At 41.4% G+C, this 72089-nt stretch overlaps 3 protein-coding genes and 2 long non-coding RNA genes across 5 annotated transcripts; 1 reads left to right on the top strand and 4 right to left on the bottom strand.

The window, feature by feature from the left end:
* Positions 1-721: 721 nt before the first annotated feature.
* Positions 722-7233, bottom strand: LOC115369027 (uncharacterized). The gene is made up of 16 exons (XM_030065526.1): positions 7173-7233; positions 6964-7090; positions 6335-6412; positions 5878-6258; positions 5685-5786; positions 5345-5577; positions 5070-5248; positions 4871-4961; positions 3884-4231; positions 3683-3800; positions 3187-3278; positions 2889-3006; positions 2346-2450; positions 1857-2057; positions 1471-1647; positions 722-1231 (listed from the first exon to the last, which is right to left on the bottom strand). The coding sequence occupies exons 4-16, from the start codon at positions 6248-6250 to the stop codon at positions 1011-1013; spliced, it is 2358 nt and encodes a 785-aa protein (XP_029921386.1). The 5' UTR covers positions 6251-6258; positions 6335-6412; positions 6964-7090; positions 7173-7233; the 3' UTR covers positions 722-1010.
* A 10515-nt stretch (positions 7234-17748) lies between these two features.
* Positions 17749-56629, top strand: LOC115369195 (NACHT, LRR and PYD domains-containing protein 12-like; the record flags this gene model as incomplete). The annotated part of the gene is made up of 7 exons (XM_030065763.1): positions 17749-19445; positions 21122-21292; positions 52440-52610; positions 52813-52983; positions 54451-54535; positions 55004-55028; positions 56033-56629. Coding segments are annotated over 7 exons (2877 nt in total), but the record flags the coding sequence as incomplete, so codon positions are not given.
* On the bottom strand, positions 28709-30627 carry LOC115369208 (uncharacterized). The gene is made up of 4 exons (XM_030065774.1): positions 30207-30627; positions 29730-29875; positions 28816-29630; positions 28709-28785 (listed from the first exon to the last, which is right to left on the bottom strand). Exons 2-3 carry the CDS (start codon positions 29830-29832, stop codon positions 28906-28908), a joined length of 828 nt encoding a protein of 275 aa, XP_029921634.1. The 5' UTR covers positions 29833-29875; positions 30207-30627; the 3' UTR covers positions 28709-28785; positions 28816-28905.
* LOC115369210 (uncharacterized) lies at positions 33182-34229 on the bottom strand. Its single transcript, XR_003929142.1, has 3 exons — positions 34171-34229; positions 33569-33761; positions 33182-33367 (listed from the first exon to the last, which is right to left on the bottom strand). It is a non-coding gene; the product is annotated as an uncharacterized LOC115369210 (long non-coding RNA).
* LOC115369209 (uncharacterized) lies at positions 39764-42677 on the bottom strand. The gene is made up of 3 exons (XR_003929141.1): positions 42447-42677; positions 41153-41233; positions 39764-40092 (listed from the first exon to the last, which is right to left on the bottom strand). It is a non-coding gene; the product is annotated as an uncharacterized LOC115369209 (long non-coding RNA).
* Positions 56630-72089: the final 15460 nt, after the last annotated feature.

Raw genomic sequence — 72089 nt, 5'->3', positions numbered from 1 at the left:
TGTGAGAGAGCGAGAGAGAGCAAGAGAGAGAGAGAGAGAGAGAACAGTAGGGTTATTTAGGGTCAAATAAGGTGACATACCACTAGAATTAGGAAAAACTATCAGCTGTCTAGTGTTACTTATTAAACCAAGAGCAAAGTTGTGCAATGGGATAATGATGAAAAAAGTGCTTATTTTTGCTATTTATGTCTACTTTTGAATAACATGTAAGCTATACAACTGGGCTACAATGTAACTGGAAAAAAAGTCAAATGGGCAAAGATTTTATTTTCAAGAAGTACACTTAAGCAAGAATTAGTCAACATGTTTTGAAACACTTTTATTTCATTTTTTTCTCACCATAGTTACGTTAAGCTTCTTGTGTTGGCACTGTGATAGCAGCCAGTATTACATTAAGTGCCATCTTCCTTAAAGGTTCACTCTCACTTCAACCAAATTGTAGCAGTGAATAACATTCTGAAGTATACAGTATAAAGGCCAGATTATGGTTCTGCGTATGCAAAGCTTACGGGGGTTGTGCGACTGCTGCACATCTCTGAAAAACTGTAACTACGCGGACCCCCATAGCCCTCACACAGGTCTCACATAGACAACAAGAGCTATGATTGGTCCGCCGAACTACATTATTTCCGGCATTTCCCCCCTCGGGCGTCGCATCCTGTTGTTGTGCCGGCAGCGTAAATTTTTTTTTTTAAAAAAAAAGTGCTGTTGTGATTGCATCTCGACTTGTTGGCTGATTTCAAATTGTTTGGAAAGTTTGGATCATGCTAGATCTGGATCTACTGAAAAACGCGCCCCATAGTGTTTTAGCGGAGAATTGCTTAGCGTTTAATGCAGAGGTATATTGGGCACACACCATCTGCGTGGCAAATGCGTGTGCATTGTGCCGAGTGTCCATAGAACCAAAATCCGGCCTTTAAGGAAAAAAAAACAAAAAACAAATACATCAATGTAGGAACACATAAAATACTATGTACAATCACAACATGACACGCGGTGGACACGCAGAGTTACACTGCTTCCACATCACTCTCATCAGAACTGTCATACTCCATTTCTTTCTGGTCCTCCAATATCTCCTCAGGCCTGTCCTCCAGCAGAGAAGCAGCAGCATTTGATCCCAAAGCCTGGCTGTAACTTGAGCACACAACTTGGAACTTTTTCTCCACATCTGCAAGGCTTTTCTGAAGAAGACAGAGTAGCCCACGTTGCCCCTCTTCACTTAGACTGCCTGGAATGAAAAATGAGGGGCATAACAATACTTCCACTCAGTGTTGTTCAGATGTTTCTAAGACACTTGACAGAAGAACTGCATATCATTTAGACAGAGCCACAAGAAGCCATAATTAAAAACTTGAAGTTGTAAAAGAGTTAGGCATATTATTCTGTTTGCACTCAGTGAGTGATGATTCGGATTTGAACCATCAACTCCTTCTCTGATATGAAAACAATAAAAAATTGCCTTCTTACCACTGTTTCTGCCATGGGATATTTCTGATATGTCTGTCCTGATGCCCCCAGCCAGCCCTCTGAGATAAGTGCAATGCTGTCGCATCTCCCTCATCAAGACGATCTTTTCCTCCTGAAGCCGCAGTGTTGACATGTGTGCATCAAAGACTTTTTTTTTGGTGAGGATATTTCTGGATTCTGAAATCACATTAATAACACAGCTTCAACACAAGTCTGACCTGTAGATTCTTAACAGCCAAATAATTTGGCTAAATAATCCCAAAAAAAACTATTATCACATAAACTGGTGCAGGTTGCAAAAAAACTCAACTAAAAGGGATCAGCAAAACACCTGCACATTGAAGATACACAGATACACACGAGAATTAGAGAGATTTGCTCCATACCACCACTGTGCAATTCCCACGGCCATATGAGACTGTCTGCCCCACTCTCTTCTCCCACCACAGACAGTCTGCTCTCCACCTTGTCCGCGTCAATGCGTTCCTCCTCTGGCACCTCCTCATTGTAGGTCTTGATTGTGTCAAACAGTTTTCTCTTTTCTTCCCCAAGTTTCCTTCGTCGAAGGTGACGAATTTTGTTGCTGTCTATGGAGTTACAAAATACAGATAAAATGATGCACAAACGTATGTATGCAGATATCAGAAATTTAAATAGATCATTTTAAAAAATTAAATCTTGTAACTGATTTATCAGTTTTAAAAAAGGCAGAACAGAAGACATTAAAAAAGACTGAACTATCTTTAAAATGTAAAGGAACACATTTTAAATCTAAGTACTACGTACTAAGAAAGACACAGACAGTGAATTCAAAGCAATCCAGATAAGACAAGTAATATAAATTATGAAAAAATCTAGAGGAGTTATCAACATACCAGTCTGATTATAAAGGCTGGCTTTTTTTTGATAAACACCCAGAAACAACTGTTCAATGGACTGCTGGAGGTCCTGCTGGTCACTATTTCTGGTACCTGAAGAATCTTTAACAACATCAGAAGTCAAAATTAAGATGTCTTTTACACAGTACATTTAAAGAATGTCAAGTTCAATTTTCAGTCTAAGTTCGTATAGGCTGAAATCACTGTTTACAGTAAGGTGGCACAACGGCACGGTACATCAAGTGTTTTACAGTGCAAACCCCAAATTTAAAGCAAACATAACAGGGCAACACCCACTGACTAACTGGCAAGAAAAACTCTGTTCATCTGTTCACTGTTCATGGCCATGTTCATGAGTGCAACATGTGCTAACCCAGTGGTTGAATTATGAAAAAGTAATGTTACATTATATGCAAAACACTAGCAGAGACAAGAGAAGCAGCAGGAGGCATCAATCAAGGCGGGAGATACAATAATAGCAGCAAAGGACTCGCACTAAAACATTAGCACACTTATAAAAACATCTATAAAATACTTTACCATCAGTAGCCCACTGTCGGACATCATGTACCCATGACTCCAGCATGTTCTCAGGACACCCAACTTCAGCCATCAAATCTGTTAGTCTCTGAGACTCAGCGTCAGCTCTTTGTAATGTCTAAATTGACAAAAAAAAAAAGCAAGATATTTGTCTTTGACATCTTACTGTCATCTTTAAAAAACTGAGAAAAATATGAAAAGGGTCTGAATATATCTGAGACAAAGCTGATCAAACAGCACAGTATTGTAGTAGGTCTGTAAACCTGATCCTGCTTGATGTTTTCTATCTGATCATTACCTTAATGTATCTTCGAGATAATGCAAGATGAAGAGCATCCTGCTTCTGTCTATTCCACCCAATGGCATGGACGGTCAGCATGTCATTCCTGGCTTTTAAACAAAAGAAGAAATATGATAGAGGAAAGCCTTATTAGTTCTGTTGAATCTGTTCTTTTCAACAGAATGAAAAGTGAAGATTGATTCAAGACAAATACAGTGAAGTTTTTTTTTTTTTTTTAATTATTATTAAGGCCCTGTCATATGAGGATAATATTAACAGCTTTCTCTTATATAGTCTCTTACAAGGTTTTAAATAAAATGGGTTTAATAAAAGGACATAACACACATCCAATGATCTAAGTGACTTAATTACCTAACATTCATCTACTGATTATTTTGTCAAGCTCTGGCCTGTGATTAAAATGTCTACAATGAAAAAAAAATTCATTATTAAAAAATAAATACATAAATTAGTGAGTTAAATACAGGTTTCAGAATAAATATCCAAAACTTACCAGACTTGGTCATGTATTTGGTAGTGAGGGCACAGCGTGACAGGTAACTGTTGACCATTTCTACCTCCTCCCCAGCTGTTGTGCCTGCACCCTCCTGGTTCCTGCCACTCCAAATTATCTAACAACACCATTGTGAAATATTTTTTAAGAAAGAAAAATTAAAATACAATTTCAAATGTTATGATTAGGAATATGTAGTACCTCACACTTGGTTGAATGGGCCTTGGCATGCATAACAGATAGGAATGGCTTCATCTGCAGCAGTGGCCTGAGGTCGAGCATGGACACTGCCACCTTCTCTAAATAAGGCCAGTACTTGCAGGCAATGTCTGTACAGTAGAACTGGCCCCTCGTGGCTGCCTGGAGCTCCTTCTGCAGGTAGAGGGGATATGCAAATATTTCCCCCCTGTACATGTTAAGGGCCTTCAGTAGCACCCCATGCCTGCATACAGCCACCTCAAGGCCCTCCTCGTCCAATTTGTTTGCCCTTCTGGCAGTCTCCCGTGCTGCAGACCACTGACTCGCTCCACACACTCCTTTGCCTGCCGTCTGCATGACAAAACAATTGTGGTTAAAACCGTAAACTGTGGTTTTCCTCTCTAAATACTTATTTTATCCATCAAGAGTTAGGTTATATCACACCAAAATGCACCACTTCAAACTACTCCTGAAGGTTTTGTTGGGGCTTAAGGAACTTCAGAAAATCTTCCACTTTTTCCCTACTACAGCTACAAAAATGAGTTCACAGGCAGGGTGGCAAACTGCACACATACATAAACATAAGATAAGATAAGATAAGATATTCCTTTATTAGTCCCACGGTGGGGAAATTTCCCGCATCACAGCAGCAAAGTGGATAGCAAGATATGAAGCACAATTTACACAATAAAGCAATATAAACACTGTAAACAAGGAAAGAGCAATATAAACACTGTAAACAGTGTAAAAAAATCTATAACAGAAATGTTATTACTACATGGACAACCAACTTACTAATTTAGTCACTTGGGGTGCCACCACACAAACACATATCAAATATAAAACCAAACACAGAAGTGCTTGGAAGAGATGCACGATCATGCTAAATTTACTTCTGGTATACTAGGATACTAGCCTGGATTAAATTATTTGACACATATTTTATCTTAAAATGGGTGCAAACATTATAAAACTTTATATTTTACTAACACTTTTCAGTGTACGCTTGATGTCCTCAACAAAGTGGTTGACCTCAGCGTCCTTGGCAATGAAGGTGCCATCAAAATATGGTTCCTCTGACCTTAAAGAAAATATGGGGGAAAAAGATTATGTTCAGCGTCAATCATTATTTGCTCAGTTTGTTTTTCAAAGGGGAAAAAACACAAAACAAAACAAAAAACTAACTGACCCTTTTGACTGCCGAAATCGGTAATGTTTACGGTTGCCATCTGCACAGAGGGCGAGCATGTCTGGAGTGCATGCTGGACAGCTGAAGTGCTCCACCCCTGCCATCTTTTCGCACTGGTGGAGGCAGAAAGTGTACTCCAGGTAGCTTCTTTGGAACACGTCTCCGTGTATTTTCCCATCCTGTACATTTGCAGGTCAGTTAACAAATGTAAAATGAAAGAGCTGCAATAATATTTCCCCATGTCTACAGGCAATATTTATCTAAACTTATCTTACCCTTCCGAAGTGGCAGGTCCTCCTTTCCAGCATCCGCAAAAACCCTTGTCTTGACAGACTGGGTGCAACGGTTTTCATCTCTTCAAAGGTCACCATCAGATCCATTGAAAAGACTGTTTCTGCATTCACAGATGCTGGCCAATACCCACTTTTAATAAGATCACCCCTGTCAGGGGTCCATTGTGCCATGCATGATGTACATGCCAACCTTGGCAAGTTCAAATCATACCGACCTAAAAACAAAAAGTAGTACATTATACGCATGTTTTTGTTGTTGTTGTTGACACAACTGTATGGGAAAAATGTTTTTTTTTTAAAAAATAGAAAGTCATAAGCATACCATTCATGCAAATCAAAATAACAGCTTTTCCAGCTGATTCTGTGAGGTTTGCAGGGTCACAGGCGCATACCTGGATGGGTCTCACTGTGGGCAACAAACAGACTGAAAAGAGAAGTAAAATAATTTGTGAAAAGGCATAAAACATTTGTCCAATTAAAATTTAAGGCAAAAAAGAAAACATAACTTTAATCACCTTGATTTACTAGTGTATATCTGCCGTCTTGTTCAGCACAGCACAGTGTCGGTTTGATGGGCCTGTAGAACCCATCAATGCAGGAGTCCCTGTTGTGGAGTACAAGTTTTATGTGGGTGAGTACGTCACAGTCCATACACAGCCACTCCTCTGGCATGCAGTCTCTGCAGCGAATGGTGGCGGGAGAAGAACAGTGGCTGCAGGTCCTCTCAGGAACAATATTGCAGGAGAGCAAACAGTTGACGTGATCAGGCCTTGCTTTCCGCCACTCATCTTGCGCTGCAGACTGACGCAAGGACCATGACGTGGATGTTGATGGATGGTCATCAACATCCACATTGACCGAAGACAGGATGTCTTGTAGTTTCTGCATCTCAATGTCTAAGTGACAGATAAAATAAAATTAACTTCCATTTCACACTTGCTTATTTGTTTAATTATAGTTATGCCATCTTACCAAGAAAGTGTTGAGAGAAGTTAACTTGGGTCACTGTAGGAACCTCCTCAGATGACTCAACACTGGGAACTGCAGAAACTAAAACAATAAATATAAATTTTCCACAGATTTCCTGGGGAGGTTACTGGGTAAACAGTTATGGGTGGAGCTTCCAGTGTTCAACGGATGTAGCCGAGTCACTGAGCAGATTTTAAGTGTGTTAACAGTTAGCAACAATATTACCTATCGATAAAGTCGCTGATCTATGTAATGTCAATACAGAGTGCAGGGACAACATACCATTCATGGTTGCGCATACAACCTGAGACAATTTAATGAGTGGCCTAATGATTTACTTTAAAGAAGAGAGAGTTTTCAATTACTGACTTATGGCTATAATATGGAAATATTAAATATAAATGAGTGTTCATTACATTCAATCTAATGGCAAATAAGTTCAAACAATGACTTTTAAGCTTATCACCAACAGAATTTTCCATTGTTGTGGACATTGCAAAGCTGGTTGTCTGTCATGACATTCATGTACTACAGCCACTTTGTCCCCTACATTCTCCTTGTCCTCCTCATCCCTCCCATCCTCATCATGATCCCGTTTTCTGAATTTTGTGGCAGTTTAGAGGCTGGACTACCTGTAGCTGAAGGACGTCTTTGTGTCTGGCCGGTTCGACGTCTTTTTCTTACCGGATGTCCATCAGCATCTCTTTCGACCCACCTGACTTCAAATGTAGCGGGAGGCTTGCCCTTGGCTTTCTTTGCCTTCCATGACAAAAAAAATGAGCAATGTATATAGAAACTGGAATCTCCAATACTGCTTTATTGTTTCAATAATGATACTCACTTCTATTTGAGCCAGAAGCTGGTCTGCAAGGAATATTTCATCCTCTGCACGCCCTTTGTCTTGAGCAGCCATTGCAACGATACTTCATTAAAAAGTGGAGACAAATGAAAAAAAGAAATGTCAGGTCAAAACAAAAGCTGAGAATGTGGGTAGGGTAGAACACCATTACAGCTGACTGGTAAACTCAATTTTTTTTATTGTGGTTCTATATAGCAGTATACTGATTAAAGCAGAAAGACAGAAGAGTATAACATGCACACTTCAATATTTTAACCTCACAAGTCATATCGTCATTGCTGTAATTAATTTTTTTTCTCATGTTGCTAATTTAAAAAAAACTTACCTCAAGACAGTGAGTCCTCAAGGAGAGGGAGAGAGAGAGAGAGAGAGAGAGAGAGAGAGAGAGAGAGAGAGACCGACAGACAGACAAACAGACAGAGAGACAGACAATGTGTGTGTGTGTGTGTGTGTGTGTGTGTGTGTGTGTGTGGGGTTGTTTGTGTGAAGGGAGTGGTTGTGTGTGGGGTGGTGGTATGAGGGTGTAGGAGTGGCTCTTAAAAGAGCCGTTGGGTTGTTATAAAAAAAGAAGGAATAGGTGGAGGAACAGGGAGAAAGGTGGTGGGACTGTTGACGGGGGCTGTTGGACAAAAGAAAAAAATGTTAAGCTATTTCTCTTGCAGCAAGTCTTCCTAGATTTGTCATATTATCAATGCAGAAAATACACCTGCACACCTAGCCAGCAGATATTGAGGTAACTTGGTAATAAGCCCTCAGTTCATTACAACAAGGGCTGGCAACTAATGTTCTAAAGGAGTAAATGAGTACTGCGTGTCTCTGGATATCCATTCTGTTTTTCTTCTCCTACCCTGTTTATATGGCTATTTGGATAAGATAAGATCATTAAAACAACTGCAAATGGATTACGAATGGATTACAAACTTGCAACAAACGCAATGAATGTTGTTTTTGCGGATCGTGCGTATCCTAGCAACCAAAGCGTCTCAGCTGAAAGGCGCTGCGCCTTCAAAAGCGCTCTCACGCGCTCACAGCTGCGCTTTCAGAGAAGCGCCTAGCTGTTTGAGCTGGGACCAAACGCTATGGTGGACACAGCCCCCAAACATGCACTGTTTATCTCTGGATATTCAGAGACAAGCGGGATTCATTTCTCCATCGCGGATGCTGATGTTTTTGCATCCTTGTACAGGCAGGATGTGACGTTTGGTCTTTGCGTTGTTTGTCCCGCCCGTCCCGCCCCTCCCCCACTGCAATTGGACGCCTGTGTAAAAGGTGACATTGACGAGCGCTACCCAAAGTTTAATATTTAAACCCGGAGACCAGCAACTAGGCTTGAGATAATACCATTTATATCCCGTCATTGCGCAATTTGGAGAAATATTAGGCCCTACTCTGCCAATAATGAAAATTCCTCAAATACTGGCCTCAGTAACAAAGCTCCACAGTCCACCAAGCCACATTAAGGTTTTCTAAATGACCCTTGCCCTACCTGAGCTGCGCTAAAATCATAAAAACACAACCCGACCTTTGGAAAAAATGCTTCCTATATCAATGGCCTGAGGTTCTGAAGTATCCCGTCGGGTCAAAAGACTGATCCGACCGCAATATGATCAACTCAGAAACATTAAATTTAAGCTAGCTTTCAGCTAATGTTAGCTGTAAAGCTAAATGCTAACGGAGCAAAGTTCAATTTCTCCTTTGATTTCATCAAACGCCAATCGCCTGCGGCTCTGCACAGACAAATGAAATGTAATTGACATTATTACACCCCAAGGGAACCTAAAAGTTGTTTAACAAAAGCCATTAATAGTGTTAAAAATAAATTTAATCAGCCATGCATCTTCATCTTACCTTGCGCTGAGGCGGGATGGAGTCAACTAAATGCTTCCAGCTGTCCGCGGTAAAGAGAAATTTGTCTCCCCCTGTTGGTAGTACACTCTCATGCGGCGTGTCAGTTTCACGCTTGAGAAAAGGCAAGCGTGACACTGATACGCTATCACAAGTGGCATACCGTGTGAATTACACGTTTGGCCGTGATACTGGGTTGGTGAATTACAGTATTTCAGTTTTTACATCAATACAATAAAATTTCACTTCAAAGTCTTTCTGAGTTTGGATGCAGTTCTTTACTGTAAGTTCACATTTGAATGTGTAGCTCACAGGAGAACCTTGTTCAAACTGACAGCTGTATTTTGTATTGTGCTGTCAGCTGTGTTACAGTACAGTAGAGCTGACTGAAGGAATCTACTCATTTGGGCAGAAGTTGAGTTGTTTGAGGGAAATATTGGCTTTTGCTACTTGCTTTACAATATGTGACGATGTAAATCGTCAAAAAAAATATGACTACCGTACACAGGAAAAAGTAAAGTGGAACCTGCTCAGACTGAAAAGGCTGTGTTGCATTCTGGTGTTGAGTATGAAGTGAGTGAGTGGATTAGTTGTATTGGGCGCTGACAAAATGTGCTTTTGCTGCATGTTTGAAATGTTTTGTCATGGTAAGAGCCTTTTGCAAACAAAATGTGTTATTTTGGGAAGAGAGCCTCTCATTAGGCCGATGGATTTACTGTTTTGAAACCAGGCTTTGTGAGTTGACAAACATAAGTAAACATACATACATAGTATGTAAAGCAAAAATAAAACAGTACAACAAAATCAAACTATGTACAGCTACAAAATATCATCCACATCGCATATGATGTCTTCCTGTGCCTCTTTCTCTCACTGCCTCCACGCAAAGTTCTCAAAATGGCTGACCTGGGGCCTGTTTGTAGTGCTTAGGCCCTGAATGATTGGTGTTCAGTTTTCTAAGTAAGTGCTTTCACGTGTGTGTCTCAGGTTTTCTTATAATCTGATGTGTTTAATATTTTGAACATAAGTGTTTTCCCAATTGTAACCACATGCTTTCATTTTTGAGCGAGGTGTCTTCTGTATGAAATAGTGTCTAGTGTTCAGGAGGAAGTGTGTTGCAGAATTGCAAACACAGTTTAAAGCAGCACTTGTGTCTAAGGTATGGCCACGCTGTGTTTAAGGTTTAGTTCCAATGACTTCAAGTTTTGTCACATTGGTTTAAGAGTATGTTCTTAGTGTGTAAGCAATCGAAAAAAACTGTAAAACAGTGACCAGGATGATAAAATGAAATCATTCAGTAAAATTAAATTCTTTAAAAATGAGAACACTACGGAAGATAAAATCTAGGCTTAAAAAAAGCAAAACAATAACTCTTTTAGTACATAACCAACAGCAACAAAAAGGGTTATGTCAATATACAAAAAACAAACAAAACAAAAAAACAAAATACTAATCCCAGCATTTTGCATTTTAGATTTCATTCATTGCATTAAAATTTAAATGATTTGTGAAAGGCCGTTGTGTCGGGTCGTTTCCTGGTTTGAGGTTAATGTGAGGAGGTTTCCTGCAGGCGCTTCCTGCCGGATCTACTTTCCACTTCAAAATAACAACAACAACAACAACAAAAAACAAAACAAAACAAAACAAAAAAAAAAAAAAAAAAAAGGGCTAATCATTTCCCTTACAGTTGGGTAACAGGACTTGTTTTTATACATTGGTATAATCCACTTTGTGTTTGTTGATGTGTTAAAACTGTCATTTTGGGACATATCTCACCAGCATCTGTGTGTGTTGTACAGACATTTAAATTTAATGTAGCTTCCATACTGCACACACCAAACCATCATTATATGACCATTAAATATGGAGAGTTTAACAGGATTTATCACAGCAGGCTTGTAACTTTGTGCTGGTCTTTCTCTCATGTGATCCCTAAAATCCCTGAATTATTAAAAACCTCATATGCCCGCTCAGGGCTTTCTGGACATTTTCATATTTGTCTGTTGTCTTAATTTCTGTGTGAAACCTCGACGCCTGGTCACGTCATCTCTTTAAAAGCAGCTGGTTCATTCAGCAACAAACTGTGTAACTCTGTTCACAAATATATCCTCTCTCATTTTCTGCATTTATGTTGCTGCTACATGTATATTTTATTGTATTATTATATTTTTCAGTATTCAGATTACCTTATTATTATTATTATTATTATTTTTTAAATGTACTGTTTTGGTCTCTTATTTTAATAAAAGCCCCTCTTAGTGACGGTCATTGCAAATTAGCATCCACCACAAACACTGTGACTGTGCTGCTTCCTATTAAATACATAAGTGCAGAAATAAACCACCTAAAAACTTGTGGCTGCAGGAAACTTTAGCCATTCTAATGAATTAAAAAAAAAAAAAAAAAAAAGGTTCAACCAGTTAAATGTTTGACTTGGTGCAAAGGCTGCAGAGATGTCAGATTAGTTACTAGAAACTTTTTTTTTTTTTTTTTTTTTAAGTCTCCCACTCCTTTGCCTTGCCTCTGCTATCATCTGTTTAAATGTACACACACACACACACACACACACACATACACACAAACCTATAACTAAAGTCATGTGTGCATTAGTAGAGAAGGGCAGAGAAGTCTTTTCTTTTTTCTCTTTATCTCTTGTTTTTCTTTTCTTCCTTTCCCACACAGTCATGTTCTGTATTGATCACACTCTGTTTACTGTAATGCAGGTCTGTAGAGTTTTATTTCTGCATGTGACGCAATGTAACGTCTGTCTGTATTAAATCACAAGTTATGAATTCGTCTTGATTCACAAATTCACACAGAAAGAGGCAGAAAAGGGGCGGGGAGGGGAAGAAAAGAGCGCTGACAAAGATTTAGGACTTCACGCTGAGCTGCTGTTGTTGTCAGAGGCTTGAAGGAGCCGAAGCAACTCGACTCACTTTGTCACCTGTTTCTCTCAGCTCTGACCAGCAGCGCCCTCTGCTGGACATCCTGCATCAGTGCAGCTGCAGTCCCTTTGCCTTTGCAGCTGCAGACAGATCAGGAGTCAGTGTGCCAAAAACAAAATGAAATAAAAAGTTAGAGGACGACCTGAAGTGCTGCTTTACTTTCAGTTTTGCTCGGTTGAAAAATAATAATTTTTCCCTGTCAGAAATCCAGGATTCAAGGCCAACATCCAGCAGAAACGATCCTGTTCAGGCGTTTAGACATGCAGGTATCTATGATGGTGTATTTGGGCCATTTTAGAGGGAGAAAAATATTATAGAGTTGAAAGTTATGAGTTTTTTTTCTCAGAATATTAATAATATAGCTGCATTAGAGAACAACCTCACCGCGGGAGGAGCTTGCATTATGGGAAAACTGCAACTGGTGCTGCAGCTGTCCTTAACTGAAAATACTACAACACCCAGCATGCACTGCAAACCTTCTCCCATCACCCACTTAGTTTCCACAGTCTTGATGGAATGAGATTTTTTTTTTTTTTTTTTTTTTTTTTTTTTTTAACAGTAATTTCATTTTGGGCCATCATCAAGTCACTTTCTTACTCAGGACCACTAATCATTTTTAATAACATTTATTTATTTAGACTAATAACCTGTAAAGTTAATGTATCACTTTAAATGCCTTGAATCTAATATTTTCATATCAAATCTTCACAAAAACATCATCAAGTCCGAAACAGTTGGTGATTAATTTTTTCTTAGCCGTTTGGGTTCACGTTCATGTTTTTCAGCTGACCCTCAATAATTCGATTTAAAATGCTCAAAGAACCTTTTAACAAAAACATTTTAAAAAAAGGCTCTTTACTGAACCATTTGGATCCACAAAGAACTTTCTTAGAAATGGAACCTTTTTTTGATGGTTCTTTGAGGAACCTTTGGGGGTTCTTTAACACAAACGGGTCTCTAAAGAACCGCTTCCCAAAAGGTTCTTTGTGGAAGCAAAAATAGTGGAAGAATCATTTTTGGTTCCAGGTAGCGCCTTTATTTTTTCGTGTGTAGGGCGTCATGGTAATGATGCAGATCCTGGACCCTGGTTGGTCCACACCGACACCTCCTGCTGAATCTGAGGAGTGAAACCTGGGAACCTCGAGCCGGAGCATCTCCAGGTGGGAGGCTGCAGGCCGAGGAGAGGTTCAGCTGGACGAGGCCTGGAACAGCCTGGAAGAAACAACAAAAAGCTGGATTTGACTTTATTTCCTTGTTTTTCTTCTCTTCTTTCCGTCTTTAAGGACATAAACACAGATTTGATTCAGTCACAACAAACTCAGTCAAACCAGTCACATGAAACCACAGAGATCTGTCTGACTGAGCAGGTACAATAATAAAGTGTTGATTCCACCACAGGAGAAACTTCATTTTCTCTGCAATTATGTGGAAAAAAATATGTGCATAAATCGGTATCCACATCTACAATCGGCCTGAAAAGATGGAAAATGCCAGCATATCAGATATCATCAAAAAATCCAAATCATGTATCCCTATTTTGTCAGAATATAATTTTACTACTCCCCCCAAAGTTTTAATTATTGGAGAGAAATACAATGAAATATGTAAATAAAAATTTAATTAATAAACAATCCAAAAGTGCACACACACAACTTAAAATCATCAGCTCATAACATCACGCTGCATTATTGATCATTGATTGTGTTTTGCACACAGAGGGAATCAGAGCTCAGTTGTATTTGTAGTGTCACTGTAAATCCACTAGATGGCGGTAGAAGCTCATTCTTCCATGAGCCTGATGAGGACGTGACGCAGCACAAGTGAAAGTTACCCTGCGTTCCAATACCCATACTACCATACTATTTAGTAGGGAAAAAAAAGAATTAGTATGTCCCAATACATACTAAACTACATACTTTGTAAGGGCAGCTGCAGTACATACTAAAAGTAAAAAGTATAAGTATGCGATTTGGAACGCAGGGTGAAACTTTGGTTGGACGTTTGGACGAGCCGCGACCAGGAGGCTCATCATCATCATCATTAATGTTGGACTGTCCCACTGTCATGATCTAGAAGAGCTGCACACGTTCGGACGTCAGGAGAGGATTTCTGTTTATCTTTGAAGAAGAAAGAATGAAACAAAGAAAGAAACTTCCGCTTCTGCTGTGAGTCGCTACTTTTGTCTGACGCCATTTTCAAGCTGCATTTTTCACTGTTGAGTTCATCTGTTAGAAATAAATTAAAAAAGTAAAGCAGTGAGCCTTTGTGGTGATGAAAAAAATTTATATCATCAGGCAGTAAAAACAAATGTGAGCCAGTTCTATACGTCAGACAGCCCGTTTTTAAAGCCGTTTAATTCCGTTTATTCCACAGGAAATACAGACTGATCTGTAAACATGTCCATGAGCTTTGCTGCATTCACACTCTTTCATTTGTGCATTCCTAAAGTGAATTTGTGCTTCACAAATTATTTGTGAATCTGCATTTATTTGTGCACATCATCAGCGGCTCCCGGCTCCTTTACAAAGACCAAACGCTGCATGCATGAAACTGGTCGCCATGACAAATTCAAATTAAAATGTCAAATTTCACTGTAAGGTTCGGGCCTCAGTGTGTATGTGTGTGTGTGTGTGTGTGTGTGTGTGTGTGTGTGTGTGTGTGTGTTTCAGTGTGTGTGTGTGTGTTTCAGTGTGTGTATTATTAACCCTCTATCACCTGCGTAAATTCACTTTATTACTTTCTGAGACATGGGGAAAAAAATAATGAGCCAAAAAAAAAAAAAAAATACAGCAAATTATTAGCAAGACGTTAATAACAAAAAAATGACATGAGATCCATATAAAGAATGACCAAATAATAATAATAATAATAATAATAATAAATACATACATTTGCAAAATAACAGTATTTGAAATGAATAAGACAAAAACAACATAAACCTTTTTATAAATATACACTAAATATAAAATAGCAACAAAATAACTGACGTTTCCACAAAAATATGTTTAAGTGCATTATTTATGTGCAGATGCACTGACTCCATTTAATACAGTTAATGCCTGTTGTCCATTAGGAAACTAGAACATCAACCCATATATCGGCCCTTTGGTGTGTGTGTGTGTGTGTGTGGTGTGTGTGTGTGTGTGTGTGTGTGTGTGTGGTGTGTGTGTGTGTGTGTGCACCTCTTAGACTGACTTAAATCAGAAGATGAGTGACTGTGTGGAGGAAGAGGAGTGATGTGCATGTGATGCACCATGGCTCACGTCATACACACACACACACACAGTGCAGCAGTGAGCAGTGGTGGCCAAAGTCCACAAGCCCATGACTTGAGTTAAAGTGTAGATCCTCCTGGTCAAATATTACTGCACTGCCAGTGGATGTTGCTCAGTCAAATGTTTTACTTGAGTTAAAGTAATCTCTTTTTATAATACTTAAATATTAAGTACATTTTCATTTCAACGTCAAGGTTCAAGGTAAAAAACACAAGGTTCAACACATTGCTGTATTATTTTAACATTGCATTTATAGAACCTGAGAACTCTGAAAAAAATATTGTTTCTAACTTTGGCTAAATTTTAGCTGTTTTTTTTTAACCTCTGACCTCCAGCTGTGTTAATGAAAAGGGGTTCTCTCCCCTTTGCAGACACGCCCACCTTCTGCTAATCCCATGCAGTTTGGGCCCCAAACCCTGCAGTCCACATGTGTTCTTGTGGCCTGTTGTAAAATGGTGTGTGTGTGTAGACTGGGGCCTAAACAGTCTTGGAGCTGCATCAGTTGGCTTTGACTGGAAAGCTGAGACTCTTGTGGATTCAATGAGCCACATTTGATTCCTGTGTGATGATGTTGGCCCCCATAGCAGCCGTTTCACTGCAGGCAGAGCATTTTGTCAAACTGGACGTCGCTGTAGAAAATGACCTCTAGTGACCTCTAGGAGAATCACAGCCTCATCAAACTTTACAGACACAAACTAGAGAGCGAGGCCGTTCAGAGGAGCTCTGCTTCTCCAGCTGGACTGACAGTAAGGGCCAGTTTCTGACACATTTACCCAATGAGGATAAGAGGATACTTAAGAATCGCAATATGTATTGATCGGCTCCCAGGTGTCATGATAGTTTTGGATCAGGAGATAAGCATATTGTCCCAGCTTGAGTGTTGTAATGCCTGACTTCTGGTCCTGGAACCAGACAGGAGCACTGGAACCCAGCATGAAAACCCACTTGGATGTGGAGGGGATTCAGACATTTGTTATGGGGTCTTCACTGGAGTCGTAACCATGGTGACTAATCTCAGGCTTAAGTCAAGGGGGTGTTGTCCTCTTTTGCTTGTTGAAAGCTTGTTGCAGTGACTTTCCTCCTCACTCTGTATTGTGGAGATTTTTTGCTTTTGTTGTTGGTCAACTTTTCTTTTACGGATTGACAATAAAAAATCAAAAAAGTATGTTATGTATTTGTCATAATCTGCTGCAAAAACTCAACGTGGCTGTCATGCTGCTTACATGGACATTTAGTCTTGTAAATACTATCTTAATTGCATTAATATTAGAATATTGCAATCCATGTACAGTTCTTTGAAAAAGTATTTGCCCTCTTCCTGATTAATTTTTTTTGCATATTTGTCACACTTAAATGTTGCAGATCATCAAACAAATTTTGATATTAGACAAAGATAACCAGAGTAAATAAAAAATACAGTTTTTAAATGATGATTTCATTTATTAAGGGAAATAGGCTATCAAAACCTACCTGGCCCTATGTGAAAAAGTAATTCATCAAATAACATCATTCCAACAGTCAAACATGGTGGTAGTGTGATGGTGTGGGGCTGCTTTGCTGCTTCAGGACCTGGATGACTTACCGTAATTGATGGAACCATGAATTCTGCTCTTTACCAGAAAATCCTGAAGGACGATGTCCAGCCATCAGTTCATGACCTCAGTCTCAAGCGCACTTGGGTTATGCAGCAGGACAATGATCCAAAACACACCAGCAAGTCCACCTATGAATGGCTTAAAAAAAAAAAATGAAGGTTTTGGAGTGGCCTAGTCAAAGTCCAGACTTAAATCCAGTTGAGATACTAGGGGGGCAATTACTTTTTCATATAGGACCAGGTAGGTTTGGATACCTTTTTTCCCTTAATAAATGAAATCATCTTTTAAAAACTGCATTTTGTATTGACTCTGGTTATCTTTGTCTAGTATTAAAATTTGTTTTATGATCTGAAACATTAAAGCATGAGAAATGTGAAAAAAAATAAGAAATCAGTAAGGGGACAAATACTTTTTCACAGCACTGTAAATGTAGTCACAGAAAGTGACATAAGAGACCTCTTATGACTACTTATGACATTTTATGAAAAAAAAATAATTAAGATTTCGGTTAAAACGTAATGTTGTCTAAACATAAACAAACTGCTTTCATCTCCACAGGGACAGGAAGAGGAGTCAAGGTGATGTGAAGGAGCAGCTGTCCTGCTGTGCTTTGTGTCAGGAGGTCCTGAGGGATCCAGTCTCCACCAGCTGTGGACACTGGTTCTGCAGACGGTGCATCACCTCAGACTGGGACCAGTCTGATCCATCAGGAGATCCTGCCTGTCCCCAGTGTGGAAAAAGATCCAGAACAAGACCTGGACTGCAGACACCCAGTCAAACCAGCCCAGTGGACAGCGGTCTGCAGGAGGTTTTAGACGAGCATAAGATCAGTCTGAGGAGGAGATGTGAATTTGTGATAGAAGGAACTGCTGCAGCAGGAACTGGAACCGCCCTCAACAGGATCTACACTGAGCTCTACATCACAGAGGGACAGAGTGAAGAGGTTAATACCCAACATGAGGTGTGGCAGCTGGAGACGACATCCAAGATGGAGACCTTCAGTGACACTCCAATCAAGTGCCAGGACATCTTTAAACCCTTACCTGGCCAAGACACACACATCAGAGTAGTTGTGACACAGGGCGTTGCTGGCATTGGAAAAACCTTCTCAGTGCAGAAGTTCACTCTGGACTGGGCAGAGGGCTTGGAAAACCAACATGTCACTCCTGTGGTTCTGCTTTCGTTCCGGGAGCTGAACTTGATCAAAGATGAGCGCTACAGTCTTCTCCAGCTGCTCCGTGTTTTCCATCCAACATTACAGACGGTCACAGCAGAGAAGCTCGCCGTCTGTAAAGTCGTGTTCATCTTTGACGGCCTGGATGAAAGCAGGTTTTTATTGGATTTCCAGAACAATGAGGTCGTGTCTGATGTCACACACACATCATCAGTAGACGTGCTGTTGACAAACCTCATCAAGGGGAATCTGCTTCCCTTGGCTCTCCTTTGGATAACTTCCAGACCTGCGGCAGCCAATCAGATCCCTCCTACATGTGTCGACAGGGTAACAGAAGTCCGAGGGTTCACTGACCTTCAGAAGGAGGAGTACTTCAGGAGGAGATCCAGTGATGAGGAGCTGTCAAGCAGAATCATCTCACACATCAAGGCGTCCAGGAGCCTCCACATCATGTGCCACATCCCAGTCTTCTGCTGGATCACTGCTACAGTTCTGGAGCACATGTTGACTACAGACCAGAGAGGAGAGCTGCCCAAGAGCCTGACTGAGATGTACTCACACTTCCTGCTGGTTCAGACACAGAGGAAGAAGCACAAGTACGATGAGAGTCATGACAGGAGCCAGCAGGAGCTGATGGAGACTGACAAGGAAGTTCTTCTGAAGCTGGGCAGGCTGGCGTTTGAACATCTGGAGAAAGGCAACCTGATGTTCTACCAAGAAGACCTGGAGGAGTGTGGTCTTGATGTCACAGAGGCCTCAGTGTACTCAGGAGTGTGCACAGAGATCTTCAAAACCGAGTGTGTGCTCTTCCAGAGAAAAGTCTACTGCTTTGTTCATCTGAGCATTCAGGAGTTTCTCGCTGCAGTCTACTTCTTCCACTGCTACATCAACAGGAACACAGAGGTACTGGCCAGGGTCATGAGAACACGCAAGAATAAAGGAGTTGACAATGAGCCATCGCTGGATATCTTCCTGAAGAAAGTCATGTCTCAAGCCCTGCAGAGCAAAAATGGTCACCTGGACCTCTTTGTCCGTTTTCTTCATGGCCTCTCACTGGAGTCCAACCAGAGGCTCTTAGGAGGCCTGCTGGGTCAGACAGTGAGCAGACCAGAAGACATCAAGACAGCCATCAGAAGTCTGAAGATGAGACGAGCAACGGTTAACTCTCCTGACAGAAGCATCAACATCTTCCACTGTTTGATGGAGATGAACGACCTCTCAGTACATCAGGATATCCAAGAGTTCCTCAAGTCAGAGAAGAGATCAAAGAAGAAACTCTCTGCGATCCACTGCTCAGCTCTGGCCTACATGCTGCAGATGTCAGAGGAGGTTCTGGATGAGTTGTACCTGAAGGCGTACAACACATCAGATGAGGGACGACGGAGACTGATCCCAGCTGTGAGGAACTGCAGGAGGGCTCGGTTAGTCCTGATGTGAAATCAGCATTGTACAATATACATATATTTGACACCGTCAGAAATACAATAAAGATATGTAGTTCTCTAAATATTCAAGATAAAGGATTGATTCTGTTAGAAAAAATATACTTCAGGCAGTCCAGAGTAAAAAGGAGGCAACATGATGGTGACGCCCACAGCAGCTCACCCCTACATTCCTTCAGATTCAGAGTTTTTGCTGTGTAATTGAACTTGAGCATCAGGTTTCTACTGATTGGTTTCTTCTGATATTACACATGAAGCACCTTTCAAAAAAATTGTATCCTGTAATACAATTTAATATTACTATAATATAACACCATATAAACCGAAGAAAATCACAGACCTGACATTAAATCTGTAATTACAGACTTTCTGGCTGTCGACTCTCAGAAACTCACTGGGAAACAGTGGCCTCGGCTCTGAAGTCCAACTCCCATCTGACAGAGCTGGACCTGAGTGGGAACCAGCTGCAGGATTCAGGAGTGGAGCTGCTGTCTGCTGGACTGGAGAGTCCAAACTGCAGCCTGAAGACTCTCAGGTCAGACTGCACTTTTTAATGATGTGTGAACATGTAATATTCTGTTAGCTGAACAGGAGTTTTACAGGCTTACATCTCAAATTGCTGTCAAACTTTATTTTCACACAATCCTTGTGTGTTGAAATGAACAACTGTGAACGTCAGTGATGATATTGTACATTATTTCAACATGCAGGGGTCCAAATGGCCTCCGTCTGTGGGAGTCTGATATTTATTGTGGTAATTCATGAACACAGTGGACTGTCACCATGTTTTTGACTGAATACCGTGATATCCATATTGTGAGGATATTGTTAGGATGACTGGTTGGTGCTTTCGTCAAAGTGTAAATTAGTGCTAAACAGTCATTAGTAATATGGATATGATGAGCGAGCAGGCTGAGGCCAATAACAGAGCAGCGAGGAGCGTCTAATAAGTTGAGAAAACTGCATCCCTTTACTGTAATGCAGCCTTTAAAAGCAGGAGAGGACAACACTGATGCCACAAGATATTACCATATCCCAAATCCCACATGATATCTGATCTCATATCACTGTATCCATATTATATCAATATATTGATGGGCCTACCTCTACTGCCATCACCTGGTCAGTCTTTTGAAATGCTCATAACTTTGGCCCTGATTGGTCAAGAGACTGGGTGCTGGTGTCATGTGATGCAGAAGCTCTTGTTCTCCAGTTTTACTCTGAGAAGATGGTAGACTGCAGGCATCTGAGGACTTTTCACTGAGCCATTCATTTGTTATTTATGGACGTACCTATGGCTGTTTTCACGTCTACCGTATTTAGCACTGAATTTGAATTATTTTGGACCTTTTATCATTTCTTGCTTTTATTGTCTGTTTATTTGATATATGATATTTGATATTTTGATGTCTTTTCATTTCAGGTGTTATCTTTATCTTTTCATTTACTCTGATGGTTTTGTAAAGCACTTTGGAACTTTGCTTTAAAGGTGTAATATAAATATATATTATTATTATCATTATTATTATTAATATAATTGTTATAATAACTATTTCATTGGTTTGTCCTTCATTTTTGAATATTTGGGAAAATCTCTGACTGATAAATATCCAAAACACTGGAAATTATAGCGACATATTTTATTCTTTATTCAGATTGAGGAGCTGCAGGTTGACAGAGAGCAGCTGTGCTTCTCTGGCCTCGGCTCTGAAGTCCAACCCCCATCTGACAGAGCTGGACCTGAGTGAGAGCCAGCTGCAGGATTCAGGAGTGGAGCTGCTGTCTGCTGGACTGGAGAGTCCAAACTGCAGACTGAAGACTCTCAGGTCAGTAGAGAGGTGGAGTCAGTCCTCTGAGGTCAGTAGAGGGGTGGAGTCAGTCCTCTGTGGTCAGTAGAGGGGTGGAGTCAGTCCTCTGAGGTCAGCAGAGGGGTGGAGTCAGTCCTCTGAGGTCAGTAGAGGGGTGGAGTCAGTCCTAGAGGGGTGGAGTCAGTCCTCTGAGGTCAGTAGAGGGGTGGAGTCAGTCCTAGAGGGGTGGAGTCAGTCCAGGCGGAGCAGCTTGGTTGCTTGGTTCTTGTGCTGGACACAGTCAGTGCAGGCAGCATTTCCTGGGAAATGTCCAAAGTGCTCAGTGGCCTCAGGACTGGACAGAAAGACAGAGAGAGATCAGCCAATCAGAGCAGCCACAGGTGTGTTGGGATCATGTGACCTGCAGGTGATGATGATGATGATGAAGAGGATGATGGTTTTGTGTTCATCCCTACAGGCTGGAACATGTAGAAGAGTGGACTCCAGCTGACAGCCTGAGAGGATGTGAGTACTGAGACACACAGAGAGAGAGAGAGAGAGAGAGAGAGAGAGAGAGATGCAGAGAGATGCAGAGAGATGCAGAGCTCCAGCTTGTCCAGGCTGAGTCGTGGGTTTGAATCCCACCTCAGGCCCTTTGCTGCAGGGCGGCCCCTCTCTCTCCCCGGCCTTTCCTGTCTCTCTCTGCTGAGTCCAATCAAAGCTACAATGACAAAAAAACAACTTTAAAATTACAGAGAAAAATGAGTTTTCCTCTGTCGATTTATCTCGTACATAAGCCTGGTATTTTTTTTCCTTTATTATTGAAAGAAAGGTGAACAAGTTGAGTGCACAGAGTGACAACATTAGAAAACATATTAGAAAAGGAGAAGACAGGACTGAACAGATGTGGAGAGAAAGAAAGAACCAGACAGGAACTCAAAGAAAACAACACAGAAAAAAAAAAAAATTAAGAAAGCAAATCAATTGTAGTTTACTTTTGGTGTGTGTGTGTGTGTGTGTGTGTGTGTGTAAGGGGGGGTGTATGATGAGGGTAGGGGGCAGGACAGAGAGGGGTAGAGAAAAAGAGAGGGAGATATAAGAGATAAAAAACCTGAAGGAGAAAAAGTAGAAAAAAAGGTCTCATTTGTTTGTTTGTTAATTTTTGATTTGTATTTGTTTTTCTCTGGTATTTTGGGTGGATATGAAATCTGCTTTACAAACTGAACCAAAAATGAGCATTAAAACAATAAACTAAACAAGCAAATCCTCTTTAAAAATCAATTAAAACCAAACTCAAATTGGAAACACAAAGTGTAAAACGACATTAACAATAAAAACTAATGAAAAATGCAAAACTATAATAACCTTATGAGAGCCAAGAGAGTGTGAGTGAATGATGCTTTCTGAGGTGTGTTGTGTGTCTTCTCCCCATCAGATGCCTGTGATCTCACACTGGATCCAAACACAGCGAACAGAAAGCTCCGTCTGTCTGAGGACAACAGGAAGGTGACGAGGGAGAGCGAATGGCAGTCGTATCCTGGTCACCCAGACAGATTTGACCAGTGGCCTCAGGTTCTGTGTAGAGAAGGTCTGACTGGGCGATGTTACTGGGAGGTCCAGTGGAGTGGATGGGTTTCTGTAGCAGTGACTTACAGAGGAATCACAAGAAGTGGTGCTGACTCTCTGCTTGGATACAATAAACAGTCCTGGAGTCTGAGGTGCTCTGATAATGATAACAGCTACTCTGTCAGTCACAACAGGAAGGACACCGACATCTCTGTCCGTCCTCATGGATCTGACAGAGTAGCAGTGTATCTGGACTGCTCTGCTGGGACTCTGTCCTTCTACAGAGTCTCTCCTGACAGACTGACACTCCTGCACACCTTCAGCTCCACCTTCACTAAGCCGCTCCTCCCTGTGTTTGCTTTGTGGTCATCTGGTTCTTCTATTGTGGTTTAGCTGCCAGTTTCTCAGAAACAAACTCTGACCTGAAAGTGTTTAGAACATGTTTGGCTGATTTGTGGTTTATAGTTGATTTTTTTTTTTTTTTATTGTATCAGGCATCTTGGTGGATAATTGTTAACTTATTGATTGGACAGGTGCATAAATATAATAAGTCATTATAATGTTTGTATATTCAAATCTTAATGTTGTGTAAAAGTGTCATTTAAACCTCCTCCTCCCCTGATTGATTTTTTTTTTTTTTTGTATTTCTAGTCACTAAACACAGACGTGAGAATGACAGCACATTGCTCACTGGAGAGCTGTGACTTGAGCCCCTCTCCTTTTGTGCCCCTCCCTTCACCTGTTGATCTCCAAGTCACATTAAGATGTTTTTACGATCCATACCTGATGTTTTCCTTTCAACAGATTTGTATTTCATTTTGGACAGTGCACATTAATAAACACACTACTGTAAATGTGTCAGAGGCTTTTCTCACCTGTAGCCCCTGGCCAGGTGTTACACAGGTTTCCTAAAACTGAAGAGGTTGGGTGGGTGTGTGTGGACATTATTTAGGCACCAGGACTTCATAAAGCAAGGAGACAATAAGGTGCATTAATGCATGGATGCAGCAAAGCTAATGGCTGTGGAAGGTGCAGAAGTAAGCAGGGCCAGCAGACTAAACTAAACGAAGTCAGGAGAGACTGAGCGTCCCTCAAAGTTGATGTACAGTACACTGTATGTATATGAATTGTGTGACATCCTCTTTGATTGGATTAAAAATATTCCTCCTCTTCTCTTGTTTCATGTTTGTGTACTACGGAGCCGCGGAGGGGCCATAGAGAGAAAAATAAAACACACCAGGCCGCATTTTACTACATTGTGCGCTAGAAATGATTGAGTGCGAACCAGATACAGTTTGACTCGCTTTTTGAATAAATTAGTTTTGAATAACGGTAGTCCTCCTTACAGTGCGGTGGCAGGGTGAGGGCTTCCTGCTGCTGCTGGGGGCTGTGGGACAGAGCCAGCCAGAAGTGTTGCAGTATAGGGACCTCTGATCGTGCTTAAAAATAATGTGGGAGGAGGGCGCCATTGCCTGTCCTGTTAGCAAGTGTTTAGGGTCCAAATTGGGACAGCGGCCAGTTCATAGCCAGGCTTTTTGACCTCTTTCCCTGACAGAACATGGTCCAAAACAGCAGGAGGGGTCACTCCAATTTAACGTCAGCTCCGATCAATGTGGCTAAGCAGCAAAAATAACTACAGTAAGCAATCACATTAAGGCTGAACAGAGTTATAATCACCTTTTCAGGCTGTTATCAATTTACCTCTGAAATAAAGACGACAGCTTTCACAGATGTGTTGATTTATTAAATGTTCATTTCAATGTACAGATGCAAACAAACTGAAAAATTAATTAAATCAATGGCCTTTGCAACTCATAAAGACTAAACAAATTAATAACGATTAATAGGCTAATTAATAACTGATAACATTAGCACATTAATAATAAGAACAATGTTATAGCCGCACATCTCCTTGTGAAATCTTATGGGTACTGTCCGTGGTGCTGACTCTGCCTAATCAGGCGCTATCCGTGGTGCTGAATCTGCCTTAGCGGGTACTGTCCGTGGTGCTGACTCTGCCTAATCAGGCGCTATCCGTGGTATTGAATCCGCCTCGGTGGGTACTGTCCGTGGTGCTGAATCCATAGACATACACTATTCACAAAAAGTTAGGGATATTCGGCTTTCGGGTGAAATTTCAGGATGAACCTAAAATGCATTATAACCTTTCCAGGTGAACTTAATGTGACCTTCTGTAAACTTCTGAATGCATATGTCCAACTGTTCAATGTTTCAGTACTTTTTGCACAAGTTGCTGTTCTCTAACAAGGAGCTTAACGGCAAAATTCACATCAGGTGTTTGATCCATGAATCGACCAATAAATTTCCTGGTTCAGTTAGAATTGGTATTTAAACAGTCCTCATCATGCTGTTCACATTTTGACATCATGAGACCAAGACGACACCTAACAATTGATCAGCAGCACCTCGCCATTGCAAGGCTTCAAACAGGATGTTCTCAGACGGAAGTGGCCACTGAGCTTAGAGTGTCACAGAGTGTCATCAGCAGGTTGCAACAGAGATACAGGGAGACTGGAAGAGTCACAGAAAGGCATAGAAGTGGACGTCCTTTGGCCACATCCCACACTGATGACCGCTTCATTGTGAACAGTGCCCTGCGGAACCGGATGATGAATGCCACTCAACTCCAGGCACGTTTAAGGGAGGTGAGAGGCACCCAAGTGTCACGTCAGACCATTCGAAACCGTTTACATCAGCATGGTCTGCGTGCTAGACGACCTGCAAGGGTACCTGACCACACCACCAGGCACAGGTGTCAACGTCTTGCATGGGCCAGGGAGGATTTACGCTGGACGAGGGATCAGTGGGCCTCAGTGCTGTTCTCTGATGAAAGCCGATTCATGTTGAGCAGAAATGATGGCCGCCAACGATGTTGGAGACGTCAAGGAGAGCCCTACGCATCAGCCACTGTTGTCACCAGACGAGCCTTTGGTGGTGGTGGTGTTACTGTGTGGGCAGGTGTGTCTAGTCAGTACAGAACTGCCCTACACTTTGTGAATGGTACAGTGAGTGGCTGTAGCGTGAACCTTTTACATACTACCTAAATAACATCATTAACCCAGTCATTGTGCCCCTGCATGAACAACACAGGCCTAATTTCATCTTCATGGACGACAATGCTCCAGCTCATCGAGGTCGCATCATTAGGGAACGGCTGCTGGAAACTGGGGTACCTCAGATGGAGTGGCCTGCACTTTCTCAGACCTGAATCCCATAGAAAACCCATGGGATCAGCTGAGTCGCCGTGTAGAGGCTCGGAGCTCTGTACCCCAGAACCTCAATGTCCTGAGGGCCGCCCTTCAAGAAGAGTGGGATGCCATGCCTCAGCAGACAATAAGTCGACTTGTGAACAGCATGAGACGTTGTTGTCAAGCTGTAATTGATGCTCAAGGGCACATGACAAGTTATTGAGACATTGACATTTTTTGTTGTGGTATATCCACCACTGTTGTTGGCTTTTGTTTCAAGAAATTGTTTGAGATGAGGAAATCACCAGTGTATGCTTCTACTTAAATGCCCTACTTTCATGATATAATATCACTGTAGCGTCAACTTTTTACATTTTCCATAGATTTCACCCGAAAGCCAAATATCCCTAACTTTTTGTGAGTAGTGTATATACGTAGACGCCGCGTTGAGTGCTGCTGCCGATTGGATCGACGTGCCTACGCGGCGGCCATCTTGGTACAGTGCCGCTCGCTCCTACAGTGCATTACGTCTATAGAGGAATTACATGTTTGCACTATAAAAGTGATCATAAATCGATAAATATATCAACATATATTCACGCGGGTTGTTTGTTACAAAAATCAGACATTGAAGACAGACAGGCAGACATGAATAGAACAAAAGGAACCCAGAGAACGTTCAGGTGTATTCAGGTCTTTATTCAGGATTTGCTTGTGGGGTGATTATTGCATTTGATTATTATTATAATCGCTATTATCATCATTTTATTATTATATCACTATTATTATAATTATTATTGTTATTATCATGATCATTTTATTATTATTATCAATATTATTATAATTAATATTGCTATTGTATTGACATTTTATTATTATATCACTATTATTGTAATTTATATTATAATCATCATTTTATTATTATATCACTATTATAATTAATATTGCTATTATCATTGACATTTTATTATTATATCACTATTATTATAATTTATATTATTATAATGAACACTTTATTATTATCAAATTATTATAATTAATTAATCATTTTATTATTATATCACTATTATAATTAATATTGCTATTATCATTTTATTATTACTTAATTATAATTAATATTGCTATTATCATTATCATTTTATTATTATCGTTATTATTAATAGGCTCCAGAGGGTTAAGCAGAACAGAACATTTAAGAGCAAGAACATAAAGCCCCCTAGAAAAATATTAATATATACAATATGTACAATATGAAAGGAGGATAAGAGACAAAATGAACATCATCCTGGAAAACCCCTCCCACCCCGTCTATGAGGAGCTGTGGCTGAGGGGGAGCACCTTCAGCCAGAGGCTCACTCTCCCCAGGTGCAGAACGGAGCGGTTCAGGCGCTCCTTTGGGAGCTCCAGGTGTTCCCAGCACCTTAGTGCTTTTACCTATTTATTTATTTATTTATTACTATGATTGCACCCTGAGGCCTGTACCATAAAGCTGGATTTCGGCTTAGCGAGCTAACTTCAGGCTTAACCCCGGCTTTTCTGTACCATAAAGGTGGCTTACTTTTTATCGGGCTACGTTGCCGTGGTAACGTATGCTGAACACCTAACCTGCTCCGGAGCAGGTTAAGTTCAGGATAAGAGCTCAGCAGGTAGAAAAGCCCCACCTACTGACCAATCAGCTCTCTTGGAAAATGGCCTGCCCATTTTCCCTTTCTTCTTCTTTTATAAAATTTAAATTAATACATTTTACAATTCTACTTGTATTTTTTTTTTTTTTTTGTTACTCATGACTGCACTGTCCAACCAAAAATTTATCTTGTAGACTGATGTAGCCTAATGATTTTTTTTTTAAATGTTTATGAAAATAAATTAGGGGAATTCAGAGGGTTAAATAAAAGTTTGATAAAATACACGCCAGCCTCTGGGCTCCTTTAGGTTTCTATTAGTTTGCTCACATTTAGTATTTAGGGTGTCTGCCCTGAAAAGTCCACATGAGAGTTGATGCTAAATGTTTTACAGTCTTTAAGTGACAGTGAAATAATATTTTAACCAGCAGAATAATCACGAGCCGTCAGATGCTTTATAAAATGAAATATCAAAACCAGTTGAATCAAAGTGACGATTCTGACGAAACTCAAACTGAGGGCAGCGGTCCAGCGAGGGTCGCCCCTCACTGTGAGAGAGGGCCAGTTCCTCTGCGGGAGTGTACGGCTGAGTGGGAGACACATTAATTTATTGAACACACAAATGTTACTGTAGTCAGTTCTACTCGTGCCGTCATGGTGGGGAAGTCAGATTATAATCCCACTAATTTACGCATTGACACAGACGGCGATTTTTTGCCAGCATTCCTTGCGGCTTTTGGCAGCTGCAACTGTGTTGCTTTTTGCCTGGATTATTGATTTATATTCCTCGTATTTATTAATGATTATTGTCTACTCCTCGGATGTGACGTATGCGGCTCGGGTAGATTTTTTCCATGTCTGCGATTGGTCGCATGGAGCAAACTCCGCCCTTTTTATGTGAGCGCGCACAGATCTAGATTGGAAAGCCTGGGTTGAATTAGCGAGTTGATAGCCGGCTTTATGGTACCGAAAATCCTGAGTGCTGATGTCTCGTTAAGTGAAGCCAGATAAGTAAGAGAAAGCCCGACTATGTTAATCCAGCTTTATGGTACAGGCCTCTGGTCTGCGACCATATTGTTATTTATTTATCATGCCACAGTGTTCCTGTTATTGTGTGTCCTGTCTGTATTTGGTGTGTCTTGTATGTATCTGTTACTTTTGCCACTGTGACAACTTGAATTTCCCCTCTGGGGGATTAATAAAGTCTATTCTATTCTATTCGATTCTATTCTATGTACAGTAATTACAAAGGGAGCTAAAACCCCTGAAAGAGAATGGTTTTGCATAGTTTCTTTCTTGTGCTCCCACTCTGGTACTCGAGTGAAGCCATTTTAGCAATGTGATGCAGCCTAACTTTGAGAAACACAGACACTACTAGTCTCAGTAGGCTTGAATGGTGGTCGTCAATACCAAATTGTGTTTCTTCAATGTGTTCCCGGAGCAAAAACACATCCTCTGTGCCAATCTCTTCCCGGACAACATGTGTCACCACTGACACCTTGACAGCTTGCCCTGACTGGAGCTGGCGAATCACCCGCTCTGCTGCCTTCACCACCTTCACCGTGCCATCCGATGGAATCATCAGCCCACCATTGTTTTTCAGCACAAGAAGGTGGTAGCTCTCATCAAAGGATGTGGGTATAGCGTCTTTTACCAGGCTGGCACGGCGCACATCACAAGAGAGCCTTCTCAGAACCTGCCGAACAACAAATCCTGCAATGTACACCAAAGCATTGTCCACAAGACCACCAAAGCGCGTGGGAAGGTAGCTGTGGTCACACATGATGGCTGCAATGTTGGCAAATGGGGGATCTAGCTCTTCAGCAGTTTCAGCCGAGGACATCTCCACAGCAGACAGGGACACTGTGCCATCCTGTGCTGCCACGTTGCCTCGCCCACTTGGTGAGACACCGCACCGGACCATCAGACGCCGGAAGATGCCCTGGAGCTGGCTGGCAGATGGATTGTTGTTCCAGCCCCCTTAAAGAAAAAAAAAACAACACACACACAAACACATGCACAGTTATTATCTTTTCTGGTTGTTTTTTTAAACAACCAGATGTAAAATGTGAACCCTACTTGATGCTCTGATTGAATTAAACAGAAGCTCCAAGTGATCTTGGCTAAACCGGTAGGTGCAGACATACCGCTGGACTTGGAGCAGCTCAGGTATCATCAGCATCAAGGTGTCAATGTTAATGACGAACCCGATGACAGATAGGTGCCTTCAAAAGAAAATGTTTTATAGCCCTTATCATGTTAAAACAAGACACTTCAAGGAAGCACCTAGGAATTTTGTTCACTGAAAGTGGTAAATTGATTTTGCAACCATATCCCACAGAAGTGAAAGGGTGATGGGGATGGCCATAGTCATAGATCTTTTGCCTCTGTGGCATCCCTTGTAGATAAACTGTACTGCCAATTTACTGGAAACAAAATTACTGTGTGCTTCTTACAGGGTTGCAAAGCTTATTTTCTTCTAGGATGCTGAACCAACTAGGAACAATATTATAACAGAACAGGGGAAGCTTAACAAAAAGAACATGCAATACTTACACCTACATGACTTGAACACAGTGTCATAGTTACCATTTTAACACCTGTAGGACCTGAAAAACACAAAACAATACAAAAAGAAAAAATGCATACAGCAAACAGATTGGAACAAGACAGCACCATATTATCATATAAACTTTACTGGTTTGGGGGAGGGCAGCTGTGGAGGAGGACACAGAGATGCTAGTCATGGTAGGTGTCATCTTACCTGCTGCATACCGTATTGACACCTATATGACCTGAAAATACACTGAACACAAGATATTTCATATATAGTTAAGTTTGCGGACGATACAGCAGTAGTGGGACGCATCACTAACAGCGATGAGTCCAATTACAGAGAGGAGGTGGAACACCTGGTGCAGTGGTGCAGTGAAAACAACCTCTGCATCAACGTGAAAAAGACTAAGGAGATGGTGGTGGATTTCAGAAGGGATAAGCGCCCTCTCCCTCCCCTGCACATCGGAGGAGCAGCTGTGGTCTCCAGCTTCAGGTACCTGGGTGCGCACATATCCAGTGACCTCACCTGGAGTGCCAACACTTCCCGTCTGGTCAGGAAGGCCCACCAGCGTCTCTACTTCCTCAGGAAGCTGCGGAAGGCTGGACTGGGGAGCTCCGTCCTGAGGAGCTTCTACTACTGTGCGGTGGAGAGCGTCCTCTACACCTGCATCACCGTGTGGCACGGCAGCTGCACTGCTGCTGAGAGGAAGGCTCTGCAGAGGGTGGTGAAGGCTGCACAGAGGACTGTGGGGAGCAGCCTTCCCACCACCTCGGACCTCTACACCTCACGATGCAGGGGGAGGGCCCTCCGCATCATGAAGGACTCCACCCATCCCGCTCACAGTCTGTTTCAGCCCCTCCCCTCAGGCAGGCGGCTGAGGAGCATCCAGAGCAAGACCACCAGGCTCAGAAACAGCTTCTTCCCTGCAGCTGTCAGACTGATGAACTCGAGCCATGCTCTGTAGTCTCCCATCTCATTCTCTCTCTCTCTCTCTCTCTCTCTCTCTCTCTCCCTTCTCCTGCACAAATCACAAATCACTTTCCACCACAAGTGCAATATCACTAACAAGCGTGTTTAGCACTAAGCTAATTTCAGCACTGACTGTGTACCAAGTCTGCAGCTCCTGAATCCCAGTACCGGGCGTCAGGTTCTGTGGCTTGGTCCATTTTATATTCATAGACACTGTTTATATTTTATATATCTATATCTATATCTATATCTATATATATCTATATCTATATAAATCTATATCGATATCTATATCTATCTATCTATATCTATCTATATCTATCTATCTATCTATATATCTATCTATATATCTATCTATATCTATCTATCTATCTATCTATATCTATATATATCTATATATATATATATATATATCTATATCTATCTATATCTATATCTATCTATCTATCTATCTATCTATCTATATCTATATATATATATATATAGATAGATAGATAGATAGATATAGATATATATATATACATATATACCGTTTATATTTATATAGGCTGTTTATATTTTTCTTTATATTTTTTATATTTATTGATTATATATATATTTTATATTTATTATACATATACTACTTATATACATAGGCTGTTTATTTATATTTATTATATATATACTATTGATATTTACATACGCTGTTTATATTTACTTATATATACTGTTTATAGTTATACATACTGTTTATATTCACACATATTGTTTATATATACTGTTTATACTTATATTCTATATTCTATATATACTTATATTCTATATTTACACTTCTTTTTTACCTTGCTTTATTTATTTATTTAGGCTTATACCGGGACCTGAGTGCTAAATTCGTACCACTAGCATGTAAATGTGAGCTGGTATGACAATAAAGTTCCTTGAATCCTTGAATTTCCAACAGTAAAAAAACAACAACAAAAAAAAACACTGCAGACATGAAAAACAAAAAACATTGGGGCATCATTTGAACCTGAATCAGAACAAGAGTACAAAGCATCTTATGAACCCGATGCAGAACATCGGAACAGAACATTATATGAACACGTGTCATGCAAACAGAATATTCACTATTTTATAAGACCTCTTTGATCGGTGAAGGGATGTGCCAGTTTTCGTGGACAAACTGATCAAATATTCCCTGGCTCTCAACAAGAACACCACTCTCTCTTCCCAATTCAAAGCCCCAAGGGGAGCTTTGAACCCTTTTGCACGGGGATTTTGTTTGCAGCATGCAGTCCGTCCTTCGTCTGAACATCATTGAGATGAATGATGTACTTCCAGTCAATGGGGCCAGCAGTCAAAGTGCTCTATAAATAAAGTTTGATTGATTGATTGATTGACTGATTGATTGATTGGTGTTCATTATTGGGCTGTATGCCTTTAGAATCAGAATTAGAATCTTCATTATTCACAGCTCACGCAAGTACAGACAGAAAAATGTAAAGCATCACATTCAGTCGTAATTATGTAAATAGAAACACCACAACAATAAAATATAATAAAAAGCAAATAAGCTAGAACAACAATCAGCATTTACCTGTAACATGTTGCGTGCAAGCTTCAGCATGTGGCAGGCGTCCATCATGACAAACACTCTCTCACCAGTCACTGGATGTGCAAAAAAGGTGTTCAGGGGTTCGTGAGGGTTTCCCTTGAGCTCACAGCCAAGTTGGTTGCACATGCTGATGTTAGATGCATGTCCATCCATTGTCATGCACACCACTCTCAGACCACGAGCATGAAGTTCTTCCAATGCATGAACAACTAAGACCTTCAGTGTTTCTGGTGAGAGAGCACTGGTCAGATAGTAAGCAATTGGAGCTTTCCAATGCCCTTGTATGCCAACCACCATAAACACGAGAGCCTCAGAGGCAACATCTGTCTCATTGAATCCATCCCCCATATCCAGAAAACCAGCATGTTTTAGTGTATGCTCATGTGTATTTGAGTGTGTCTAAAATGAGTGGCAGAGAGCAACTGCGATAGAGGTTTTAATACGACCAGGGGCTTGATGTTCTCATGTGTTTGAGAAATATTACATGCAAATACTTACAACATTAGACTGAGGGTCAACTTCATGGAAATGCTGGCAGGCCACTGGCAGGCTCTCTTCAGCTTTCCTTGAAGTTTGTGTGGTTCTTGATGGTACTTGCTAAAATGTAAGAAACATAATACAAAATTTTTTAAAAAGTTTTAAGTGTCAGAAAGTGTACTGTACTTCATTCCTAAACATGCAGACAGAAAAAAAAAGTTTAGAAATGTGTGGCATTAAGTTGTTATGCTTACACAAACATATGAATCATAGACATAAACAAATGAATGAATGAATTCTTTAACCAAATAGCACACAGACCTTTTGTAAATGAGATGGGAAGTTAAAGACAGATGGTTTGACTCCATGTCTAAGGCGGACAATCTGCCCTGTCCTGTCAAAGTCATCTGCCTTAAAGTGCTCACTGCAGAGCAAGGATCTCTCAGTAGCCACAAAACCCTCCCTTTTCACTGCCAGTTCCCATTCCCTTTTAAGACTACTGTCTTTGGGAAACCTTAAAAATATGAGAAAAGTAGCCCGAGATGTAAAGAGTTGCCTACAACAAAAAAGAATTGTCATCCTTCAAGGTTAAGTGCACAATACATATACATATTAAATACATCCAATATCTATCATTAATCTTATAACTGCAGTCAATCACTGCAGTCCAAGGTCTGTTTTTTTCCAGACCAGGGGCAGTTTATAGATGAAATAACATTGCATTTTAACCAAAATAAGGTCTCAAATTAGTTATTTCACTAGTAAGCAGCTGTGTAATACATGAGATAACGTAAAGTGAGCTGGTTATATTATGGAAAGAATCCGGATGCAGAGCGGAGAGATTCAATCCGTCCGTCCTGTCAAGGTTTATTTCACTATTTAACAACCTGCTCACTCGATATTATTCCTTACGTACACCTTACCTGTGAAAAGTGATTCCACGGGATCTGGTTTCAATGCTGCGCTCATTTGAGCATCCATAAGCGGCACAAAAGTCCAGCATCTTCGCCAATTAAGCTAGGTCTGAAAATATTAAGTAGAATTTGTATTTGGGTAATAAAACAGGAATTTTTAAAACATCCAAGCATCCTGTGTCATAGCTACATGTGTGACGTTTTTAACAAATCAAACCGTTTGGAAATCGGTCGAATATTCAGTGAATAATTCTACCTCTTACCTCCAAAGGTGTACAGACACTCCCGCCTCTGCTAGCCCTGTACCAAGATGGCGGCAGTTTAGGCACGTCCCTCCACAGTCAACGCGGCGTCTATGTATATACACTACTCACAAAAAGTTAGGGATATTTGGCTTTTTGGGTGAAATTTATGGAAAATGTAAAAAGTTCACGCTACAGTGATATTATATCATGAAAGTAGGGCATTTAAGTAGAAGCATACACTGGTGATTTCCTCATCTCCAACAATTTCTTGAAACAAAAGCCAACAACAGTGGTGGGTATACCACAACAAAAAATGTCAGTGTCAATAACTTGTCATGTGCCCTTGAGCATCAATTACAGCTTGACAGCGACGTCTCATGCTGTTCACAAGTCGACTTATTGTCTGCTGAGGCATGGCATCCCACTCTTCTTGAAGGGCGGCCCTCAGGACATTGAGGTTCTGGGGTACAGAGCTCCGAGCCTCTACACGGCGACTCAGCTGATCCCATAGGTTTTCTATGGGATTCAGGTCTGAGAAAGTGCAGGCCACTCCATCTGAGGTACCCCAGTCTCCAGCAGCCGTTCCCTAATGATACGACCTCGATGAGCTGGAGCATCAAACACCTGATGTGAATTTTGCCATTAAACTCCTTGTTAGAGAACAGCAACTTGTGCAAAAAGTACTGAAACATTGAACAGTTGGACATGTGCATTCAAAAGTTTACAGAAGGTCACATTAAGTTCACCTGTAAAGGTTAGAATGCATTTTAGGTTCATCCTGAAATTTCACCCGAAAGCCGAATATCCCTAACTTTTTGTGAGTAGTGTATGTCTATGGCTGAATCGGCCTCAGTGGGTACTGTCCGTGGTGCTGACTCTGCTGAGGCATTTCACACTCTTTATTAAAGTCAATAAGTGAGCCTTTTGCACACCTGTAGGTCGGCAGGTGCGTAGGAGAAAGCCGAAGACCGGCAATATTCAGAACGCATCATTTGCAAAAAGGAGAACTTTAATAACGTTTCGGTACGTAGACCTTCATCAGGTTATCTTCTCACGCTCTTTATTGAAGAAATTAAAGCTCCATAAAATTCATGGAGGATCTTGTTTAGCTCGTTAGCTGTCTGCTTGGTGTTTGTCAGTCTTGTAGACATCTGACGGCCCAAGATGTTGACCAGGCCGTACCGGCTTCATTTCCTGACCTCTCCAGCTGATCCAGCTCTTCACTCTTCACTCTCGCGTATCTCTCCTTTTTCTCTTCTGTCTTGTCTTCCTCATTCAGCCATTTATCCAAAGTTAGGTCGCCAAATAAATCAAAACTGATGACAAAACGGTCCATTATGCAGGCGAACAAAGTTGACAGCGGCTTTTGATGCATGTTTCAGTGAAACGTTTCGTGTTGCCATGGAAACCACACAGACCCAGGCAATAAGTCTCTACAAAGCTGCGGGTTCTGCAGGTAGGGAGGGGCGGCCCTGGCCACAATCCTTTGCGCAGCGGACGTTACGTGACACTGACTGAGCTGCGTGTACAGGCCACGCCCACATACGGTAGACATCACACACACATCGCACTCACCTGGCTCAGGTATGGCAGAAGCGACAGGAAGACAGAAGATCAGAAATATGACAGATGACAGATCAGTGTGAAACAGCACCGGCATTTTGACAACAACATTCAAATGTGGCGCTACGGACGGCGGCGGAAGTGAGCAAGAGGGTCGGAGGTCAGGGAGGACATATTTAGTTTGTCCTAGAGTGCCTGTAGAGAGAGAGTGGCGCCACCGGAAGCTCAAAACGCTCGCCGGTCACGTGGTCTCTGTAGCCCCCAAAAGTTCCAGGAAGTGCTCGGCGGGCAATAGAAAGCAATAGGAATAATACGATCATCGGTAAAAAATGATCAATAAATGCTTTGCTGTGCAGTATTTTTTCATAGTTGTGTTAATTGATTTGAACTATGTTAAATTTACTAAACCTGTATGGTCATCCACAGCAATGTAAATCGTAGTATTTTCTCATTTTATCTCTCAGTTTTGACTGAGGCAGACTAACAGGTGACGAACATTGATTTGCCAACTGACAACACAATAAGTCTGGAAATCCATGTCCAATAAATAAAATTTGGATTTCTATTCATAGCAAATAAATGGACCCCTATCATTTTAATTACTCTTACTTATCAATATCTCCTTGTGTGAATTACTTTTGAGTCTGTTACCTTCACTAAACCTGTACAGTCGCTGACAGCAATAAAATATAAATATTTTCAGTTTCGTTTTTTTTTGTTTGTTTATTTTTTTTCATTTTGACTGAGGCAGACTATGATTTTCCAAATAACTGAACAAGTCTAGACTCACAATATAGAGTTCTTACAGGTAATCCATGGCAAATAAATAAACTTTTGATTTCAATTCATTGCAAATATATGAATTTCTATCACTATTAACTATCCCAAACTTACTCTCTACATATTATACATAATAAATCACACACACACACTCTGTTTTTCCAAATGCACTTAATAACAAAATAAATTCCTTTACAACAGCATATAGAACTCTAATAGATCAGCATGTCTAGCCATTTGTTTTCTCTGCTGTCGTTGAATACAGTCTTCAGCATGGTATGCTGTGCTGCATGGGGATGCTCCAATCGTTCAGAGAAATGTATGTATGGCTTCCCCAAAGACAGGCACAGGAGGAAAATATGTATGGCTAAAGTCAGCAGGAGAAATATGACGACCTTAATTGATTGTGAAAACAAAAAAAAAATATGTGAGGTAATCATATTCAAACAATGCATTGCACATTTTCAAAGACCACACCATAGGGAAGTTTAATATTTTTTAATTAAAAACAGAACACAGAACAGAGAAAATAACACAAAAGCCAAGGGAAGTTGTTTGTATTAAAAGGAATGCAAAAATTCATCACAGCAGTGTGATGACAGTCCTGTGGGAGAAAAGAGCATTTTGTTACAGTTTAAAGAGTTCAAGTCAGGTGCCCTTTGCCATCCGTCTAAAGCAGCCTGTGATGCTGTTCACCACAATGAGGAATTGTTTAGAACCAAGACTGGTTCCTCCCTCATGGAGCTTCCTAACGCTGTGGGTGTGTTGGAGAAGGAAGCTCTGGCACTCTCCAACAAGCTTCCATCATGCTGTGGAGGAAAAGAAAAATCATCCGGAGATTTATAAGGCTGAGGTTGCGGATTCAAGCAAAAAACAAAAAACCCCAAAACAAAACAACAAAATGACAAGGAAAAAAAATCACATCACTGCTTCTTGACCACACAGCACCTAGTGTAGGTAACTGCTATCAACTGCACTATTCCACAAAATAGCTCACTTTCTAGTTATGTAAAATGACCTGTGTTATTATTGGCCTGTATAGAGTTAAGTGTGTGCAACGCGGTGGTAATAAGACACATTATGTCCCACAGTCCAGAATCAGTATCTTCATATCAAGTGCTTTGCCCATCATTCCGCAGCCTAAATAATAAATTAAAATTAAATAGAATTACAATAGTTCTCCCTACATATTAACAACGCTGTCAACAGCGTTGGATGAAGTTATATTTAAGAACAGAATTTGCATTTATAAGCCTGTGGCATGTGTTGCTATCATTATCCAGTGTGCTAGCCTAAACTTTTGTCGGTTTATATTCTCTAAATCTACTAATCAAAGCGGTGACAATCCGTCAACATACTTAATTACTCGTGTCAATTTGATTTCGATGCACAACTTATATGGAAATACGATTATTTAAACATTTTACCTTGAAAAAGTGTAGCTCCGACAATCCGCTCCGTTGGAATACATTGTGCGGCGGTTAGCTTATGCTAACTTCCGGGAACTTTCGAGGGTCTCCGTACGCCGCCATTGCTGTGAAAAAACTGAACCGTTGCAGTGAACAGAGTTGTCGCTACTCTCTCTCTACAGGCACTCTAGTTTGTCCCAATAGTATGCATACTCATACATACTGCATACTACAATACATACTTTGTAAGGGCAGCTGCAGTACATACTAAAAGTATAAAGTAGAAGTATGTGACACCCCGAGACCGTTTCTTGACCCTGTCAGCACTCAGGTACCGTAGGCTGTCTTCTACAGATTTGGAGTCAAGGTTTGCAGCACGATATGGTCCACGGCTCTCTGCCCAGACAATCCGGAACAGACGGCACGCAGCCAATCTCCGGTCTCACAGGGCTGCCAGGAGGCCTGCCATGCCTGCCCCTCACCGTCAGGCCCGTTTGTGCTTTGTCAGCAACACGTGCACTGGAACCCGAATATGTGGAGGAACGTTTTGTGCCAGTGAGATACCGTATCGATTTTAAAATTCTTTTATTTGTTTACAAAGCCCTGAATGGAGCGGCCCCCTCCTACTTGACAGAACTTTTAATCCCCTACTCCCCCTCCAGGCCCCTCAGGTCAGCTGACCTGGGGCTTTTAACTGTCCCACGGACTAATTTTAAACTCAGGGGTGACCGTGCCTTTATGGCCGCTGCCCCCAGACTCTGGAACAGTATTCCCCCCTCTGTCAGATCTGCCCCCTCCATTGACTCTTTTAAATCCAGGCTAAAAACATACCTTTTTAGTATAACTTTTAGTTATACTATTTAGCACTGATAGTGCTGTTTGTGTGCCTTGATCTTTGTTGACTGTGTTTTTGTTTTGATTACTACTTTACTTCTTGTATTTATTTCATGCATTTTTAACATTGTACTTATTTTATTCATTTTTAACAGTACAGCACTTTGGTCAACTTGGGTTGTTTTTAAATGTGCTTTATAAATAAATTTGATTTGATTTGATTTGATGTTCAGCTTGGGCTGCTGTTGGTGCCAGAGTGACCGATACAACCACACTGGCTGCCTGGCCACTGATGCTGGTTGAAGAGTGGGATGCTGTCCCACAGCAGTGTGTGAGCAGGCCGGTGAGCAGCATGAGGAGGAGGAGCCAGGCTGTTGTGGCTGTGTCTGGTTCTTCCACACACTACTGAGGCTCCTGCTTGTTACATGGATCAATTGTTAAATTGCCAATATGTCTTGATTGTTCAAACTTCAATCATCCAGTCCATCAAACACCAAACAAGAGTCAACGGCAGAATCAGCTGTTTGGCATTGGTAGAGAAGACTTGGCATTTTCATGGCCGCAACCCACATCCTCAGCTCTGCTGTTCATCCCACAAATGTTCCTTACAGATGTGGCCCCATGTAAAAGGGAAATAAACAGACTTTCCAACAGTATGAGATTTATTGCCAAGAATCATTGTTACAAAAAAGAAATCATCTACCAAACACAAATTTCCTTACTTTTTGTGTGATGTTTATGAATACGGTTTTATGGACAGTTTTGTGGTTGTTTAATGGGTTTTTTTGGGTTTTTTTTTTAGAAATTTTGAGACTCTCTCTCTGTGTGTGTGTGTGTGTGTGTGTGTGTGTGTGTGTCTGTGTGTGAGAAGCCCCCTCAGGATCCACGGGCCCAGACTTTCCCGTCCCTGTGCTCTGCTGGGCCAGGCCTCCAGACTCTCACAGGTTTGGTGAACTTATGGCAGTTTCTTTTGTAAAAAATAAAGTTCATTTTGTTTTCCTCTTCATCTGTTGCTGGTTACAAGTTTTTGTAAAATCCCAGCATGCAATGCGTCACAGGCGCTCTCCTGGAGGGACGCAGCTCCATTCCTCCACGAGATCCTGGACATAGAGAGATTTTACATTTTAAAATCATTACATCATTATATTATTAGATGTTATTGCACATATAATTATTGTCACAAGCTGCTCAACACCAAACACACTGCATGCTGGGATGTCCTGACCGCAGCGTCTGCCAAATGTCAAATGTGTAATCATATGAATATGTCATATTGTATGTATGACTTTGTAGCAGGGCTGCAAGTATGAAGAGTTTAACAGGATTTCTCACAGCAGGCTTGTAACTTTGTGCTGATCTTTCTCTCATCTGATTCCTAAACTTCCTGAATTATTAAAAACCTCATGTGCCCGCTCAGGGCTTTCTGGACATTTTCATATTTGTCTGTTGTCTTCATTTCTGTGTGAAACCTCGACGCCTGGTCACGTCATCTCTTTAAAAGCAGCTGGTTCATTCAGCAACAAACTGTGTAACTCTGTTCACAACTATATCCTCTCTCATTTTCTGCTCTTATGTTGCTGCTACATGTATATTTTATTGTATTATTATATTTTTCAGTATTCAGATTACCTTATTATTATTATTATTATTTTAATGTACTGTTTTGGTCTCTTTGTAACAATCGCCGTACTATAAATGTAAGGAGAAAGCACAACGCGTTTTTAAGGTGACGGGCGGATACATTCAGACAATGTGGTGAAGCTGCTGGCTAGTAATTAAATATTTTTTCCTACAGAATAGCAACAAAATCAAAAGTTCTACACTCCTAAATCAAGTAAAAATTATTAACAAATGAAAAAACTCCTGAACAAAACCCGCATTATAGTAACCCGGCCACAGTCCAAAGTTCATATGAATATGCATTCTACAACTTAAACAACAATCAACCACATAGCCTAAGTCTGAAGCTACACCTGGAGGCAGACAGAGGTGCCGTTACATCTCATTTTAATAAAAGCACTCTGACTGTGCTTGTGGCTGCAGGAAACTTTAGCCATTCTAAAAAAAAAAGAGCGCTGACGGGGATTTAGGACTTCACGCTGAGCTGCTGTTGTTGTCAGAGGCTTGGAGGAGCCGCAGCAACTCGACTCACTTTGTCACCTGTTTCTCTCAGCTCTGACCGGCAGCGCCCTCTGCTGGACATCCTGCATCAGTGCAGCTGCAGTCCCTTTGCCTTTGCAGCTGCAGACAGATCAGGAGTCAGTGTGCCAAAAACAAAATGAAATAAAAAGTTAGAGTAGGATCTGAAGTGCTGCTTTACTTTCAGTTTTGCTCGGTTGAAAAATAATAATTTTCCCCAACATCCAGCAACGGTGTATTCAGGCCATTTTAGAGGGAAAAATATTATAAAGTTGAAAGTTATGAGTTTTTTCCTCAGAATATCAATAATATAGCTGCATTAGAGAACAACCTCACCGTGGGAGGAGCTTGCATTATGGGAAAACTGCAACTGTTTAATGTTGATTTAAAGGGGCTGCAGCTGGCCTTAACTGAAAATACTACAACACCCAGCATGCACTGCAAACCTTCTCCCATCACCCACTTAGATTGATCCACAGTCTTGATGGAATGAGATTTTTTTTTTTTTTTTTTTTTTTTTTTTTTTACAGTAATTTCATTTTGGGCCATCATCAAGTCACTTTCTTACTAAGGACCACTAATCATTTTTAATAAGATTTACTTATTTAGACTAATAACCCGTACAGTTAATGTATCACTTTAAATGCCTGGAATCTAATATTTTGATATCAAATGTCCACAAAAACATCATCAAATCCTTTTATCGAAATGGTTGCTGATTAATTTTCTCTCAGCTGTTTTTGATTTGATTTAAAATGCTCAAGGAACCGTTTAACAGAAACATTAAAAAAAGGCTCTTTACTGAACTGGTTGGCCCCACAAAGAACTTTCTTAGAAATGGAACCTTTTTTTGATGGTTTTTGAGGCACCTTTGGAGGTATAGCGAACCCAGCCAGACCAATGGTGAAGCTTACTGATGTTTTCTGGAAGCCTTTATTTATATTCAGCCGTTTTCCCTTGTTTGAACATAAATAGATCTCTTCTCCCATCAAACTCGTCAGAGCTAAAGAAAAGATAAATTAAATAAAATGAGCTCTTACAAAATCAATCAAATTAACCTGTGTGCCTTATACATGTCTACTTGAGCATTAATTAAAATTTAGCGTCATTCAACCTATAGCATTTGACATAAACAAACAGAAAGAACTTAAAAGTTATTTTCAGCTCAATGGCACCACCATGAGTCCAAAAAATTATATACACTCCACATAACTAACACTAGCAAGACTGCTAGCATAATGAAGAAATGAACCCCTTTCCTACCATAAACAAAACAAATAACATATAAATGCATATAAAACATATTAACACACACCTTGTTCCCATCTCCAGCCAGGCGCTTAAAACATGTAAAATAAACCTTTCGGTAGTGCAGTTACCGTGCATGACCACACCGTCTGCCTTGTGCCGTCGGCTCCAAACTGACACACACAAAAATAAATAAACTCACAGACGCGAGGATCCCACCGCTTCCACCAGGGATCGTCAAAATAAAAGCATACGTTAAGTGAACACCTTAATGATGGAAACACACCTTTTTAAAGAGATATTTACAGGAGGTTCTTTAAGGAACCGTCTACACAAATGGGTCTTTAAAGAGCAGCTGGACGAGGCCTGGAACAGCCTGCAAGAAAGGAAAAAAAGCTGGATTTGACTTTATTTCCTTGTTTTTCTTCTCTTCTTTCGGTCTTTAAGGACATAAACACAGATCTGATTCAGTCACAACAAACTCAGTCAAACCAGTCACATGAAACCACAGAGATCTGTCTGGCTGAGGAGGAGCCGCCCGCAGCCTCCGCTCATCAAATCAGGTTAATATCAGAACATCGGCACATATCGGCTTTAAAATAAAATATCATATCAGCATGAAATGTAAATATACCGGCCTGGCTGTGTCTGCTGTCAGGACCGTCTCAGGGAGCGCTTTATGAAAATAAATATGGCACTTTTTACATAACCAAAGTTGAAATGGTTTTCTTATTCTGCCCAGTGAATGTGCATATTTTGAAAAGCACCACTGAGCCTTCACAATAAGAGCAGGCACAATAATAAAGTGTTGATTCCACCACAGGAGAGACTTGATTTTCTCTGCAATTATGTGGGAAAAAAATATGTGCATAAATCAGTATCCGCGTCTGCAAACGGCCTGAAGAGATGGAAAATGCCAGCATATCAGATATCATAAAAAAAAAATCCAAGTCATGCATCCCTATTTTGTCAGAATATAATTTTACTACTCCTCCCAAATTTTAATTATTGGAGAGAAATACAATGAAATATATATATAAAAATGTAATAAATAAACAATCCAAAAGTGCACAATAAAAAAAACCAGACACAAACAACTTAAAGCTGCAAGCAGCGTTGGACGGTCCCTCGCCCCCCCTTGCATGCCGGAGAGGGCGCGCGTGTCGAGGCGCAGACAATTCGTCTGTCTGATCCAGTTTTAAGGGTATTTTTCGGTGCTTTTATTTTGAAAGAGTCGGGGGGCTTTTATTTTGAAAGGCCGAGGATGTCCTAGTGTGTGCTTGACGTGGGTACTGGCAGCTGTGTCATGATCACAGCAAAATGCAGTCAGACCGAGAAATCCTCATTCAAACCAATGGAGAAATGGAGAAAACCCACCCCTGTTTGAGGTGTCACAGCTCGGTCACTGTTTGAGTGACAGACTTAATTTTAAGTTTAAATGTGTCACATGACCTTGATCTACAAATCTCGTATTTACAAGTTTTTTCCATCTTGTGCTATTTTGGAGCTATTTTTGTCACATGTCCAGACAGAGAGCAGAGCAGAGCAGAGCTCACCAAAGTCCAAAAGTGTTAAACAAGTCTTCACAGTGGCCAGAAACTTGGTCACATTAAAACAAAAATTACATACTTTTGTAGGAATTTTCGTCCTCTTTCCATCTGCACAGGTTTGGAAGCAGTTAGACTTTTAGTTTAGACGGCTGGGGCCTAATTAGTGCCAGGTGCCTGCCAAGTTTCTGCCTCTCCACACCAGAGTCCATAGGAAAAAATGAGGTTTTGGTTTTGGCCACTCCGACTTTGGTGGCCTGGGAAATCCAAACGAAACGAGTAATGACGAAATCCTTCAGAACTTTGGTTTAGCACTGTATTCTCTGTGATATATTCGTTTTTCAAGCCGCTGGCATTTACGGCCCTGGAGCCTATAGATTCAACATAAAGCGGAAATTTGGGCGAAAACGTGACTTTAAAACGCAAATTGCGGACTTCCTGTTGGTTTTAGATGGGGTGGGGGGAACGAAAGATGTCGGGCTTGATGAGATCTACATTTCGGTGCTTGTTTGGTGTTTCTATCACATTCCTGTGGGCCCCTGGGTCAGGTTTGCATGCCTAGTTGGCGCTGGCGAGCCCATTTTTGCACTTTGGGGGTCCGTTTGTCCGTTTTATCAAATTTTTCGCCAGACCTGGCCTGCGTGCCGAATTTGGTGAGCTTTGGAGCATGTTTAGGGGGTCAAATTAAGGTTTATTTTGACGTAATAATAATAATGATAAGAAGAAGAAAGAAACAGTACAGATACAACAGGGTCCTCTCCCAGAGAGGCGAGGACCCTAATTAAAATTATCAACTCATAACATCATGCTGCATTATTAATCATTGATTGTGTTTTGCTCACAGAGGGAATCAGAGCTCACTTGTATTTGTAGTGTCACTGTAAATCCACTAGATGGCGGTACACGCCCATTCTTCCATGAGTCCGATGAGGACGTGAACGCAGCACAAGTGAAAGTGAAACTTTGGTGATCATGGTGTCATGATCTAGAAGAGCTGCACACGTTCGGACGTCAGGAGAGGATTTCTGTTTCATCTTTGACTTCAAGTCCAAGAAGAAACAAGGAAAGAAACAAAGAAACAAAGAAAGAAAGAAATACAGAAACTCGTCATCATGAGACCAACTTCTGCTTCTGCTGTGAGTCGCTACTTTTTCGCATTTTTCAAGCTGCATTTTCACTGTTGAGTTCATCTGTTAGAAATAAAAAGTAAAGCAATGATCATTTTGTTTGTGATGATGAAAAAAAATCTCAGGCGGTAAAAACAAATTTTAGCCAGTTCTATACGTCAGACAGCACGTTTTTAAAGCCGTTTGATTCCGTTTATTCCACAGGAAATACAAACTGATCTGTATGTATGAAACCCGCCACTGGAAAATGGACAAATTAATTAATTAATTACTTAAAAAAATGCAAATCAATGAATAGTTTTCAAACTGAGCAGCCCCCTGTGTTTCCAGGGCCCTGAACAGGCCAGTGGCTTTTTCTTTTTTCCAGCCTGAACAGGAAGCAAAGTGTTTCCTGTTGGTCAGGGTGAGAACAGGCCTCTGGTCCCTCAAAACAGAAAAGACAATAAGGGCCAAACCTGTGGCGCCATAACAGGAAAGCATCATCTGCTTTGGAGATTTGATGGAAAGGAGTTTGTGTTTTTCTGCTGAGGCTCTGTTCTCTGAAAACAACAACAAGAAAAAGACATGAAGGGAACACGGTGCGCCACCAAAACTACTGAAAGAAAGATTTGCAGGTTTCATGACGACACCAGGATTTGCTGGTGAGCGCAGCGTCTGGAACGCAGCCTCTGGATTGGAACAGAAACAGGAAACATGTCCATGAGCTTTGCTGCATTCACACTCTGTCATTTGTGCCTTAATAAAGTGAATATGTGCTTCACAAATTATTTGTGAATCTGCATTTATTTGTGCAGATCATCAGCAGCTCCCGGCTCCTTTACAAAGACCAAACGCTGCATGCATGAAACTGGTCGCCATGACAAATTCAAATTAAAATGTAGAATTTCACTGTAATGTTCAGGCCTCAGTGTGTGTGTGTGTGTGTGTGTGTGTTATTAACCCTCTATCACCTGCGTAAATTCACTATATCATTTTCTGAGACATGGGGAAAAAAAATAATGATCAAATCAACAAAAAAGATACAGCTAATAATTAGCAAGATGTTAATGACAAAAAATTACATGAGATCCATGTAAAGAATGCCCCAAAAAATAATAATAATTAAATAAAAAATACGTACATTTGCAAAACAACAGTATTTGAAATGAAGAAGAAAAAACAACAAAAACCTTTTTATAAATATACACTAAATATAAAATAGCAACAAAATAACCGACATTTCCACAAAAATATGTTGAAACACACATTATTTATGTGCAGCTGCTCTGACTCCATTTAATACAGTTAATGCCTGTTGTCCATTAACTTATATATCATCCCTGTGGTGTGTTTGTGCGTGTGTGAGTGTGTGTGTGTGTGTGTGTGTGTGTGTGTGTGTGTGTGTGTGTGTGTGTGTTTGCACCTCTTAGACTGACTTAAATCAGAAGATGAGTGACTGTGTGGAGGAAGAGGAGGGCAGAGCAGAGTCTGCAGTGTCCAGCTGTCTGTCCATGAAGAGTGACTGGTCTAGAAGAGAACCTCCAGGCTTCAGTGCTGAACCTGGACCTTCAGACACAAAGTAAGACAGCTGTTAGAGTGCAGTGTGTGTTCACTGTTTTCTTGTGAAATCTGTTTTTGGTGCATGGAGAAAGTAGACCCAAAACTGATGCTTCAGGTCATGAGCCACATCCGCTCTTTTAGCTGAACCCCCCCCTCACAAAAAAAGGCTGCGACCAAATCATGAGCTGCTGGGAGCGACTGGGAAAGCTGGGAGCACCAGTGCTGCCAGTGGAAAAGTTAGTCTGGAGCCCTGATTTACAAGAACTAATAACATGTTTCAAACATTTGTGTTTCCAGAGGTTCCTGCCACAGAGCAGAGTCTGCAGTGTCCAGCTGTCTGTCCATGAAGAGTGACCGGTCTAAAGATCCACCTGAAAACTTCAGTGCTGAACCTGGACCTTCAGACACAAAGTAAGACAGCTGTCAGACTGTGAGCCTGATGGAATATGATGACATGAGATTATATAGCAGAGCAAGTAGTGAGGAGATCAAGAAAAGAGACTGCAAAGAGAGAAATGACTGCTCCCTGCTCTGCAATCCAGCTGTTCAACCAAAACACATCTGGGTCTGTGCTGTTTTCCACAAACTATGATGCTGTTTGATGTTTTGCACCAAAACACCTGAGAACATTTCCACGTGCACCTGCACTCACAAGTTCTTCACACACCTGTGTCTGAAGTTGAGATTCACATTGACTGACAGATAAATCTGATCCTGTGCTGCTCAGACTGATGTGCATGTGATGCACCATGGCTCACGTCACATACACACACACACACACACACAAACACACACACACACACACACACACACACACACACACACACACACGTCAGCATGGAAGTGCTTCACCGTGAGCAGTGGTGGCCAAAGTCCACAAGCCCATGACTTGAGTTAAAGTGTAGATCCTCCTGGTTAAATATCACTGCACTGCCAGTGGAAGCTGCTCCGTCAAATGTTTTACTTGAGTTAAAGTAATCTCTTTTAAAAATACTTAATTATTCAAAAGTACATTTTCATTTCAACATCAAGGTTCAAGGTAAAAAACACAAGGTTCAACACATTGCTGTATTATTTTCACCATGCATTTGGCTAAATGTTAGCTTTTTTAACCTCTGACTTCCAGATGTGTGAATGAAAATGGGTTCTCTGGGCAGCCACGGCTCTCCCCTTTGCAGACACGCCCACCTTCTGCTAATCCCATGCAGTTTGGGCCACAAAGCCTGCAGTCCACATGTGTTCTTGTGGCCTGTTGTAAAATGGTGTGTGTGTGCAGACTGGGGCCTAAACAGTCTTGGAGCTGCATCAGTTGCTTTGACTGGAAAGCTGAGACTCTTGTGGATTAAATGAGCCACATTTGATTCTTGATTTTTTGCTTTTGTTGTTGTTCAACTTTTCTTTTATGGATTAACAATAAAAAATAAAATTAAAAAATTAAAAAAAAAACATGAGCTGTCAAGGTCTTGGATTGTATTTGTCATAATCTGCTGCAAAAACTCAAAGTGGATGTCATGCTGCTTACATGGACATTTAGGGCCCTATCTTGCGCCAGACTCCCTAAACCCGCTATTTGCAGGTTTAGGATTTAGGAAGAGGCGTTCCCCCGTAAAAGTTGCTATCTTGTGCACCTCCCGCTATCCGCAAAACACCTGCGCTACCCACTATATTATGCGTAGGCGTGTTTTGGGCGTTACGCCAGTTAAACCAATCAGTGTGCCAGGTGCCATTGCCTTTAAGGGCAGGCTGCGCTATCCTAAATCCTAAATCCTAAACCCGCGATGGAGAGAGGGAGGTCGATTTTCTCAGGGGTTCTACTGAGGCTAAAGCAAGTTGGCTTTATATATATATTATATATTATATTATAGGCGAGTTAATTCGGGAGGTGGAGCCACATGTGTCCAAGTGGACGTGTCACAAGGTTGTACTGATTGAGTAAAATCCCCGGGTCACACCACACACACACAAGAGGCAGAGGTGGTACTATGTGTAAACTAATTTATTGACAAGGTAGATTGGGCAAATAAAATATTAAAAATAAAAATACAGCACAGCTGCTGGCTTATGATAAAACAATAAAACGTGCTGGGGTAAGTGTCCAATTAAAACAGTCTTTCCTCTAAACAGTCTATATGAGTAATATACTCAGTCCATTCCGGCGGCGTCCTGGTATCAGTCCGACTGTGTGCGTGGCGAGGCTCCGTCGGGGCGTGCATTGAAGCCGCCTGGGCGCGCTCTCTAACAGCCCAAACTTTAGGGATAGCGCATGAAACACGCCCACGGACCTCCAGGCGCAAATGACGGAGTCGGCATAACGGATAGCGGGTAGCAGGTGGCGCAAGATACCGTTTAGGGATAGCGGAAGTTCCTAAATCCGCAATTTGCGGGTAGCGGGTAGCGGGTGGCACAAGATAGGGCCCTTAGTCTTGTAAATACTATCTTAATTGCATTAATATTAGAATATTGCAATCCATGTAAGTGTAGTCACAGAAAGTGATGTAAGAGACCACTTACGGCATTTTAAAAAAAAATGTAAGATTTCAGTTAAAACGTAATGTTGTCTAAACATAAACTGCTTTCATCTCCACAGGGACAGGAAGAGGAGTCGAGGTGATGTGAAGGAGCAGCTGTCCTGCTGTGCTTTGTGTCAGGAGGTCCTGAGGCATCCAGTCTCCACCAGCTGTGGACACTGGTTCTGCCGACGGTGCATCACCTCAGACTGGGACCAGTCTGATCCATCAAGAGACTCTGCCTGTCCCCAGTGTGGAAAAAGATCCAGAACAAGACCTGGACTGCAGACACCCAGTCAAACCAGCCCAGTGGACGTCGGTCTGCAGGAGGTTTTAGACGAGCATAAGATCAGTCTGAGGAGGAGATGTGAATTTGTGACAGAAGGAACTGCTGCAGCAGGAAGTGGAACCCCCCTCAACAGGATCTACACTGAGCTCTACATCACAGAGGGGCGGAGTGAAGAGGTTAATACCCAACATGAGGTGTGGCAGCTGGAGACAACATCCAAGATGGAGACCCTCCATGACACTCCAATCAAGTGCCAGGACATCTTTAAACCCTTACCTGGCCAAGACACACACATCAGAGTAGTTGTGACGCAGGGCGTTGCTGGGATTGGAAAAACCTTCTCAGTGCAGAAGTTCACTCTGGACTGGGCAGAGGGCTTGGAAAACCAACATGTCAGTCTTGTGGTTCTGCTTTCGTTCCGGGAGCTGAACTTGATCAAAGATGAGCGCTACAGTCTTCTCCAGCTGCCCCGTGTTTTCCATCCAACATTACAGACGGTCACAGCAGAGAAGCTCGCCGTCTGTAAAGTCGTGTTCATCTTTGACGGCCTGGATGAAAGCAGGTTTTTATTGGATTTCCAGAACAATGAGGTCGTGTCTGATGTCACACAGACATCATCAGTAGATGTGCTGTTGACAAACCTCATCAAGGGGAATCTGCTTCCCTCGGCTCTCCTCTGGATAACGTCCAGACCTGCGGCGGCCAATCAGATCCCTCCAACATGTGTGGACAGGGGAACAGAAGTGCGAGGGTTCACTGACCTCCAGAAGGAGGAGTACTTCAGGAGGAGATCCAGTGATGAGAAGCTGTCCAGCAGAATCATCTCACATATCAAGGTGTCCAGGAGCCTCCACATCATGTGCCACATCCCAGTCTTCTGCTGGATCACTGCTACAGTTCTGGAGCACATGTTGACCACAGACCAGAGAGGAGAGCTGCCCAAGAGCCTGACTGAGATGTACTCACACTTCCTGCTGGTTCAGACACAGAGGAAGAGGCACAAGTACAATGAGAGACATGACAGGAGCCAGCAGGAGCTGATGGAGACTGACAGGGAAGTTCTTCTGAAGCTGGGCAGGCTGGCATTTGAACATCTGGAGAAAGGCAACCTGATGTTCTACCAAGAAGACCTGGAGGAGTGTGGTCTTGATGTCAGAGAGGCCTCAGTGTACTCAGGAGTGTGCACAGAGATCTTCAAAACCGAGTGTGTGCTCTTCCAGAGAAAAGTCTACTGCTTTGTTCATCTGAGCATTCAGGAGTTTCTCGCTGCAGTCTACATCTTCCACTGCTACACCAACAGGAACACAGAGGTACTGGCCAGAGTCATGAGGAGTAAATGGAATAACAACAGGCCATCGCTGGATATCTTCCTGAAGAAAGCCATGTCTGTAGCCCTGCAGAGCAAAAATGGTCACCTGGACCTCTTTGTCCGTTTCCTTCATGGCCTCTCACTGGAGTCCAACCTGAAGCTCTTAGGAGGCCTGCTGGGTCAGACAGAGAGCAGACCAGAAGACATCCAGAGAATCATCAACTACCTGAAGGAGATGAACACCTACAGTGCCTCTCCTGACAGAAGCATCAACATCTTCCACTGTTTGATGGAGATGAATGACCTCTCAGTACATCAGGATATCCAAGAGTTCCTGAAGTCAGAGAACAGATCAGAGAAGGAACTCTCTGCGATCCACTGCTCAGCTCTGGCCTACATGCTGCAGATGTCAGAGGAGGTTCTGGATGAGTTGGACCTGCAGGCGTACAACACATCAGTGGAGGGACGACGGAGACTGATCCCAGCTGTGAGGAACTGCAGGAAGGCTCGGTTAGTCCTGATGTCAAATCAACATTATACAAACAGTGTAGAGCTGCTTCCATACCTGACACCATCAGAAATACATTAAAGATATGTAGTTCTCTAAATATTCAGATAAAGGATTGAGAGAAAAAATATACTTCAGGCAGTCCAGGGTAAAAAGAGGCAAAATGATGGTGATGCCCACAGCAGCTCACCCCTACAAAATACTTCAAAATCAGAGTTTTTGCTGTGTAATTGAACTTGAGCATCAGGTTTCTACTGCTTGGTTTCTTCTGATATTACACATGAAGCGCGTTTCAAAAAATTTGTATCCTGTAATACAATTTAATATTACTATAATATAACACTATATAAACACAAGAAAATCACAGACTTGACATTAAGGGCTCTAGTTTCGCAGACCAGGTGTGGCGGGGGCGTAGCGCAGATGCGCTTCGCCAACTGGGTGTGGCCAGGCGGATTTTCCAAGTTTGGCACGCTGTTCTCGGTGGCGCAAGTACTCCGCCGTCCCTCCTACCGGCGGAGGGGAGGAGAGAAGGCATGGAGTGGGTTTGACACAGCCGATTCACATGTAACCAATCAAATGAGCCCCTGTCCTTGCCTTTAAAATGCGCTGCGTGATGAAAGTAATGAAAGTTTACACAGCTGACAGGGAGGTCTACTGCCGCAGGCGGAGCAGAGCCCAGGACACAGGCGCGGAGCGGAGACCGGCGAGCAGTGCGGACACGTCACCAAAACCTCACAGGCAGGCTTCCGGGATGTCAGACACATGAACAATGCAATAAATACCGAAAAAAGCACATACACATACAGCACATACATATATCTCCATATCAACTCCATATCAACTGTCCCGTCACAGCTGATGTCAGATGAAAGGAGATTGGCACCGTTTGTGCTGATTGTGAGGTTTTGGTGATGTGCGCCAGCCAGCCAAACTTCCACTACGCCGGCCCCGCGCCACCTTGCGCTGAAAGTAGACGTGGTTTCAGATGGCGAGCTTTTGGCGCACCTCGGCGAAGCCTTTTGGCACGAAACTGTCACTGCGCCAAGCCGAATCTGTCGGCACCTCCCCCCGCTGCGCCACCACTCCCATCTCGGCGAACCTCCGCTTGCGAAACTTGGAAACTGTCCGCCTCTGCCGTTTCGCCGGTCGAAACTAGCTCTGCGCGGGGTTCGCCTCACTGCACCACCCCGCGCTGCGCCGGGAAACTAGAGCCCTCAATCTGTAATTACAGACTTTCTGGCTGTGGACTCTCAGAGACTCACTGGGAAACCGTGGCCTCGGCTCTGAAGTCCAACCCCCATCTGACAGAGCTGGACCTGAGTGAGAACCTGCTGCAGGATTCAGGAGTGGAGCTGCTGTCTGCTGGACTGGAGAGTCCAAACTGCAGACTGGAGACTCTCAGGTCAGACTGCACTTTTTAATGATGTGTGAACATGTAATATTCAGTTAGTTCAACAGGAGTTTTATAGGCTTATTATTAATATAATTGTTATAATAACTATTTCATTTGTTTGTCCTGCCTTTTTCAATATTTTGAAAAATTTCTGACTGATAAATATCCAAAACACTGGAAATTATAGCTACATATTTTATTCTTCATTCAGATTGAGGCGCTGTGAGTTGTCAGAGAGCAGCTGTGCTTCTCTGGCCTCGGCTCTGAAGTCCAACCCCCATCTGACAGAGCTGGACCTGAGTAAGAACAAGCTGCAGGATTCAGGAGTGAAGCTGCTGTCTGCTGGACTGGAGAGTCCAAACTGCAGACTGGAGACTCTCAGGTCAGACTGCACTTTTTAATGATGTGTGAACATGTAATATTCTGTTAGTTTAACAGGAGTTCTTGTGTGTTGAAACGAAAAACTGAATTTCAGTGATGATATTGTACATTATTTCAACATGCAGGGGTCCAAAAGGCCTCCGTCTGTGGGAATCTGATATTTATTGTGGTAATTCCACAGAACGTATAGAGGACACCATCATCGAGGTCTTGGTCCAACTATAGATTCACAAAGGATTCCAATATTTTCTTTGATGAATCATCAGGGACTAAAATCCCATGTGGGCATATCAGTGCATTCTGGTATCTTTCACAGATTAGGCATGATGGGATGGAGTTGATATGTCCAACTTTTCCCATCCTGATCACATTCCCTCATGGTAACTGTTGTGTTGTAGCTGTTCTGAACCTCAGCTAAACCTTTAGGACCTCTTGTTTTTCATTGATTATTATTTTGATCATCTTCACACACTTTTTCCCAGCTCACCTACTTCCCATGCAAAACTTTGTTTAAACTCTGCAGACTGACAGACGACCACGCCAAATGAACATTTTGTATATTTCAGGATATTTTCTGTCTCTAGTCCCTCAGACTGAGCCATATGAACACAGTGGACTGTCACCATGTTTTTGACTGAATACCGTGATATCCATATTGTGAGGATACTGTTAGGATGACTGGTTGGTGCTTTCATCAAAGTGTAAATTAGTGCTAAACAGTCATTAGTGATATGGATATGATGAGCGAGCAGGCTGAGGCCAATAACAGAGCAGCGAGGAGCGTCTAATGAGTTGACAAAACTGCATCCCTTTACTGTAATGCAGCCTTTAAAAGCAGGAGAGGACAACACTGATGCCACAAGATATTACCATATCCCAAATCCCACATGATATCTGATCTCATATCACAGTATCCATATTATATCAATATATTGATGGGCCCACCTCTACTGCCATCACCTGGTCAGTCTGTTGAAATGCTAATAACTTAACCTGATTGGTCAAGAGACTGGGTGCTGGTGTCATGTGATGCAGAAGCTCTTGTTCTCCAGTTTTACTCTGAGAAGATGGTAGACTGAAGGCATCTGAGGACTTTTCACTGAGCCATTCATTTGTTATTTATGGACGGACCTATGGCTGTTTTCACGTCTACCGTATTTAGCACTGAATTTGAATCATTTTGGACCTTTTATCATTTCTTGCTTTCATTGTCTGTTAATTTTATTTTTTTTTTTAAATATTTTGATGTCTTTTCATTTCAGGTGTTATCTTTATCTTTTCATTTACTCTGATGGTTTTGTAAAGCACTTTGGAACTTTGCTTTAATGGTGAAATATAAATATAAATGAGTTTTATCAGTATTATTATTAATATAATTGTTATAATCACTATTTCATTGGTTTGTCCTGCCTTTTTGAATATGAATATGTTCAAAAATGTTTGAATATTTGAATATGTCTTTCTTCAGATTGAGGAGCTGCAGCTTGACAGAGAGCAGCTGTGCTTCTCTGGCCTCGGCTCTGAAGTCCAACCCCCATCTGACAGAGCTGGACCTGAGTGAGAACCTGCTGCAGGATTCAGGAGTGGAGCTGCTGTCTGCTCTGGTGGAGAGTCCACACTGCAGACTGAAGACTCTCAGGTCAGTAGAGGGGTGGAGTCAGTCCTCTGAGGTCAGTAGAGGGGTGGAGTCAGTCCTAGAGGGGTGGAGTCAGTCCTCTGAGGTCAGCAGAGGGGTGGAGTCAGTCCTCTGAGGTCAGCAGAGGGGTGGAGTCAGTCCTCTGAGGTCAGTAGAGGGGTGGAGTCAGTCCTCTCAGGTCAGTAGAGGGGTGGAGTCAGTCCTCTGAGGTCAGTGGCCTCAGGACTGGACAGACAGACAGAGAGAGATCAGCCAATCAGAGCAGCCACAGGTGTGTTAGGATCATGTGCTTGAGTTGACCTGCAGGTGATGATGATGATGATGAAGAGGATGATGATGATGGTTTTGTGTTCATCCCTACAGGCTGGAACATGTAGAAGACTGGATTCCAGCTGACAGCCTGAGAGGATGTGAGTACTGACACACACACACACACACACACACAGAGAGAGAGAGAGAGAGAGAGAGAGAGAGAGAGAGAGAGAGAGAGAGAGAATTCAGAAAATATATATTGAATAAAATGATGTATATCATGCGGTGCAGAGCTCCAGCTTGTCCAGGCTGAGTCGTGGGTTTGAATCCCACCTCAGGCCCTTTGCTGCAGGGCGGCCCCTCTCTCTCCCCGGCCTTTCCTGTCTCTCTCTGCTGAGTCCAATCAAAGCTACAATGACAAAAAAACAACTTTAAAAAAAAAAACAAAAGTTTTCCTCTGTGTTGATTTATCTCATACATAAGCCTGGTATTTTTTTCCTTTATTAGTGAAAGAAAGGTGAACAAGTCGAGTGCACAGAGTGACAACATTAGAAAACATATTAGAAAAGGAGAAGACAGGACTGAACAGATGTGGAAAGAAAGAAAGAACCAGACAGGAACTCAAACAAAACAAAACAGAAAATATGAAGAAGAAAAAAAAATTAAGAAAGCAAATCAATTGTAGTTTACTTTTGGTGTGTGTGTGTGTGTCTGTGTGGGTGTGTGTGTGTGTGTGTCTGTGTGTGTGTGTGTGTGTGTAAGGGGGGGTGTATGATGAGGGTAGGGGGCAGGCAAGGACAGAGTGGTAGAGAAAAAGAGAGGGAGATATAAGAGATAAAAAAAACCTGAAGGAGAAAAAGTAGAAAAAAAGGTCTCATTTGTTTAATTTTTGATATGTATTTGTTTTTCTCTGGTATTTTGGGTGGATATGAAATCTGCCTTACAAACTGAACCATAAAAGGGCATTAAAACAATAAACTAAACAAGCAAATCCTCTTTAAAAATGAATGAAAACCAAACTCAAATTGAAAACACAAAGTGTAAAATGACATTAGTTTTTATTTTAAATGAAAAATGCAAAACTATAATAACCTTATAAGAGCCAAGAGAGTGTGAGTGAATGATGCTTTCTGAGGTGTGTTGTGTGTCTTCTCCCCATCAGATGCCTGTGATCTCACACTGGATCCAAACACAGCGTACAGAAACCTCCGTCTGTCTGAGGACAACAGGAAGGTGACGTGGGCGAGAGAGTGGCAGCCGTATCCTGTTCACCCAGAGAGATTTGACCAGTGGCCTCAGGTTCTGTGTAGAGAAGGTCTGACTGGGCGATGTTACTGGGAGGTCCAGTGGAGTGGAAGGGTTCATATTGCAGTGACTTACAGAGGAATCAGAAGAAGTGGTGATGACTCTTGGCTTGGACTCAATAAACAGTCCTGGAGTCTGTGGTGCTCTGATAATGATAACAGCTACTCTGTCAGACACAACAGGAAGGACACCAGCATCTCTGTCCGTCCCCGTGGATCTCGCAGAGTAGCAGTGTATCTGGACTGCTCTGCTGGGACTGTGTCCTTCTACAGAGTCTCTTCTGACAGACTGAGACTCCTGCACACCTTCAGCTCCACCTTCACTGAGCCGCTCCTCCCTGGGTTTACTTTGTGGTCATCTGGTTCTTCTATTGTGGTTAAGCTGCCAGTTTCTCAGAAACAAACTCTGACCTGAAAGTGTTTAGAACATGTTTGGCTGATTTGTGGTTTATGGTTGATTTTTTTTTTTTTATTGTATCAGGCATCTTGGTGGATAATTGTTAATTGATTGATTGGACAGGTGCATAAATATAATAAGTCATTATAATGTTTGTATATTCAAATCTTAATGTTGTGCAAAAGTGTCATTTAAACCTCCTCCTCCACTGATTGATTTTTTTTTGTATTTCTAGTCAGTAAATACAGATGTGAGAATGACAGCACATTGCTCACTGGAGAGCTGTGACTGGAGCCCCTCTCCTTTTGTGCCCCTCCCTTCACCTGTTGATCTCCAAGTCACATTAAGATGTTTAACGGTCTATACCTGATGTTTTACTTTCAACAGATTTGTATTTCATTTTGGACAGTGCACATTAATAAACACATGACTGTAAATGTGTCAGAGGCTTTTCTCACCTGCAGCCCCTGGCCAGGTGTTACATAGGTTTCCTAAAACTGAAGACGCTTGGTGGGTGGGTGGGTGTGTGTGTGTGTGTGTGTGTGTGTGTGTGTGTGGACATTATTTAGGCACCAGGACTTCATAAAGCAAGGAGACAATAAGGTGCATAAATGCATGAATGCAGCAAAGCTAAAGCTGTGGAAGGTGCAGGAGTAAGCAGGGCCAGCAGGGGGAGCTGGACTGAGGACAGCAGGGAGACAGAGCCAGCAGCCACATCCATGCAGCAACACACACACACACACACACACACACACACACACACACACACACACACTTTCTCTCTGCGGCCCCTCTCTGTGTTTTACCTAACGTATGAGTGGAAGAGTGAAACCCCTTTTTACCGTAAGTGTTGCAATATAGGGACCTCTGTGCTTAAAATAATGTGGGAGGAGGGTAAGGGGGGTTAGGGTTTGAGTGCTGCAGGATTTGCTCTGTGGTGATCAGAGGATTTAAAAAGTGGAGTCAAACCTTCAGGAATCTGAAAACTGATCAAAAAACGTGACGGTCGGATGTTTTTTTTTTGTTTGTTTTTTTTTAAGAGCAGGAATCATCTGGAGGCCTGAAAACTACCTGGACCTTTTCCCCTTAGAGGTTCCCTGGTCTCGCTTCAGACGCTCTCCGCATTCCCACTTGGGAGCCGCATGTTACAGCCAGGGTCAAAGGCCACGCTGAGGAGCATTTTGATATTTATTAATGCGTTTTTCCAGCTGCTCTGACGATTTGATCCAGAACCTTCAGTTCATAAAAGCTGAGAGAGGAGAGTCAGAGAGCGACTCTGCCAGCATCTTAGAAAGCAATTTCTCCAAACGGGGCCATTTCCACGGCTGGCCTCGGGGCTGTCAGGAGTTCAAACACTAATTCCAATACGAGGGAAAAATATGTGGAGGATTTATAGCGGCTGGAGAATTTTATTACCAGATAAATAAAGAAATAAAGAAATGGCTGCAGCAGGTCAGTTATGTCGAAGCTGCACTCCACTGCAAGCGACCCGTTAATGTACTGGTTTAATGTCAGGCCTAACCCTAAAACAAATGTATGTTTTGTTTTGATTTTCAAAGTGGGGCCCGGGGACCCACAGGGGGCCTCGAGGGGCCTCAAGGGGGTCCTCAACCAGACGAGGACAGGTTTAATTTCACTGTAATGTAATTCACTGTAAACTGTTAGAACAAGGAAAATGTATGAGTGCTCATTTATCAACAATTTGACAAAACAAAATCAGAAAAAAATCAAGTGTTCAAGTGTGACATTGTGACTTGATTTCTCTCAGACACGGGCAAAATTAGGGAACTGGCAAAAAAAATAAACCCGCAAAAATGGTAAAAAAAAAAAAAAAAAAAAAAGCTAACAAACATAGATAAATGTTTATATAGACATAAAAATGATGAAAAATTATATTTATGATGATTAAAATGTATCATTTAAATATTTTTTCAGCCAGTTTCACCTGAACAATTCAAATGTTTGTGAAGCTGAACACAAACCAAAGCATCTCTCTGTTTTTATTTTTATTTTTATTTTTATTTTGGGGGGGTAAAGTGTTGTGTCTGCTCCAGCAGCGTCATCCTGTGTGTCAGTGTGAGCATGAAGTAATTAGGAAGCCGGCGCTCTAATTAAACTGCAACAGGTCGTCTCCGTAATCTGACTGATCAAAGACACGGCCGAGCGGCGGGACGATTCCCATAAAGCACAGCTAGCTGGGGGATTTAGGGAGGGGTGTGTGTGTGTGTGTGTGTGTGTGTGTGTGGTGGGGGGCTGTCAGAGGGTGCATGTGCGATGCCCATTTACGGTCACTACTTTAACCTGAAAAGCAGCCATGGAATAACTGGCATACCACACAATATGAGAGAGAGAGAGAGAGAGAGAGAGAGAGAGAGGGAGAGGGAGAGAGAGAGAGAGAATGACAAGCTGAGCTGAAACAGTGTGTGTGTGTGTGTGTGTGTGTGTGTGTGTGTGTGTGTGTGTGTGTGTGTGTGTGTGTGTGAGTGTAAACATGTTAAGTGTGTGTGACATCCAGGCATGTGAAGCATCTCATGACCTTCAGTCCGTCCTCTGAGCCGCCGAAAGACGACTTCCCCTGCTTCAACACCAAAACAACAAACAACAAAACAACAAACAACAAACAACAAAACAACAAAACAACAAAACAACATGCTGAGAAATTCAACCTACATCTAATTCCTTTCCTTTCCTTTCCTTTCCTTTCCTTTCCTTTCCTTCCTTCCGTCCTTCCAACAGGCATTTTATTCCTAACTGACCCAGGGCTGTTAAGCACTGACCGCACTTTATGTACTGATTGCTTTTTTTTTTTTTTTTTTTTTTTTTTGTTGTAATGGTACTTGGCACTTTGTATTTCATATTTAGACACTGACTGCACTTTATGTCCTGATTGCATTTGCACTGACTGTACTGATTGCTTTTTCTTCTTTCTTGCTTTATTGTCGTAATGGTACTTGGTATTTTGTATTTCATATTTATTATTTTTATTACTTAATTGGTATTTTTACCCATTGTATTGTGTATTGTACAGCACTTTGTGCCTCTGGCTGTGAAAAGCGTTCTATAAATAAAATTTACTTACTTACTTACTTACTTACTTACTTCCTCCCTTCCTTCCTTCCTCCGTGGGGCAGCTTCATTTCTTGCAACAAACCTTCATAGATTATATCTGTGGTTCTCAAATGGGGGTGCACATACCCCTAGTGGTACATTGGAGTACTGCAAGGGGTAAGAGTTTTTTTTTTTTTTCTTAAACGTTTATATAAAACACATCAGTCATGCATAATTCATGAAGTATTTTATGACGGTGTATTAGGGCCACTGTTGGGGAATATATATTTATATATATGGTGCTGGGGGAGGGGGTCGGGGGGGTTAATATTCACTGTACATTTATGAGAAAAAAAACCTTGGAAAAATATTTTTTCTTTTTCTGTAACTTTTTTTTTGGTTGAGGAACCACATCGCTTCACTTTGCAAAAAAAAAAAAAAAAAAAAAAAAAGTAAAAGAAAGATATATTCAAGTCTGCACAAATCGGGTCTGTTATCCCACAAGAAAACAAGGGAACAAACAAAAACAAAACAAAAAACAATAAGTTCATTTATGAAACACATGTATCTTCACAGGTCAGAGCAGTGAAGGTCGCTTCAAGAAAGGCGAAATGTTTTCCTTCCTTACTTCCGTCCCTGACTCATGCCCTCCTCCTGTTCATCCATCCTCCCTTCCTTCTCTTCTTCTGTCTTTTCATCCTCCCTCCTTCATTTGTTCCTTCCTTCCTCCCTCCTTCATTTCTTTGCTAAAACCATCTCTCCCTCCCTCCTTCCCTCCAGTGTGGAATGAACACATTTCTCCAAACTGCATCTTTACTCCCAAGCAATTACCTCTTTGTTTTCTGACATTCTGTGTGTGTGTGTGTGTGTGTGTGTGTGTGTGTGTGTGTGTGCCTGCAGCTGTTTACAGTATGCTAAGCCAGGAGGCTGCAGATCCAGTAGCTACAAAACGCTGCTGAGACTCTTGTGAGGCTAAATATGTGGGGCGCGTCCCCGCAGGCCTCGCCGCGCTCACACACACACACACACACACACACACACACCGAGGAAATGATTATTTACATCTCACATTTTGACATGGATTCACCCGCAAAAACTCTGAAATGTGTTTGTGTTTTTCTCACAGTAGCGAGGGGAGGAGTTTCTGTGTATTTTAACACGCCGCAGCTTCCAAAATCAACACGCAAACAGACAAAACAGCAGCAAATTAGAAAAAACAGCCTCGTTAATCTGACGGCACGTGCAGCATTTAGAAAACACGCTGCAGGGACGCTGAACAGCAGAGGAAGTGTTTCCAGACGACACTTAAAAACACGTCTGAATACTTCACAGTGAGTCCAACATCACTTTACAGAACAATTTAAGAAGACTGATATTAATAGTAGAGGTGGGGAAACTGATTCACGTGATTCTTTCTTTCTTTCTGTCTTTTTTTTTTTAACCTTTTTTTAATCAATTTTTTTTATGCATTCAAGGCCTTGTTCAGACGGCCAGCCCAAATCCATTTTTTTTTTTTTTTTTTTGTATCCATATTGATTTTAGAGAGTCTGGAAAAACACACAGAATCTTTTTTTTTTTTTTTTTTTTTTTTTCAATCAGATCCAAACCACATCTGGAGGAGATCTGAAATGCGACTCCAGTCAAATTTGCACAGATGTGTCTCGGTCGGGACACTCAAACAGGATTTCAGAGTGTCTGTCGCGTCACACAACACCATCAATTCAAAGTGCATGATAGCAGATGCTGTTACCATGCATATGTTAAACTTTTAAAGGTTTACAGTGCAGCAACAAAAAATGGCACAGACATGGGGTCAACATTTTTGGAAAGCTCTTGACCTCTACTATCATGCCCGATGGCAAACCAATAGGGGGCGCCACTGACTAGTGTCAAAACATGGAAAAAACATGATTTCACTATCTTAAGAAAAAAATAAATAAAATCTGACCAAACAGGTGTTCTTCCCACACCCAAAAACTATAATAAAGATTGAAAAATTAGTGATCACAACATCACATAATAGACATAACATATTAGAACTACAAAATCTATGGCGCAGGACACCTCTGTGTGTTGCAACTCTGCACGAATTGTAGTTCTGGTACCCCTCTTCCGGGTTAGGATAAACATTGTGAATTTAGGTTTAAAAACCATACATACGGTAGTTTTTCAACAGCAAAAGCATAACCTTAACATGTAGCCTATGTTTATACCACGAGTAAAGATGTGTTATGAAAAAAAAAAATATATATATATAGACTATATAAATCGTTAGTGCTATTTTGACGTGTTTCCGCGGTTTTTCCACCCGCTCTGTTTCGCTGACTGAAAGGGTTGTGTTCAATGGCGTAACATATCAGCATATTATCAACTTTCATGCACTTTATTACACTTTATTGACTTTATTGATGAAAGTAAAATCAGATACGTCGCTGATAAACACTAGGATTATGGGTAATGTAGTGCTTCTCCGTGATATGACATCGCAAATAAAACGTGTTTTCTTAAAATAAAGTTGATATTATACGGGACTTGTGGACTCGGCTGAAGCACATGCCATCGTTACACATCCTCATAGCTCGTGGTAAGTCTGCCTTGGATGGTTACAACGTTATGGCTAATAATCAGACCTTTTTCCGGAATATCGATTAAATTTGCACTTCCGGAATCTATGAACTACCACCCACAGCGTGACGTCACGGAATCTCGCCGACTTCCAGTGAACATCGTTTGTGTGGTGATCACACGGAATTAAAACCAAAAAAAACGGGTTACGCGCGAGGAGCACGCAATGCGTTATTAGGAGGTCATGCTCATTTCACGGATTTCTGTGAGAGCAGGTTAACCCCACGCCTCCCTCCCCAGATTTCCACGCGAGCGGAAGCTACATCAGCGACAGTAGTAGCAGCGTCCATAGCAACAGCCATAGCAACGATAGAAACCTGAAAGAATCTTCGTAATAACTAACAAAGTAAACATTATATACACTAACTGAACGAAGATTTTGGAAATAAAATGCACATTTCCCGCTAGAAATGTTATCAAAATGCATTTGAATGCATAAGCTCTCTTAAAATATTGCATTTTCCACTGAGAATAAAAGGAATGTCCGCCATTTTTCTTAAGGCTCTCGCTTCAGGGCTCGCGCAGGCACGCTGATTGCTCGTGCTGCTGGAAATTCGTAGGAATATGCACGGAAATTTGTGCATTATTTTTCGTACGATATCATACGAACCGTTTCATGAGAATACGTTGAGCCTAGTAACAGGGTGTGGGAGAAGAATCGCCTTTTTCCAGTTCCCGCATATTTCGCATCTTTTCGCATATTTCACAACTATTCGCATACCCCGCATATTTAATCCCATAATCAAGGATTTTAGCCCGAGAAATCAAGGATTTTAGTCCGCATAATCAAGGATTTTTGGCTTTTTTTCTGGAGGGTCTAATAGAGAGAAAAATGAAACACACCAGGCCACGTTCTACTATTTGTGTGCTAGAAATGTTTGAGTGCAAACCAGATACAGTTTGACTCACTTTTTGAATAAATGAGTTTGGTATAACTGTAGTCCTCCTTACTATCCGGTGGCAGCGTGAGGGCTTCCTGCTGCTGCTGGGGGCTGTGGGACAGAGCCAGACGGCTGAGAGTGACCCGGAGCTCACGGGAAGCTGCGGAGTCCGTGCCGACAGTGAGGGCCTGCTGTCGGCTGTATCTCTCTCTCTGTGGCCCCTCTCTGTGTTTTACCTAACGTATAAGTGGAAGAGTGAAACCCTTTTTCAAGTGTTGCAGTATACACTGCAAAATTTTTCGCTGTGACTTCACAATAAATTATTGGATACGTTTTGCATAGCTTTCACAGTAAGGATTACAGCAATATACTGTGAAATGTACTCACAGAAATTACTGTAATTTCACATCTGTGATATTACAATGCATTGTTGTAAAAGCACAACTGCGTACTGTAACTTCACAGTTTCAATGACAAAACAGTTACTGTGATATTACAGTACATTACTGGGGAATTACAACCTTTTGCTGTACATCATTACAACAAGGCCCTGTACTTTTACAGTGTGTACTGTGAAAGTAATGCACAAGTTGAAGGTAATTTACTGTGAGTTTACTATGTATACTGTGGAAATCATGCAAAAAATGGCCAATAATTTACTGTGAAAGTAATGCAGATGAAGTTTCCATTTACTGTGAATTTACAATCATTGTACAATTAAGACACCAAAACAAAACTCTGAGGTAAAGTCAATGTTAGCCCAATGGCATATTTATTTACAAATAAAGGGTTATTCAACATAAATGCCAAGAAATTCAAGAATTCAAGAAATTCAACTTCCTAGTCCTAGTCAAACTTTTCAAAGCCATCTTAACCCCTTCAGACCCGCATTTTTTTCTGCTGGGCATTTTTTTTTTAACTGATTCTGACTCCTCTCCAACATAAAAACAAAGTGGATAAAACACATTTTTGCTAACTCATGTTTTTAATAGTATTTTTTCATGTCCATTGCAATGGACATCAGACTTTGAAAAAATCCTGTAAATTAACCATATGATGTATGTTCAAAATTATTTAAAATATTATCACTTGTAACAGTTACAATTATGCTGACAGAAAATTTGTTTGGCCATCATGAACATAAATTTATATTTTTGATTTAAAATGGGCACTTACTCCTCCCTCTCTGCAGTCGCTCAGCCATGCTTGTCTTGTCCGATGTCTGGAGCTGGAGCCTATCTCAGCGCACATAGGGCGAAGGCAGTGAAACACCCTGGACAGGTCGCCAGTCCATCGCAGGGCCAGCAAAAAACAAACAAACAAACAAAAAAAAAAAACACAAACAAACAAATAAACAAACAAACAAACAAAACATGATGCCCACTCAAAGTCAATTTGTTTCCTCAAAAGGCTGCTCATATGAGGGTTTATGGTTGTCCGCTTCCTGGTCTTTGAGCCTCTTTCAGGATTGATGCCCAAGAAGTACCTGTTAATAAGCAAAGATAGTTTCAGTTTGAAATAGACTTATGTATTGCAGGAGGCATATCAAGTTGACTCATCATCCTTCATAATCTTATCATATGCGCACTCAACAGTTCAGTAAAAGCATAATGTACAGTATTTAGGTATTCAAATTTAAATAATAAGATCAGCTGTGGTAAATAGCAAACGCTAACGTTAGCTAGCTAGCGTTAGCTAGCCTATATCAGACCACACGGGCAAATGCTACAGCTAGCTAACGTTAGCTAGTTAGGTAATAGAGCTAATATCATTTAAAATATCATGAGTGTACTGTAGTTTTTACAGGTATTCATTGGGATATTACAGGGGAACTTAATTACAACAACTTACTGTATTATTACAGTATTATTTTACTTACTGTAAAATAATACTGTTAATTATTGTGAAATGCTGGTAATTTATTACAGTGTAGGGACCTCTGATTGTGTTTAAAAATAATGTGGGAGGAGGGCGCCGTTGCCTGTCCTATAAGCAAGTGTTTAGGGTCCAAACTGGGACGGCGGCCAGTTCATAGCCAGGCTTTTTGACCTCTTTCCCTGATATCACATGGTCCAAAACACCGATCTTCCCCGAAAGCACCAACCGTCTCCAAAGCAGCTAAGACATTTTACATCTTTACGAAAAAAATTCTCCCCAGGAATCAATACAGTATTTCTGATTGTGATTTCATAAACTCACCGGCAGATGTTTTATTTCAACCGCACATCTCCGTGTGAAATATTACAGGTACTGTCCGTGGTGCTGAATCTGCCTCAGCGGGTACTGTCCGTGGAGCTGAATCTGCCTCAGCAGGTACTGTCCGTGGAGCTGAATCTGCCTCAGCGGGTACTGTCCGTGGTGCTGAATCTGCCTCAGCAGGCACTGTCCGTGGTGCTGAATCTGTCTCAGCGGGTACTGTCCGTGGTGCTGAATCTGCCTCAGCGGGTACTGTCCGTGGTGCTGAATCTGTCTCGGCGGGCACTGTCCGTGGAGCTGAATCTGCCTCAGCGGGTACTGTCTGTGGTGCTGACTCTGCCTCAGCGGGTACTGTCCGTGGTGCTGAATCTGCCTCGGCGGGTACTGTCTATGGTGCTGACGCTGCTGAGGCATTTCACGCTCTTTATTATAGAAATTAAAGTTCCATAAAATTCTTGGAGGATCTTGCTTAGCTCTTCTTTCCTTACAACTGAGAAATCAGCTGTTTGCCTGGTGTTTGTCAGGTAGTCTTGTAGACATTTGACGGCCCAAGACATTGACCGGGCCGTACCGGTTTAATTTCCTGACCTCTCCAGCTGATCCAGATCTTCACTCGTCACTCTCGCGTATCTCTCCTTTTTCTCTTCTGTCTTGTCTTCCTCCTTCAGCCATTTATCCAAACTTAGGTTGCCAAAGAAATCAAAACTGATGACAAAACGGTCCATTATGCAGGGGAACAAAGTTGACAGCTGCTTTTGATGCATATTTCAGTGAAACGTTTCGTGTTGCCATGGAAACCACACAGACCCACAACAGTGTGTGAGCAGGCCGGTAAGCAGCATGAGGAGGAGGTGCCAGGCTGCTGTGGCTGTGTCTGGTTCTTCCACACACTACTGGGGCTCCTGTTTGTTAAATGAATAAATTGTTAAATTGCCAATATGTCTTGTTTCTTCAAACTTCAATCATCAGATCCACCAAACACCAAAAAGAGTCAATAGCAGAATCAGCTGTTTGGCATTGAAGACTTGGCAAATTTTTCATGGGCACAGCCCACATCCTCAGCTCTGCTGCTCATCCCACAAATGTTCCTTACAAATGTGGCACCATTTTAAAGGGTAATAAACAGACTTTCTAACAGTATGAGATTTATTGCCAAGAAGCATTGTTACAACAAAGAAATAACCTACCAAACACAAATTTCCTTACTTTTTTTGCGATGTTTATAAATACGGTTTTATGGAGAGTTTTGTGGTTGTTTGATATTTTTTTTTAGAAATTTTGAGACTCTCTCTCTCTCTCTGTGTGTGTGTGTGTGTGTGTCTGTGTGTGAGAAGCCCCCTCAGGGTTCACGGGCCCAGACTTTCCCATCCCTGTGCTCTGCTGGGCCAGGCCTCCAGACTCTGACAGGTTTGGTGAACTTATGGCCGTTTCTTTTGTAAAATAAAATTCATTTTGTTTTCCTCTTCATCTGTTGCTGGTTACAAGTTTGTGTAAACTCCCAGCATGCAGTGCGTCACAGGCGCTCTCCTGGAGGGACGCAGCTCCATTCCTCCACGAGATCCTGGACATAGAGAGAGATTTTACATTTTAAAATCATTACATCATTATATTATTAGATGTTATTGCACATATAATTCTTGTCACAAGCTGCTCAACACCGAACGCACTGCATGCTTGGACGTCCTGACCGCAGCGTCTGCCAAATGTCAAATGTGTAATCATATGAACATGTCATATTGTATATATGATTTTGTAGCAGGGCTGCAGGCAGGAGCACAACTACCTGCTTTCTGAGGGGTATGCAGACACATTTCAGACACACAGTTTTTGTCTTTTTATTCTATTTTTATGTGTATAAATCTTATTTATTCATGGACTTAAAAAATATAAGACTTTTATTACAGACTTTTAGCAGATGCCATCACCAACCTCATGTCTGTCTCCTTCACCCCTTGCCTGTCTTCTTCTCCGCTAAGTCATACAGTCAAACAAGCATTATTTCATAGCTTTGAATAAATTACACATCTTGCTAATGTAGTTTTCAATAGAAATAATATTTGGAAATCACTTGGTATCAAGTGGCTGTTCCTACACTTCCACCTGATATTAGACCAATCTGTGGCCTTCCCCTGTCTGCCCTGATTCTTTCTCTCTCTTCTTCTCTTCTTTCTCTCCATCCTCACACCTGAATGACATGAACTTTGTGTTAAGGAGATTTCAAAAATACAGCAGTCAAACCACATATAAAAAACATGAAATTTCCAAGAAGGATATCAGTTAAAATTCAAATGATATCCTTCTTGTATATCAGTTACTGATTGGACGCTGCATCTGATCAGACTTATCAGACACATCACAACAGCACTGTAGTGTTATATCCGAGTGAAGACATTTAAACTCAAGTGTATCCCTCCCAGGTCCTATCATTTGTTTTATGATTCACCGTCATTTTCAAAAAATGACAACTGTCTGAACAAAAAATAACCACAAACAAGTTCCTTTATTTTTCTTGTCATGATCTGTTGTTATATTGTAAATACTGACCAGTGCACAGCTGCAAGACAACAGTAACCTGTGGTTTTACTAGGAGTAGCTTTAGCTAACCTGAATATTTACAAGGCTCCTCTTCATACACTGACATAACTTACCTACTGTCTTTGAAGGAGCGGAGGTGCGCCTGATCAGTGACGTCCATCGCTTTAGCGCCCCCTCTAGTGCGGCGCCCCTATGCACTGCATATAGTGCATACCCACTTTTTGCGCCACTGCCATGAAGTATGAAGACTTTAACAGGGTTTATCACTGCAGGCCTGTAACTTTGTGCTGATCTTTCTCTCATGTGATCCCTAAAATCCCTAAATGATTAAAAACCTCATATGCCCGCTCAGGGCTTTCTGGACATTTTCATATTTGTCTGTTGTCTTAATTTCTGTGTGAAACCTCGACGCCTGGTCATGTCATCTCTTTAAAAGCAGCTGGTTCATTCAGCAACAAACTGTGTAACTCTGTTTACAACTATATCCTCTCTCATTTTCTGCATTTATGTTGCTGCTACATGTGTATTTTATTGTATTATTATATTTTTCAGTATTAAAATTACTTTATTATTTATTTATTTATTTAAATGTACTGTTTTGGTCTCTTATTTTAATAAAAGCCCCTCTTTGAGACGGGCGTTGCAAATTAGCATCCGCCACAAGCACTGTGGCTGTGCTGCTTCCTATTAAATACATCAATACATAAATAAACTGCCTTACAACTTGGGGCTGCAGGAAACTTTACCCATTCCAATAAATTAAAAAAAAAAGGTGAACCATTTTTAGTTTTCAATCAGTTAAACGTTTGACTTGCTGCAAAGATGTCAGATTAGTTACTAGAAACTTAAAAAAAAAAAAATCTCCCACTCCTTTGCCTTGCCTCTGCTATCATCTGTTTAAATGTACACACACACACACACACACACACACACACACACACACAAACCTATAACTAAAGTCATGTGTGCATTAGTAGAGAAGGGCAGAGAAGTCTTTTCTTTTTTCTCTTTATCTCTTGTTTTTCTTTTCTTCCTTTCCCACACAGTCGTGTTCTGTATTGACTACAATCACACTCTGTTTACTGTAATGCAGGTTTGCAGAGTTTTATTTCTGCATGTGATGGAATGTAACGTCTGTCACAAATCACAAGTTATCAATTCGTCTTGATTCACAAATTCACACAAAAAAAGCAGAAAAGGGGCGGGGAGGGGAAGAAAAGAGCGCTGACAGAGATTTAGGACTTCACGCTGAGCTGCTGTTGTTGTCAGAGGCTTGGAGGAGCCGCAGCAACTCAACTCACTTTGCCACCTGTTTCTCTCAGCTCTGACCGGCAGCGCCCTCTGCTGGACATCCTACATCAGTGCAGCTGCAGTCCTTTGCCTTTGCAGCTGCAGACAGATCAGGAATCAGTCTACAGGTTGGTTCCAAAAACAAAATGAAATAAAAAGTGAGAGTAAGACCTGAACTGCTGCTTTACTTTCAGTGTTGCTCAGTTAGAAAATAATAATTTTCCCCTGTCAGAAATCAAGGATTCAAGACCGACATCCAGCAGAAACGATCCTGTTCAGGTGTTTAGACGTGCAGGTATCTACGACAGTGGATTCGGGCCATTTTAGAGGGAAAAAAATATTATAGAGGTGAAAGTTATGAGTTTTTTCCTCAGAATATAGCTGCATTAGAGAACAACCTCACCATGGGAGGAGCTTGCATTATGGGAAAACTGCATCTGGTGCTGTTTAATGTTGATTTAAAGGGGCTGCAGCTGTCCTTAACTGAAAATACTACAACACCCAGCATGCACTGCAAACCTTCTCCCATCACCCACTTAGATTCCACAGTCTTGATGGAATGAGATGTTTTTACAATAATTTCATTTTGGGCCATCATCAAGTCATTTTCTTACTAAGGACCACTAATCATTTTTAATAAAATGTAATTATTTAGACTAATAACCCGTACAGTTAATGTATCACTTTAAATGCCTGGAATTTAATATTTTGATATCAAATGTCCACAAAAACATCATCAAATCCTTTCATCAAAATGGTTGCTGATTAATTTTCTCTCATCTGTTTGGGTTCACATTCATGTTTTTCAGCCGACCCTCAATAATTTGATTTAAAATGCTCAAAGAGCCTTTTAACAGAAACATTTAAAAAAGGCTCTTTACTGAACCATTTGGGTCCACGAAGAACTTTCATAGAAATGGAACATTTTTTTGATGGTTCCTTGAGGAACCTTTGGAGGTTCTTTAACACAAATGGGTCTTGAAAGAACAGCTTGCCAAAAGGTTCTCTGTGGAACCAAAAATGGTAGAAGAATCATTTTTGGTTCCAGGTAGCACCTTTATTTTTTCGTGTGTAGGTCGTCATGGTAACGGTGCAGATCCTGGACCCTGGTTGGTCCACACCGACACCTCCTGCTGAATCTGAGGAGTGAAACCTGGGAACCTCGAGCCGGAGCGTCTCCAGGTGGGACGCTGCAGGCCGAGGAGAGGTTCAGCTGGACGAGGCCTGGAACAGCCTGGAAGAAACAACAAAAAGCTGGTTTTGACTTTATTTCCTTGTTTTTCTTCTCTTCTTTCCGTCTTTAAGGACATAAACACAGATTTGATTCAGTCACAACAAACTCAGTCAAACCAGTCACATGAAACCACAGAGATCTGTCTGACTGAGGAGGAGCCGCCTGCAGCCGCCGCTCATCACATCACGATAACATCAGAACCGCATCTACAGATATTGGCTTTAAAATGAAATATCGTATCGACACGAAATGTAAATATATCGGCCTGGCTGTGTCTGCTGTCAGGACCGTCTCAGGGCTTCATGAAAATGAATATGGCATTTTTTACATAACCAAAGTTGAAGTGGCTTTCTTATTTTGAATATGCACATTTTGAAAAGTATTTCTATTTTTACATCTGTGTCTGCCACTGGGCCTTCACAATAAGAGCAGGCACAATAATAAAGTGTTGATTCCACCACAGGAGAAACTTAATTTTCTCTGCAATTATGTGGAAAAAAAATATGTGCATAAATCGGTATCCACATCTGCAATCGGCCTGAAGAGATGGAAAATACCGGCATATCAAAGAAAAATATCATCAAAAAAATCCAAATCATGTATCCCTATTTTGTCAGAATATAATTTTACAACTCCTCCCAAATTTTAATTATTGGAGAGAACTATCCTACAATGAAATATATAAATAAAAATGTAATAAATAAACAATCCAAAAGTGCACAATAAAAAAAAAAAACAGACGCCCAAAACTTAAAATCATCAACTCATAACATCACGGTGCAATATTGATCATTGATTGTGTTTTGCTCACAGAGGGGATCAGAGCTCAGTTGTATTTGTAGTGTCACTGTAAATCCACGAGATGGCGGTAAACGCTCATTCTTCCATGAGCCCCATGAGGACGTGAACGCAGCACAAGTGAAAGTGAAAGTTTGGTTGAAGGTTTGGACGAGCCGCGACCAGGAGGCTCATCATCATCATTAATGTTGGACTTGTGTCTCGCTGTCATGATGTAGAAGAGCTGCACACGTTCGGACGTCAGGAGAGGATTTCTGTTTCATCTTTGACTTCAAGTCCAAGAAGAAAGAAAGAAGCAATGAAAGAAAGAAAGAAAGAAACTCCTGCTTCTGATGTGAGTCGCTACTTTTGTCTGACGCCATTTTCGAGCTGCATTTTTCACTGTTGAGTTCATCTGTTAGAAATAAAATTAAAAAGTAAAGCAGTGATCATTTTCTTTGTGGTGATGAAAAAAATATATATCATCAGGCAGTAAAAACAAATGTGAGCCAGTTCTATACGTCAGACAGCCCGTTTTCAAAGCCGTTTAATTCCGTTTATTCCACAGGAAATACAGACTGATCTGTATGTATGAAACCCGCCACTGGAAAATTGACAAATGAATAAATAAATTAATTAAAATGCAAATGTATTAATAGTTTGCAAACTGAGCAGCCCCCCTGTATTCCCAGGGCCCTGAACAGGCCTGTGGCCTTTTCTTTTTCCAGCCTGAACAGAGAGCAAAGTGTTTCCTGTTTGTCAGGGTGAGAACAGGCCTCTGGTCCCTCAACACAGAAAAGAGAATAAGGGCCAAACCTGTGGCCCCTTAACAAGAAAGCATCATCTGCTTTGAAGATTTGATGGAAAGGAGTTTGTGTTTTTCTGCTGAGGCTCTGTTCTCTGAAAACAACAACAAGAAAAAGACATGAAGG

The sequence above is a fragment of the Myripristis murdjan genome, chromosome 12 (genome assembly GCF_902150065.1).
Source record: "Myripristis murdjan chromosome 12, fMyrMur1.1, whole genome shotgun sequence".
In the NCBI taxonomy this organism is placed as follows: domain Eukaryota; kingdom Metazoa; phylum Chordata; class Actinopteri; order Holocentriformes; family Holocentridae; genus Myripristis; species Myripristis murdjan.
This window is presented reverse-complemented; position numbering and strand designations above follow the sequence as displayed.

What these genes read in the sequence shown, in the direction of transcription:
- LOC115369027 (XM_030065526.1), bottom strand. Translation starts at nt 6,250, where the DNA reads ATGCAGAAACTACAAGACATCCTGTCTTCGGTCAATGTGGATGTTGAT. An exon ending in CGATTTCGGCAGTCAAAAGG is followed by an intron (nt 4,962 to 5,069) that starts GTCAGTTAGTTT and finishes ATTTTCTTTAAG; the next exon opens with GTCAGAGGAACCATATTTTG. An exon ending in TATCTCGAAGATACATTAAG is followed by an intron (nt 3,007 to 3,186) that starts GTAATGATCAGA and finishes TTGTCAATTTAG; the next exon opens with ACATTACAAAGAGCTGACGC.
- LOC115369208 (XM_030065774.1), bottom strand. Translation starts at nt 29,832, where the DNA reads ATGCTGATGATACCTGAGCTGCTCCAAGTCCAGCGGTATGTCTGCACC. An exon ending in TAATTCAATCAGAGCATCAA is followed by an intron (nt 29,631 to 29,729) that starts GTAGGGTTCACA and finishes TTTTTCTTTAAG; the next exon opens with GGGGCTGGAACAACAATCCA.